Source organism: Pyxicephalus adspersus, chromosome 6 (genome assembly GCF_032062135.1).
Source record: "Pyxicephalus adspersus chromosome 6, UCB_Pads_2.0, whole genome shotgun sequence".
Classification (NCBI taxonomy): Eukaryota; Metazoa; Chordata; class Amphibia; order Anura; family Pyxicephalidae; genus Pyxicephalus; species Pyxicephalus adspersus.
Window position 1 is genome coordinate 23,236,967 of NC_092863.1, and position 67,624 is coordinate 23,304,590.

General features: G+C 39.0%; 1 protein-coding gene across 1 annotated transcript; it reads right to left on the reverse strand.

The window, feature by feature from the left end:
- Positions 1-7,778: 7,778 nt before the first annotated feature.
- DHX8 (DEAH-box helicase 8) lies at positions 7,779-36,782 on the reverse strand. Its single transcript, XM_072414928.1, has 24 exons — positions 36,569-36,782; positions 35,519-35,650; positions 34,210-34,295; positions 33,910-33,982; positions 32,841-32,896; positions 32,093-32,202; positions 31,537-31,932; positions 31,317-31,461; positions 30,577-30,780; positions 29,760-29,847; positions 26,229-26,326; positions 25,964-26,111; positions 24,833-25,014; positions 23,854-24,048; positions 22,947-23,132; positions 21,938-22,148; positions 21,158-21,339; positions 20,427-20,567; positions 17,045-17,200; positions 16,380-16,517; positions 15,671-15,799; positions 14,327-14,523; positions 13,067-13,246; positions 7,779-9,249 (listed from the first exon to the last, which is right to left on the reverse strand). Exons 2-24 carry the CDS (start codon positions 35,625-35,627, stop codon positions 9,030-9,032), a joined length of 3,630 nt encoding a protein of 1,209 aa, XP_072271029.1. The 5' UTR covers positions 35,628-35,650; positions 36,569-36,782; the 3' UTR covers positions 7,779-9,029.
- Between the last annotated feature and the right edge of the window lie 30,842 nt (positions 36,783-67,624).

Consider the following 67,624-nt stretch of genomic DNA (forward strand, 5'->3'; position numbering starts at 1 on the left):
GGCAAGGTGTCTGGTTTCACATTATTTGAGCCTGGTCGGTATGAAATGTGAAAACTGAACCGTGTAAAGAAGAGGGACCAACGAGCCCGACCCTTGGCAGCTGTAAGTACTCAAGATTCTTATGCGCAAGTGTAAAGTACTCAAGATTCTTATGCTCAGTCCATATCACAATTGGGTGAAGAGCCCCCTCTAGGAGATATCTTCACTCCTCCAGGGCTTACTTAATTGCAATTAGCTCTCTGTCCCCCACATTGTAATTGCACTTGGAAGATGATAATTTCCTAAAGAAAACGGCTTGTCACCTTGTCTCTGTGACAAAACGGCACCAACAGCTTGCTTGGACGCATCCACTTCCAACACGTAAGGCAAGTTAGGGCCTGGATGTGCCAACACAGGAGCAGTGGTAAATTGTGTCTTCAGATGCTCGAATGCCTGCTGGGCGTTATTGTTAGATTGGAAAATCTTCTGTTTCTGAGGTAAATCTGTCAAAGGTCGGACGATGCGAGAAAAATCTCGAATGAATTTCCAATAGAAATTTGAGAAGCCTAGGAATCTCTAGACCTCCTTGCAAGATGTTGGGACGGGCCAATCGAGGAGAGCTAATCCTTACCTATACCTATCCTGAGAAGGCCACCCCAAACTCTGCAATGTAGTCTTTAACAGGATGAGAGCCTTGGCATATTCTGCACAGGGTTAGTTCTGCTGAGGCTGCACGACTAGGGTCATCATACACAGCCCCCATAGCATTGAGAAAACCATGCAAGGAGTGGAAAAGGGGATCGCCTTTCTCCATCAGGCGGAAAGCCCATGCCTGCGGCTCCCCCCGCAGTAGTGAGATCACCACTTTGACCCATATAACATCCATAGGGTATGTTTGTGGCTGTAAATAAAAAAGCAACTGGCAACAATTCTTGAAAGATCGAAGTTCTTTTGTTCTCTATTAGAGGGACCAAGGGACCTTGGGTTCACGGTACGGGGGTGCAGGGGCCACAGATCCTGGGGAAGCAGAGTTCACAGCGAAGGCTACTTCAGAGCTTTGGCTGGCTGTCAGATAATTCTGCAGGGTATCCAGGCAATTCTCGAGTTGCGAGTACCCCTCATGCAGATTCTGTACTACTTGAGTAAGGCTGGAAAATTGTTGGGTCATTACCTCAAGGGATGAGGGTTTCCCTCCTGAGCTCATAATGGGCAGATTGATACTGTCAGCCTTCAGAAAGGAGAGCTCTGTTTGAGGGAATCTTGATGGAGATTAACCGGGAGATCTCACACACACACACACACACACACACACACATGTATTAGTTAACAGGAATAAATGTCCTTTTAGTTTATTTGCAGAAAAGACAGTGATAAATGCCCAATGACTTGCAGATAAACAGAGTTGGTAAATGTCCAATGACTGAGCAGATAACAGTGCTGGTAAATGTCCAATGACTTTTCAGACAAACAGAAGTGATAAATGTCCAAATGACTTTGCAGATAAACAGTGGTTTTAAGAGATTGCAGACAAACCTTGGAGGTCATACACGCATAATCAGATGGAGAGCTGAGGATGCATGAGTAGCGAGGAGCAGGATTGTGGAATCAGGAGCAGGAACAAGGAGCAGGAACCAGGAAGTTGTCACGATCAATACGCACTGGAAGGAAATTATGGAGCCTTCATATAGTGCCATCCTGTTCTCTGATTGGAGCTCAAACTGGGCATGTGCTGAGTAGGAATATGCACTAAGCATGTGCAATAAGGTTCATTTAGACATAGGTTTGTGACAATAGAAAAGCAAAGTAAAATGGCCTCCAAGGGAAAAACTTAAAAAAAAAAGACTCACGGATGAACTCAATACAACTTTTTTGTATTGAATGCAATACAAAATGATTTAAATTTCCCGCCGCTAAGTCCCGGCCGCACTGACGAATGTCCTGACATCACTGGGAAATGCCATAGATCGAATCTGCTCTACGTGGCTGGAGATCGGAGGAGACAGACGTGTCCCCAGGACCTGCGGGGACCAGCAGGACACCGGGGGACAGCGACAGGACAGGGCGCAGAGTATAAGCAGCTACCCGGTCTTCACCAGAGCCTCTGGAGGTGAGGATGTTGTGCTGTGGTCAACTGCTAGGTTGCGGCCCCCGTGCACGCAGAGGCAGGTGACTGCTAACAACTGGAACAAAAAACTAGTGCCAAAGAGAAATCCAAGAGAGCAGTCAGACGAGCCAAAAGGTCAGGGCAGGCAGCGAACAAGGTTGCTCAGCAAACAGACAAGAGGTCAGGACGGGCAGCAAACAAGCAATGTCAGTAAACAAGACGGGGTCAGTACACAAAGAATCTGGAGCAGGAGAAACAAACAACAGGAACCTGTAAGCAGAGCCAAGGGAACTCCTTGTTCAGGCAACTTTCTGTTGCCCTTCACTTCCTTTTAAGGGCAGAGCCTGAATGGAGCCATGTGACCTGCTGCATCCTACCCTACCGCCAGACGGAGTCCAGGAGACTAGAGGTTGGTGGTGTTCACAACTTCACCAGAAAGGGAAGTACATCGGCAAAACACTCTAGTCCTCTGTGGTAGTGGAGCAGCTGATTGGGAGTCACATGACCTGGACCAGGAAGTGTACTGAGGGGAGGATGCCCTAGCAGAGCTGGTGCTGGCAGCAGGGGAGTGAAAGGTGGGCGGCACTGAAGGAGGCACAGATCCCCTGGACCAGCAGTGATCTGTGACACCCCAAATCTGATTTATCAGTTTCCGAATCTGGGGTCCATCAAAGATTCCTGCTTTTAGATTTTCAGTACTCAATCCAGGGAAAAATCTACAAATGTATTTGAAGCCATCACCATCCTTTTTTGGAGCTCTAACAAATTGTTTCATTAATCCTAACTTTATGTGTAGTGGAGGGAGAATGATTTTTTCTTTGTCAACAATTGGCTCATTAATGATGTTCACTCTACCTTTTTTCATGTTTTCCCTTGGAGGCCATGTCACTTTTTTCCAGTGAACATGGGTACTTTGTGTATCCACTTTGCTGTCCAAGTAGGAAGTTCACCATTTTTAAATCAGCACATATGGACCATTGGTGTTCATGATAGCAAAGCTTTTGTAAGAGCATTTTGATATTTTCATAATATTATTTAAGTTTTGTTGGATGACCAATGTAATCGATGCATAGCAGTTGCCATTATGCAGTAAAACAGATTTCAAACTTCGAGTGGAACTATCTATGAAAAGCCACCAGTCTTCTGCTCGGTATTCTGGTACTACCATATGGGCTAGTAGTCCAGAAATGGTACAACAGTACACAGGGAGGCCTATTAATCAAGCCAAACTCAATGAAACTAATGTCGTTTCTGGATTCAGCAGACCTAAAATACACTAAATATATTGAAAAATCTTTGGCAAGTAACATTTTTGAGCTGTGATAATTATTATACAGTAGATATGGAAAAATAGCCCCTTTCAAAATGGTCACATTTTGTTGCTTTGCAGCATGAAAAGAAGATACACACAAAATAACACAAAAATGATAAAGACAAAATAGCAACAGTTAATAAAAAACTAAGGATGTTTACTATACTCACTGTATGTATGTAACCTTAAATAGTGAGGGTGAACTAGTAATCCTCATTCTAAATGTTATTGTTTAACACATTTTCTAACATGTAAATGTAAGATGCAGTTGCCATTACTGACATATTCACCCAATGCACAGTGCTGTATTGTGTATTCATCAACTAGTACACAGTGTTTTTGGTTCCTAAATTAGCCAAAGGATATATAGACTGTTTTTATAAAACTGGATGTGAGAGATCCAACCACAGACCTGATCTCAGACTGTATTTCACACATGCTGTTTCGGAAGCCAGCTACCACAGGGTAATTATTACCATATTTCTATCAGCTTTAGCACAAAGAGCTCAGAAATGCTGACCATTGATACTTTACACTTAGGACCATGTAACAGTTGGCCTATTATTGATTTTGCATGTAGCAGTAAGCGCATGAAAATATAAAGGGTTCATTATGCTCAGCAGCAAATAGAATTCTCTTGATCCAGAAAATGAGGTGGTATAGGTATATAGTACAGTTTCCAGGCTGCTGAAAGATCTTTGCAGGCTTTTGATATGTTAATCTCACAGCAAGCAAAGGTTCGAAATATCAAATAGTTTGTTTTAAGATAGGAACATCTCTTAGTAGCTCCCACAACACAAACGCAAACAGACTAAGGAAAAAGTGTATTAATTAAAAGGTATTTTATTCTATACAGAACAAACCAAACAAGGTTTCTGTGGCTTCGTTTCATGCCTTGCTTTATAACATCTCACATGAAAATCCACCTCTGTGCCAGAAGTACTGGGCATTTTTTGGGCCAGTTCAGGTTTACACTTTCAATGAACATGCTCCGACTCCCTGCCTTCTTTCCTTATCAGTGTGTACTCTTCCCAGGAGGAATACTTCCAAACAGCACCTCCTGCACCCTATTTTCTGTTTGCACAAAACTGGAGTTTTCTATACATGTTCAGCTCTACACATGGCTCATGTAGTATTTTTCTACTCTCCTCCACAATAGAGTTACAACACAGCACAAAAAAGCACACATAGAGCATGCGCATATTTGCATGGCCAAGTTCAGATACTGAGTTGGAGGCCAAGCGTAGTTGAGGTAAGGCTCAGGAATCCAAAAAGGCATATTTTAGAATATAGCTGAGCAAGTCTCAGGTAGTAAGGCTGAGGATTTAGCAACCAGTACCTGGAACCAGAGAGGTATGAACAAGGCTAGCAGCTCTGAAATCCACATCTGAAAGCACATACTCTGAAATCCCCTTCAGCTGTGCACAACCTCAGTGTAAGTGCAGGGGATGCTAAGAAAGGCACATATTTGCACAGCTAAACAAAGGCTAAGGATGCTGCAAGCTGCTGGACAGATGATCTTTGGGAGAAGGTAAAAGTCGCTGTTCAGATTTTAAAGTAAAAATAAATACCAGAATATAGATCATTTTGTGGGCAAAGAACTGGTGATTTCTTCTAATATGGGGACTGCAGAGGTTGGTCTTATAATTTTTTCAGGATATTCATAATTTATAGATTAGATCTGTGTCAGTTTTTCCCATGGAGACGCACATGTTCTTGCATGTTGCAATAAGCTACGGAGTCACCCATCTACATACTAGTAGTTGAAACACTTCTTAATGGAGCTCCCATTTCCGTGACTGGGGAAGATCCTGCTTCGGATGTCTACTTTGAGATTCTTCTTCCCTCTGATGTGGGAGACAGGATTTCAGGTTCCTTCCTGCACAATTGAGAATAGTACTGTTCTTGTGAATGAGAGTGACTTGGTTTCACTTTTAACATTTAGGTATCACATAATCAGTCATAGTATATAAAAGAAAAGAACGTGAATCCTGGTGTGGAAATGGCCCAGGGCCTGCATATAATGACTGAAATCCTTTCAGTCTGCCTAATGTCAAATGGTTTCTGCCAAGTCACCATCTTAGAGATTTATTCATAAAAGTAGGAATCTTACTTGCTAGCCCAAGTCTACCTAAGGCAAGTTCATTTAGTGAAGATGTTTTTTCTTATCTGCAGTGTTGGGGATATTACTGCCTATTTTGTCTGGTCCATTGCCTTTCACTGATATTTTCCTCTGTTTGGAATGTTTTCTAGTGAGTAGAATCCATGAACTATTCTACCTCAGAACTATCTATTTTGAGGATAGGTTCTCTTTCTCCAAATTTGGCACTTACCCACCAGGTTTTTTTTACTAATTTCATTTGATCTCCTACAGGGTGAAGTAAATTAAACAGTTGGAAATAGGTTAAAAAGCAAATCCTACATAAATCCACTTTATTGTTACTTTGAAAAGCTTAAACCCCTCTATGCAATTCAGGAGGAAGAGGCTTTTGGGTGACTGCATGCGTTCTGTACTCTCAATTAGTCATATGTAGTGCTTGTCTAGACTCTAGAGTAAAGGTTTCTAGTACAGAGCTTTTTATACCATTGGATAGGAGTACATAGAGCTTTAATACACTTGAACAGGAGATTTTTGGCAGGTGGCTTCAAATCGCTGACCCAATTTCACAATCAATATTTACCTGAAGTGGGGAAAAAGGGAGTACAAGACTGCCAGGGGGATGAGAGGGATAACAAAAATATGTGAACATTGCTGAGTGCATAATGTACTTGCTCTGGTGTGTGCGACATATGCCGCAAAGAATTTTTGACATGTATTGTACGCTTATTTTCAACTTCTCGTGTTAACAGTATGTGTTGCAGTACATTGTGCTGTGCAAAAATGCAATGTGTTTTTTTTTTCCGTATACTTGCTGATTAATTGGGATTTCAGGGGGACTTATATACAAGACACCTCTGGAGTTTCATATTGCAAGACCGCATTGTGTGAATTTATGAACCACTTTAGAAAATAGCACCCTCTGACGACAATGCAAAGGTAATATCATTATTCTACCACATGGCTTGCGTCACAGTAATAATGTCAACTTTGTGGAAAAGCTTTAAGTATTCCATCAATTTAGGTTTTTGCCTTATATACATTGTACACATACTGCCACCAGGTGGTTAGAATTTTTTTCTCCAGAATAAACCAGGATTGTTTTTCGCTGCTCAACATTTATATTTGGTGCTCTCCTCCTACTCATCATCATTTTTATAACCCAAGAATAGACTGAAAACAAAACAATGGTGTCAAATACATGAAGTGCTTTTAAAATAGGAATATGCAGAACTGCTACCAATCCAGAAATGTTAGAAAATACCAGAACTCTAGCACACCATCTAATTGCAGAATCACAACAGAAGCAGTCTTACTATTGTGGTGGTAAGGGGGGAGAATTTAACACTTACAGATATTCAAAAAGATAATTTGTGTCAGCTCAACTGTCCTGAGGGAATACAAGTTGGTCAGTGCTCAATGCATCTCCTGAAACCTCTGAAAGAACCTTAGTTGAAACTAACAGGCTTTTGCTGGCTTAATATTTGTATGTTATTAAAGCGTTTGTGTCTATGTTTTTTGAAAACAAGACAATAGTAAGGTAATGTTGAATTAAAAGTGTAATACTTCATAGTTACATATTACAATACATATGAACTAATTAAAAAAGGATAGCAGATCAATATTAAAGCATACATGTGAACAAGTGTTTATCAAACATATATTAAATCAGAGTCCATCAAGAGTTGTACTTAGGAAATCTAAGTGAAAATTACCTACGTGTTTCGCCAAATGGATGGCTTCCTCAGGGAATCAAGAGACTTGAGTAGATATAAATGAAAATAAAGGGAGTGAGTCAAAAGTCATATTGTGGGAGAAAGGTACCAAAGTAGATATGGCGCTGAATCATAGGGTTGCAAATAAGGATACGGATGAAAAAAATTTTGTGGCGATGAAGTCCTATTGGGTGTTACAGTCGTCCTTGAAATAGGCAAGCATATGACTCTCAACAAACCATTGAGAGACAAATTAGGAATGTATCTAGAGTGGTTAAAGAGGTATACCACTTGTTGAAAAATCCAATGAATTATATAGTAATGTAGTAATTGTTATATGTGTTTATATCTGTCAAAGAGATAGACTTTATGGATAGTGTGGTATGACCAGTCCTGAAGGGATGGTAGTGATCACAAAATGGCACCTATGTCAGGGAGGATACGCTTCAGAAGATACATCTGTTCATAGATAGTGTGGTCTAAAAGAAGCCAGCCACCAGGGGCTAAATATGCTATGTAATTTTTTGTAGGATTGTTTAAAGAACAAACTATAAAAGGGTGTGTCACAAAGAATGTCAGAATTATATTTAATATGAAAAACATCTATTTACATTTTTGAATACAATGCACACACTTCCATAAAGAAATAAAACAAATATTTACAAATGCATGTCTCAGAGGGAGAATCACCCAATACCTAATTAGTATTAGCAACGTGTAAAAGAACCAAGTTACCAATACATTTAGGCTTTAGTAAATATCCATATGAAAAAAGTTGCTGTTTGAGAACCAATACAAAAATAAAAGACACCACCTACTGTATCTCTCTTCATTTAGTCAGGGTCTGTGCTTTCAGAAAATATATGAGCATTTGGAAATAAGGCCCATTTCAGACTTGCAGTTAGGCTAGGTACACACGTGCAATGGTTCTCGTCCAATAATGGGCTAAGGGCTGATATCAGATGAGAATCTTGCATCTTGTCAGGGCTTGTCGTTTATTGTCTGCACAACTGTCCTGGCGGATCCACAGACGATCGACTATGAACGATCATAAGGGAAGTGAAGGGGGAGAGAGCTCAGCGTTGTGCGGCTCTGTCGTTCTCCCCCTCCCCTCTCCATGGAACAGAACGTTCATGCATCATGCAGTCATTAGTAAGAAACGTAAAAGATCCTTTCCAATTACAGTTATTGCACGTGTGTACATAGCCTTAATTGTAGTATTCTACCAAATTTGCAACTGTTCTTCCAACCGCTCCTTTACATTTCAATGGTAGAGGCTGAAAGGGCAGTTGAACACTTTGTGCATGCAGTTGTGGTGGATACCTGTGTAATTCCTGAAAGTGACATATAAAGTCTGGCCACATGGTTGCCTTTCCTCCTCTGCAGAAAGAGCCACACTGCAAACGCAAAGGCCTGTTTTGCAGTTTGCCGCTCCCCAGGCTTACCATGTGGTTTGCAGCCACAGATGTAAAAAGGGGCCAAAGTAATCCTATTGTCAAAAAGCATTTGCAAAAGCAGCTGTATTGTAAATACATTAGTGTGCCTAACCTGGGCACATGTACATGATAAACATACACATTCATTGCTATTCTTTGCATTCTATTTTGTCCCATTGTTCTTTTGTGTTTTAGGTCCCAATGTTGCAGAAGGGAATCATTTTCCTCCTTAAAGAACATATTTGCAGGTAAACCCAACAAGTAATAATTAAAAAAAAACATGTATTGATAAAACTCTTGTTTTTACAAGACAAAATCTGCTTTGAGGGAAAAAAAAGTCCACTATGTTCTGAAGGGTTGCAGGGAAGAAGTCTATTCTGACACATCACCGCCGTCTGAAGGCACGGGAAATTCTCCAAGCATTAGGCTCCTCATAGCGGTTGTAAAGGGGTTCCAGGCGCTGCTGTTTCTTCTGTTTGCTGAGCTTTGTTGGATCAGAGACTTTAAAGAAAGCTGGAGCAAACTCCACCAGCCATCGAGGATCTATAGTAGTCACATCCCTCATATATTCCTTGGTAGTTAAGACAAGCTCGTGGTATACAACCCTATTAAGGAGAATAAACGCTTTGAGAACACTTTCATGAATACGAATATCTTACATGTATCAAGTGATTTAAAAAAGTAATTTTTCTTTATAGCTAGTCAGGAAAACATAATTTTAAAGTCATAATTTTGAGTAGATTGCAAAGCACACCAAAAATGCTGGAGGCAAAAAGGAATCCTCTTATACTCTATTATGGTAGACCTCTTGATTCTGCTGAGAACCAGAGGAATGGCAGAACATGCTCAAATAGTTATGCAAGCTTAAACATTCAGATAAATGTGGCAACTATGACTTAAAGCAAGCCACAGTATATTCTATCAATAAAAGGTGTATTTGTTAAACAGCCTTACAAATATTTTATTACAAGTGTGTTAGTACAAATATCTGCATTCCAAAGGTGGACCTTATTGTATATGATTTTTTATTTCTAATTTATGGGGCAAAGTTGACATTCACATACCAGTTCTGCTTTAAAAAAAACATCTTGTGAGCTAAATTCAAATAGACTTTTTTAAATGGGGCTCTTTAGTCTATCCCCTACAAAATTATACTATTTAAAAATCCATTCTAAAAAATATCATGCCATGCTGCTCATGCCAAAAGAACAATCTCCAGGTCTGAACACTGTCACAATGGGTGAAACCTGATCCCTCTAAAACCAGAAGTTCAGAAGTTGCAACAGAGACACAGAGCAGTAAAGAAACACTATGGAGGGAAGTGAAAGTGTGTGTGTGGGGGTGGGCTTCAAAGAGACTCTCACTGTCACCTAAGCCCATTGTCAATGAGAGTCTTTAAACATAATGCCACCCCAAGACACTGATGGTAATACTTGAGAAGGTATTGTTTAAAAAGAAACAATAAGGTGGTTTCAAAGCCATTATTTCTATTTTTAGAGACTTTTTAGTTACTGGCAAGGTACCAATGGATTGGCATAAGGCCAGTGTGGTTCCTATCTTCAAAAAGGGAGCAGTCATTACCAGGTAACTACAGACCCCTTAGTTTAATGTCCATAGTTGAAAAGGTCTTAGAGAGTTTGATAAAGAGTCACATAGAGGAGTTTCTGCTAGAAAATATTATTGTAAGTGATAGTCAGCATTGCTTCAAGAAAGACAGAAGTTGTCAAACAATTTTACTCTCTTTTTATGAGGAAGTAAGTAAACAGGTGGACAGTGGAATAGCAGTTGATATAGTGTACTTGAACTTTGCTAAAGCATTTGACACTGTACCCCACAGACGGTTATTATGCAAGTTAGGATCGATACGTTTAGAAAAGTCAATCTGTAAACGGATAGAGAACTAGCTTAAAGATCCCATCCAGAGAGTTGTAATATAGTGGCAAATGACATTTAATACAGATAAATGTAAAATTATGCACTTGGGAGCTAACAACATGCATGCTTTATACTGTCTAAGGCGTATACACTTAGGGGAGCCAGAAATGGAAAAGGATCTGGGGGTTCTGGTAGATCATAGACTTAATACCAGCATGCAATGCTAAGCTGCAATACCTAAATCTACTAAAGTACTTTCTTGTATTAAAAGAGGAATAGACTGCAGAAATGGAGACATAATTCTGACCCTGTACAAAGCATTGGTCAGACCTCATCTGGAATATGCAGTCCAGTTTTGGGCACCAGTTCATAAAAAGGACATTGTTGAATTGGAGAGAGTGCAGGAAGGCCAACTAAATTAATAAAAGGAATGGAGGAGCTCAGCTATGAGGAGAGACTAGCTAAACTGAATCTATTCTCCTTCAAGAAGAGATGTTTAAGGGGGGATATGATCACCCTGTATAAATATTTAAACGGTCCATATAGAGAACTCCTTTCCCCTTTATTCACTTTGAGATCATTACAAAGAACAAGAGGCACTCTTTGGGTCTAGAGGAAAAGAAGTTTAAGCTCCGGATAAAGAAGGGATTCTTCACTGTAAGGTCTGTGAAAATGTGGAATCGGCTCCCTCAGGAAGCAGTTTCAGCAACTACTATAGAATGATTAAGAAAAAGCTAAATGTTTTTCTAGAAGCACAGAATATAACTGGGTATTAAAGCTTTAAAGTAAAAATACAGTGACAGTTGATCCAGGGAACATCCGATTGCCTCATGGAATCAGGAAGGAATTTTTTTTCCCCTGTTGAAGCAAATTGTACCAGTTTTTTTTTTTTGCCTTCCTCTTGACCAACTATGTCTTATAGGGTTTAATATCTGGGATACGTTTATTTACCTAGTGGTTGAACTTGATGGACCTATGTCTTTTTTCAACCTAACCTACTATGTAACTATGTATATGTGAGGAACATAGAGGTTCCTAGAGAGTTTGATTAAGAACCACATAGAGGAGTTCCTGCTAGAAAATATTTATAAAAGTGATAACTAGCATGGTTATAAAAAAACACCTAACTTGTCAAACATATTTACTCTGTTTTGTATGAAGAAGAAAATAAACAGGTAGACAGCGGAGTAGCAGTTGATATAGTGTATTTGGTTTTTGCTAAAGATTTGACACTGTACCCCACAGATGGGTATTATGCAAATTAGGGTCTAAAGGTTTAGAAAATTAAATCTGTAAATGAATAGAGAACGGGTTCAAAGACCTCATCCAGAGAGTAGTAATTAATGATTCATAGTCTCAGTGATCTAAGGTTATTAGTGGTGTACCTCAGGGTTCAGTGTTGGGACCTTTACTGTTTAACATATTTATACATGATATATAGTTTGGGATTTAAAGTACAATTTCTGTGTTTTCCAGATGACACCAAACTATGTAATGGAATTAAATCTATATAGGATGCCTATAATCCACAAGCAGACCTGGATGTACTGTTTGATTGGGCAGCCAAATGGCAAATGACATTCAATAATGAGAAATGTAAAGTTATGCACTTGGGCGCTAACAACATGTATGCTTCATACTGTCTAGGGGGATTACATTTGGGGGAGTCAGAAATGGAAAAGGATCTTGGGCTTCTGGTAGATCATAGATTTAATATTAGCAAGCAATGCCAAGCTGCAATACCTAAAGCTAGCAAAGTACTTTCTTGTATTAACCTCCTGAGCGGTTTATTTCTGTCTGGATTTTTATGTATAAAGGAGGTACATTGTTTTTCATGAAAATTTATTTTACATTGTAGGCCTGTAAATCCTAGGCATAACTCACCAAAATGTGTCCAATATTTAATAAATGTAATAATAAACTTTAAATAAAAAAAAAACACAAAACCTGTAATATAACTGTACAGTAGTATAGGACGTGACACCGGTGGGACCAGGTTAGTGTTTAGCTACCCCAAGTGTGGCTCAGGGTTACCGCTTTCAGCATGTTTTTTGTTTTCCTCGAGCCACACTCGGGGTTATCGCCAGGGAGGTTAAAAGAGGAATAGACTGCAGAGATTGAGGCATAATCCTGCCCTTGTACAAAGCATTGGTCACTCTTTTGCGTCTGGAGGAAAAGACAATTAAGCTCTGGATAAGGAAGGGATTCTTCACTGTAAGGTCAGTGAAAATGTGGAAAAGGCTCCCCCAAGAAGTAGTTTCAGCAACTGTATATTATAAAAAACAGGGAGTCTGACATTCCCTAATTCCCTTGTGGAAATCAATTATTGCCATTAAAACACATGGACCTGGAAGATTCCCACAAGGAAATGCAAGATTCCCTGTTTGAATATTAGTGCTCTAAAAGTTTTATTTGTAAACTAACCAAACTTCTCTATAACAAAATTAGATTATATATATATATTTTTTTAATGAAATGAGAGGTTGGCACTTTACTAATATAAGAACACTAAAAACAAAAATAAATAAAAAATAAAAACATTCTTACCACTCTGGTTGTCTGTTGAATAGAGCACTGGATGGGTGGATATAGACTACTTGCTGGTCTATGAGGGTCCGATATCCCTCCTGAGGATCCTTCTTGGCAGCATTCCGGAAGAAACCACTGCATATAGCTTTCTGCACTCTTACTGTTGCTTTACCACAAGACACAACATCCAGCTTATGTCTGTAAAATGATATAAAAAGGTCATCAACACAATATTATCTAATGTCCAAATACTGCAGAATGTCAGGCCAGATAAAGGCAGTTCAAATGACATCATGTGATATGAGAAAGAGTAACAAGTTTTATGAATGAGTATAATTACAATTCCATAATGAAGGAGTATCATTACAAATACAGAACTGTAACAGATCCTGTCTGAAATATTCATGAGGATCATAAAGCTACAGTATATACAATACAAAAACAGCTTAATAACTATTGTTTTATTGAACATATATTGCACTCTTCTAAATGCCATCAAGCCATAAATTTAAAGTCTAGAGTTAAGACCGTGTCTTTGCTGACCTTGTTCTGAGTATGCTAGTTGAAAGGCTGCTGATCTCAATTCCTGAATCAATGATCTGAAATGCAAACTGGTACACTCTGTTTTTCTATACCTCTTCTGGAGGGTGAAAAAATGTTTAGATGCCAGTGGGTCAGCAAACAGACTTGAAATGACATGCATGCTGCAGAAAAATATCAGCATGGAAGCCTGCATGTTTATTAAACATGTTTCCTTTAAGGGTGGAGCATACACACTGGTATGGCTGTTGCTCAGAGCCTTTGTTTTGATATCAGATATAACAAAAGTTCACCAAGACATAGTGTTTTATGGTAGCATGAATCAATTACAAAGGTCTCTTTTTACTGAACAATGAGCACTACCAAGTGATACCCAGGTTTTATCTATCCACAAGTTTCAAATTAACTGAAGCACATTGGGAAAATCCTGACAATGTGTGGTGGTCATCCAAAAAGGGCAACGTTGTACACTGATTGTACACTGGTTAACTATAGAACTAGTCTATCAATTTTAGATTAAGTATATCTCACATCCATGAAAACCTTTACAACTAATACAAAGGGAGTGACAAGAAATCAAAAGAAATAATGTTGGTCAGGTTTTTATGTTCATTTGTTTTATTAGAAAAGATGTCTTTAGTTTACATTTTAGATTACTGCCTATACTAAACAAAATAACTGTTTTTTTAAAATCCCTCCTGCAAAACAAACATTTAGGTATGACTAAACCCAACATACCTGTCCATTATACCCAACATTTGTTTACGAATATCTTGAGCACGTCTCAGTGAACGAACTTGAATAAAGTTTTCATAGCACCAGGGGCTGGAGAACTTGTTGTTCTTCCAGGAGTTGTATACAGCTAGCAATGTCAGATGGTCTCCCTCAGTCTGGTGGAACTTGGCCTTCTTCTGATCTGCAAGTGCTTGTTTGTCCTGTAGGTGAAATGTCAACCATTATTCTGGTGTCTGGTGTTTTCAAATATTGGAGCCTTTTTCAACAAAGCTTCACTTTCTCCCGGAACCCCTTGCTGGGAAAATCTTTTAACAGGTAAAGTTGAATTTTCATTGAGATCCTGTATGTAGACATTATTTTTGTCATGTTTCTGATTGATCATAAAATGGGTGAGGGGTATGAAAGAAAGAGCTAAGAAAACAGCCCTTTAGGTATACCTATTGGCTATTGTCCTGATCACAAATCTTCCCTGGCATGCAGGTAAATACAAAATTTTGAGCTGTCAAAAAGAGAGGCGAGGGTTGGAAAAATGTGGATTTTTCCCATGGTAAACTATACACCTATTGTGCTAAATTTGCTAAACTCAGTCACTCCACATTTGCTGTATAGAGAGATATGCTGTATAGAGAGAGATATTCTGTATAGCGAGATATTTCATTTGGTCTACAAAGAGGTCCTCCTCTATTCACACTGGTTGGTGGTGATGTGGGAGAGTGTGTGTGTGCATGTTTGAGTGTGAGAAATTAGTAGTTTATAGAAAAGATATTTTTTATGCGGCAAGTTTAGGTAATAGGACATGAGAAGGTATTTCTGGCAAGAGTAAAAGATATTTCTGCATTTGCTAAAAAAATGTCCCTGCCTGAAAAAAGAAAACTAATGTAGCAACCACATCTAAAGACTGGTAAGCTGCATTTTATTTATTTTTGGGTTTAGATATCCTTCAAGCAATAAACTTGCAACCTCCAGAGTCCCAAACACTTCCAAATCAGCTCCTTGGGCTTTCTCTCTCCCGAATTGCTTTGTCTTTACATGAGAGTTTAGAAGCATAAAGTACTTCTCAGTCACTGTTTGGATGTGGGAGAGAGAGCTTAGCTGCTGGGAGAACAACCTTCAATGTTTCTCATGTAAAGTTTGAAGATGAAACACTCCAGCATGCTTGCAGCTACAACCCAGTGGACAGCTCATGTACATTTTGTTATAAATATGTAAAAACTCGAAATAGTCATAGACTGGTCACAGATTTTCTTTAAATTTAAAGTTTACTACCGGTTGAAAGCCTTTGTTTCACTTTGCATCAATACTGTGTTTTTGTTGTTTGCAACATGAATATTAAAATGTACTGCGTACCTTAGGTCTATAGAAGACATTCTGAACAGACAGCATAGACACAATAGTGAGCATCTCCTCACTGCAGCCAAGATGTACGGACATGATCAGCATTTTACAAAGCATAGGCTCCAGGGGGAATTCAGCCATCTGAAAGGGACAGAAGACAAAAAAAAAATATTACATTTTGTTATCTGATGAAAAAAAAAGACTCAAAATGCAGCATTTTTTCAGTTTTAGCATGATAACCAGTATTTTAATGGAAATGCTTTTTAAAATTAAATTAGCACAATTATGTTGTAAAAAAAGCATAGATATATATATGTGAAGAGAAAAGCTTGTGAATCATGTGACGGTCACTTAAAGTCTAACTAACTCAATAACTGGATAGAGGGAAGATTATTCTTCACTTTCTGTCCCTTTAACATTGGAACAAGGAATGAAGGAAGTGGGTGTAATTCTTGACCAGAAGGTACACACACTACAAAAGGACTGTTAATGGTTTTAAGACTAAAAATGTGCTATCTAGTCATTATTGTGCACTGCTGTGCTACTCTACATCAGCTTGGGAGTCGAACAGCTGGTAGAGCACATTTCTATATTGTACGCAGAAATTGTTTTGTATATTTGATGCGTGTTAGTGGAACATCCTTCTCCAGGTCACCCAACAGCATTTTAAAACAAAAGAGGACAGGAAAAACTGTACCTGTAACCATTAAGAGATACTTACCCTACGTCCAAGACGTGTAAGTAGGCCTTCATCATCTAGTGCTCCAAGTGTATATAACTGTTCCATAGCTGTGATTAGGGTCTCCATTGGTGGGGCATCCATGAAATCGAAAGATAGCAAATCATTGATCCCCATAGCCTTAAAATAAAGCAATTCTGGTATTAATTTTTTTTTAAGTACAGAAAACATATTATTAATATCAAACTATGTTCAGTGTAACACCCACAGAAGAATTTTGAAAGAAGTTACAATCTCTATAACTTTAAAACTCTAGACAACCTGTCTTGTGTTACCCCCATGGTAATTAAACACTGATAAACTAGTATGCCAGAAAAGCATCACAAAAAGGGCCCGTGGCCATGGGTTTTCTTTATAGCAGAACTTTCTCTTCACAAACAAGTGAATTGAAATGCAAAAGCAGCTTGATACAGCCTAAGTTTATTTTGCCTTAACACTGCATATATGCTTTTTGTTAAATTAGGGAATCTGAAGAAAAAGAAAAAGTGCCAGGTGAAAGAAAAAAAACAAACATTCACGACGGACAGGTCATCACATCATTTAGTATTCGTTGTAGCATTATATAGAGGAAAATAAAAGGTCACCACATAGCACATTATGCATAAGCATGTTTACAAAGAGTTTTTTAGCAGGTTACAACGTCTTACCTTAAGAGATAACACTGTGCTAGCCAAGTTTGTTCTCTGGATCTCAGGCACATTGGTAGTAAGCATCTCATCACGATAGGCACGCTCAGTGTAAAGCCTGTAGCACTTTCCAGGACCTGTTCTTCCGGCTCTACCTGCACGCTGTTTAGCTTGTGCCTGTCAAGAAAACAATGTTATTAAGATTTTTTAAAGAACTATAAATACAGACAACATCTAACTCCAGCTACTTTTTTGTGGTATTTGCCAAGCATGTGGAGATATAGTAAGAATTCCAGTTTTTCCAGAAAATTATTTTCATTTATTTAGGACATTATTGTGGATTACAAAAGTCTACAGTATACTCATTTGATCTGTGTGGCTGGACATATCAAATAATCTGCAGTAGTGTTCAATAGCTGGAGATGGGATTTGTCTGTTTTTTTAAGTCAGCATACTATACAACTTTCTGCTATATGTTATACAAAAGCATTTTGATACTTATGTGAACTTTTGAACATAATTTTTGAGACTGATGATTGTTACAGGTTCAATAGGTTATAGCTTTTTTTCAATAATCTTTTTTTTCTACTTACTATTAATATTATTATTATTATTATTATTATTATTAATATTACTAAACAGGATTTATATGCGCTGACAAATTACACAGCACTGTACATTAAATAGGGGCTGCAAATGAGGGACACAGACAGTGACACAGGAAGAGAAGACCCTGCCCCAAAGAGCTTACTATCTAGGAGGTGGGGGAAATAACACACAATACGAGGGGAGATATGTATTGGTAGGAAGTAGTGAGGGTTTCAAAAGACAGAAGACGACGAGTAGGCAAGTTTGAAAAAAATTAGTTTTGGGTGCTCTTTTTAAATGAGCAGAAAGTAAGAGCAAGTTGAAAAGTATGACCATTCCAGAGAGTGGGGGCAGCTCTACAAAAGTCTTGGAGTCATGTGATGAGGTTATGAGTGAGGAAGTAAGTAGTAGGTCATTGGAGGAGCAAAGAGAATAGCTAGGAGAGTTTTTTTTTTACCAGGTCAGAAAGGTAAGTTAGATGAGAACTGGGGAGGAACTGGAAGGCAAAGCACAGCGTCTTGAATTATGATTCTAAGGTTAAATGGAAGCCAAAGAAGAGAACTACAAAGAGATGCAGCAGAAGATGAGCAGTGGAAACGATGGATGAGTCTAGCTGCAGCATTCATTATAGAGAAGAGAGTCAGGTTAGTGGAATACCAGACAGGAGGATACTGAAGTAATCTAAATGAGAGATAAGAGCGTGTACCAGGAGTTTGGTAGTCTGTCGGGACAGGTAGAGGCGGATTTTGTAGATGTTGCGCAGGTGAAAGTGACACGAATTGGAAATGTTCTAAATATAAAGGGTAAATGAGAGGGCAGAACCGAAGGTGACGCCAAGACAACGTGCCTGAGGGGAGGGATCAATAACAGTATTGTTAACAGTTAGGAATATGTCAGGGGAAGGTTTGTAATGTGTGTGTGTGTGTGGGGAGATTATGAGTTCGGATTTATCCAGATTGAGTTTCAGAAATCTGTCATGGATGAGAAGATGGCTGACAGGCAGTATGAAACCTTGTCCAGGACTAAGAAAGACAAGTCAGGGGTGGACAGATAGATTTGAGTGACATCAGGATACAGAGGGTACTGTAAACCAAAGGAGGAAATGAGACTACCGAGAGAGGAGGTGTACAGAGAAAAGGGAACTGGCCCAAGGACTGACCCTTAGGGAACAGGGAGACATGTAGGAACAAACCAAGAGAGAGCAGTGTCACTGATACCAATGGAGCACATGATTTGTATTAGAAGGGAATGATCAACAGTATCAAAAAGCAGAGGAAAGATCAAGGGGAAGGGGGGAAAAGTTGCCTTGAGACTTAGCTCTGATGAGGTCATTGGCCACTTTAGTAGGGGCTGTTTGGTGGAATGGGCAGCTTGAAATCCAGACTGGAGAGGGTCAAGGAGAGTTGGTGCTCAGGTAATTGGTGAGTCTTTTGTAGACAAGGCGCTCAAGAAGTTTGGAAACATATGGGAGAAGGGAGATAGGACGGTAGCTATAAGGTAGGGAGGGGTCCAGTGAGGGTTTCTTTAGGATAGGGAGAATAATAGCATGTTTAAAAGCAGAACCAGTAGAAAGGGAGAGGTTGAATAGTTCAGTTAGGGCGGGGGCCAGGGCAGAGGAATGGGCACTGAGTAGATCAGAGGGAATTGGGTCAAGCGGACAGGTAGTAGAAGGAGATATGTAGGAAGAGAGAATGCTTCATCCACAGTAACAGGGCTGGGGGAGGCCAGTGATTACATACTGGTGGAAGGGGTAAATATGGCTGGAGTCAATTGTTGAGAAGAGGCTGCGTGTGTTGGAAGCTTGAGAGGAAATGACAGCGGAGAAATAATTTTGCTTGGTGACAGTGAGTTCAGTGTTAAAGAGTTGTAGTACATGAAGTCAGCGCTGAGGCCAGATTTCCTCCACTTGCGCTCAGCTGCACGAACAGTCTTTTGTAGAAGTTTGGTGTGAATGTTGTGCCAGGGTCGGGGGTTAGCAGGACAGGGGTAGTGGAAGGTGGCAGGGGCAACTTTATCCAGAGTCAAAGAAAGTATGTGGTTGAACTGAGTGGCAACTTTATTTGGAGATGTGATATTAGAGAGGGTGGGGGTTTGGGATGTAAGGCTGTTTGAGAATAGGTTGTGGGTAATGTTACAGATATCTCTCTGCCATTGACCAGGTCTGGGATGTGGTAAAGGGGGGCAAGAGTTACATAGCTTGAAAGTAATAAGGTTGTGATCAGAAAGGGGAAATGGGGAGTTACATACATTTTCCAGAGATGCAATAGTATAAAGTTTGTTTTAGTCTGACCACACCAAGGAAATGTTTTCTTCCTTCCAGTCTCTGACATTTGCACAACAAATAGGACACAGATAGCATTAAAAACTATTGAAAATGTGTACTTCTCCATATCTCAATTGAAAAGAGATATGATCAACTTTCAGGTTTCAGTCCTATGAACACCGATAAGAAGCAAAATGTTCACCGAAAGATAGCATACAGTACTTTAAATTCTTTAAAGCATACTCGCCATGTAATGAATATATACTTGCATTATTGCATACTTTCCAGTGAAAATATGTTCTAAGTTGAATTAACTGGAATTATTACTAAGGGTTAAATAGGAATATATCTACAAAGTTTCACTGAATGATCATTACTTGGCTGTAGCAGTGATCATTTCAAGGAAACTCGCCTGCTTCAGTGCGCACACATGCACGGAAGTAAAAATGTTGCATTCTACAGAAAAAATATTCAATGGCATATTTATTTCCAAAATAAAATTGCTTGTTACTGTACAAAAATTTAAATATTAAATTCTCTTAGTTAACTCACCTGTGAGATTGGTGTAACAACCAGCTGATCAATGCCAGTTTTGGAGTTGTAAACTTTCTGCTTTACAAAGCCAGGGTCAACTACATAATAGATCCCATCAATGGTTAGTGAGGTCTCTGCAATATTGGTTGCAATGACAACCTAAAAAAAGCAAACAAAAAACTAATCTTGAGTATTTAGAGTACAATAATGATATTTCCTATGTAGGGCTCTGCTCAAACACCCACAATGGATTCTTTATGTTGGGTGGAATTCAACAAGATAGCTGGCATTTACTGATATATATGAAACACAAAAGAAAGATCCAGCTGTGTGACTGACGGGGAAGGTTTGCCTTTTTAATTCATTTTTCATCATCAGAAGCCTAGTTATATAAAACAATTCAATTAATTGGAAAATCTACTGAAATAAATGCTCAGGACTAAATTTACAAGTTGAAATTGCTAACAACATGATTTTCAGGTACCAGTCCTGTAAAGAGCCACTGGAAAATTGAACCCTGCCCTACTATATCACTAAAGAAAAAAACTTCCTTTTAAAACAGGGCAAAACAAGTACATGCAGAAAAGCTAAAGATGATGTCTGTTTTAGTACCTGTATTCTCTTGCATAATGGCAAGTAGCAGCTTCATTTGAATTTTAGCAATTAAGAATAAAATACACACTCAAAATCCAACAAAATTAGATCTTCCAGATCCTACAATCAATGTAGAGGACAATATTATACATTACCTTTCTGCTTCCAGGAGTTGCTGGATCGAAGATTCTTGTTTGCATCTCACTGGGCAAAGCAGAATATACTGGAAGAATAATCAGTTCAGGCACATCAGGACCAAGAGACTTCATTCTTTCGTATAGGATTTCACAAGCTGTGTCAATTTCTTCCTGACCAGTCAGAAAAACCAAGATATCACCTATACGGGAGAACAAAAAAGGTCATTTAGTTATTTTTGTATCATTTACATTTTTGTTTTAATAAATTTAAAACTCACATGAGCCAATGGGCCTGATTTATTAAAGATCTCAAAGGTTGGAGAGGATACACTTTTAATCAGTGAAGCTTAGTAATCCAGCAAACCTGGAATAGATTTCTTCAAAGTAATTTTTCTAGCAAAGACAGAAATCGTTTTTCTTATATTTTAAATCAAGAAGGGTCATGTAAAATCCTTTGATGGGTTATTGCTATTTAGGTCTTCATTGGGAATAACTTCTCCTTAATTCCCCTACCCTTTCATGAGAACAGTAAATGAAAAGGTATTTCTCCAAAAAGATCATAAAAAGGGCTTTTGTTAATGCTGAGCCAAGATGAGTTAGAACCACTATCATTTCCTGTCCTGCTTACATGCTGTTGATGAAAAATCAGCACAAAGAAATAAAACCATAACAGGCTTATATTTTTAACTGTTTCCTCAAAAACAAAAAAATTTTTTTTTGAGGTCAAATATTATTGAGTCAAATATTCCAAACAACAGATCAAGCACCCAGCACTTCATACGTTACAATTCTACAAACCTGGTGGCTCTGTAAGATGTATTTGCATAACTGTGATAAGACTGGCATCCAGGTAGTCTGTCTCAGGTTCTTTAGTGTAAAGAATCTCTACAGGGTATGTTCGACCAGGAATGGTGAAAATTGGAGCCTCATAGAAATACTGAGAGAACTTCACGGCATCTAGTGTTGCTGACGTAACAATAAGTTTCATATCTTGGCGTTTTTGCACAGTCTTGATAAGGAAACAAAAGGTTATTGAATATGGTAATTAGTATTTTAGTTTATTAAAAAAAAGTGCCAAAATCATTGCTTCATATTTTATCTATATGAAACCGGTTTTGCCCCAGGGACCTCTGTCATACAAATATTAATACTCACAAAGAAGTGCAGACTAATGTTTCATTACTAACATGCCCACCTCACTGTTCTGAGCTTGGGAAGAATGATAGTGCGCTATACAGGTACCTGGAAGTACCGGTACGTCAAAACTTTTACAAAATGTTATACTTCAACTTAAAGTAATCTTGGGAAACAGATTTACTGCTACAGACAGATCCTTACATTATATAGGTCTAACAGTGCTGCCAATCACAATCTGCAATTTTGACTGTTGTATAAATGAACTTTTTGCAAATCAAAGCGATATGGGTATTAAGCTGTATAAGACAACAATTACACGATAAAACCTGAAGGCTACTTGAAAGGCACATTGGTTTACAAAATGCAGTTATCATTGAAACAGTATTCTTTCAAAGGTGTGGGCATTCTCAATTGAAAACAGAAGCAAAACATAATAATTAGCATATATGCTTTAAAATTGTGTGTACTAATGGTTTAAAATCTGGTTTGCTTTAAGCGACCATTGTCCACCACTATGTACTGTAGTTACATCCACCAGCATCTACACCACTAGGAACTTAGAATTAACATACAAAAAGCAAAACATAAAAGGTAGGAACATGGAGACGACAAAGTTTCCAATTTAGGTTACCAATTTAAGTATTTATACATATATATTCATTGTGCATACCTTTTTTAAAAGTCCAAACAGGACATCAGTGTGGATGGTCCTTTCATGTGCCTCATCCAGCATGATAATTGCATACTGGGTTAAATCTGGGTCAATAAGACACTCTCTTAACAGCATACCGTCTGTCATGTATTTTATGACAGTCTCTGGGCTTGTGCAATCTTCAAATCGAATTGTATAACCCACCTAAAGAACAAATAAAATCAAAAATTTCAAGCTTTGTTTTCATTATTTTAAAAACTGCAAGCCGTTTATTTTAAATGTCATGTCCATTCAGATGGGTGGGCAGCCTTTCTGACTAATAAGAAGATGCAAGGGGGTTGGAAACAAAAACTAAAATTTTCAAAGAGTAAAATAAAAAAAATAAAAAACTTGCAAGCACATAGGATTTTGTCTCTTTGTCTGCAACAAAACAAGTTTACTTGGCAGTTCATAATTTTTTCTGTGATGCACACTGAGCTGGGCATAAAGAGCTCAGTTGTATGGTACAGTCCCAGCATAACCAGCTGCCGGGAGATATGCCATTCTGGCCTGGCCAATCAAGATAGAAGATCCAGAAGCAGGATGTAAACCAGGTGCCCACAGCAGAGCAGGCAACAGGCAGGTAATTTTATTTTTTTTTTGCAGAAGGGAAATTGCAAGTCATTCTGCAATAAACAACCTGCCTGCAACTTTTTATTTTTGAAGTCTAGTTGCACTTTAATTCCTTTGTAGAGCTGCATGAGATTGGTGAAGGCGGACTCTGCTAGTGAGAAATTGCATGAGTGGGACTGATATAATCATCTAGACAATCAGGAGTGGGGTTTTGTGTCTCCAAAGGCCATTTATGTTAGGCTCAAAATGGCCCAACCATACAAAGGATAGAGGGGTGGGGTATGATATGAAAAAGCTTAAAAAAATGCCTTACCTCCTGCCCCAAACAGCATCCATATTCTTCAGACACTCTTTTTGCAACAGCCATAGCGGCTACTCTTCTGGGCTGGGTACAACCAATTTTACCCCTTGTTGTATAACCAGCTTCTGCTAGATACTGCGTAATCTGCGTGGTTTTTCCTGAGCCAGTTTCTCCGATGACAATAAGAATTTGATTATCATGAACAGCCTTTTGTATATTAAAGTAGAAATATAAAGTTAGCACAAATAAATGTATTTTCATATTATACATATATATTTTCATATAAATTAACAATGTATGTATGGATGGATGTAATCATCCTATATGGGACAGCACTAGCACACTTAAAAACTGAAAGAATGACACCAAAGAATAAAAATCTGCCTAATAAGACATACAGTAAAAACATATTACATATATATTAAATAGCTAAGCACAGACCACATTACAAATATGCATTATGTTCTGCTTGTTACAGAACACTAAAGCAGGAGGATCATCAAAGATAACTATTTACTATGCAATATTCTGGAGAACTCAAAAGGACAACGCAGGCTCTGCTCCACACCACGTCCTGCATTTTATGAATTGGATGTAAAATGCAAGCCACTCTGGGGCATGTCCCACACACAGAAGTATCACTGCTCTTATTAAAAATACAACTCATTAAACTGGTAGTTTTATTATCTTCAGCTAAACAACCCTGGCAAGTTTACTAGTAAATATTTAACAAACACCAATATAGTTAATTATTTTACCTTAAAGAGGACATATATATTGATTATTTTAGGTTTAAAGTTAATAGTTCCTCTTTACATACTATAACAAGTATATAATAAATACTAAAATAGAAGTGCACTAATAGGTAAAATTGTCGGAAAGTGTCAGAGGCTTTAGAGAGAAAGTGTTTTTTTTTTTTATTATTATATTATTATATTTTCAAAGCTAACTACTAAAAGAAACACAAAAGCCTACACTGATTTTTATTTACCTGCACCAACTGGTCCTTTAGCTTGTAGATGGGTAGACTTTCTCTTTGCTCAATAATTGACATCTGTGTCTTCTTCCCATAAGAAGCTTTGTTGCCACCAAACGCATGCTTTTTCCATTCTGGAATATCATTCGGCATCATTCCAATACCTCTCATGTTAGCAGCAATTTGTCTGCCATCAACTGTGAAATAAACGATAATATGTGAGTACGGTTTTAAAAGAAAATTGAAAACAAAAATTAAAATTCTCTTGTAAAAATACAGGATCACGAAGGTAACTGACAAGGCAAGGTTTCAATAAACATCTGTATTTTTCTACAGTCACGTTAAGTAGTAGGTACACTACATGGAAATAATTGTTTTATAACATAGAATTGGCATAGATTTCAAACAACTACCAATTTGTCAAGAACTGACTGACCCAGCAAATGCAGCCCTAGAACTGCAGTCAAAACGAATTCATTCATATTCATAAAGAAATCATCTAAATTGACCTATCTGGGAGGTGTGCCAGGAAAAATTCTTTGCCATTCCAAAAAAATACATTGGAGTACAAAATAACAGTAATGTTTGGCACCACCTGAAGACAGCATTTTAGGAGACCCTTATATCAATTGTAAAGTATAAGGATATATCAGAGTCATGTCATGTCAAAAAGCTGGTGGTAAAGTCGAAATAGAATTTTGACACAATAGGGGGCACACATCAATTGATCAAATTCATCAAAACAAAAAAAAAAAAACAATGGAGGGTTAGGGAATGGCTTAGTCAAAGCCCTAAATTGAGTACTCTTGAAATGGATAGCTAAGAAATCCACATGATTCTTATGCACATGTAATATATGTAAAAGAAAGTGACCCCTGTATTGGTCAAAGCTACATCTACTTTTCAGCTGAATATTATTACATCTTTTAAAATTTTTGTAGCTCAAAGTATGGAAGAGGCACATTTGCTTGTAATTTAAAGAAGCCTATTACTTTTAATTGTAGGCACTGCTTGGATAAAGAATTAATGCTTGTATGTTTGTGTACGTTGAGGATTGAAGATTCTGAACTGATCACAGTATAATTTCTTGAACTCAGAGGGTATATTTGCACAATATTTGCACTGAATGAAGAGCAGAAAACAAACCATCTGGCAAAGGGTCCACCCAGTGTTTGTTCAGTCCCATTGGAATAGAATCCATTTCAGCTTCTCTTTGTGCTTGTTTAACTTCTCTTCTTTCTTTAGCCAAAGCACTTTGCATCATAGCTGCTTGAGAAAGTGAGCCATCAGGGTTCTGAAAACAAAGATAAAAAGTATATGGTAAAACAGATATGAGGGCTATAATTAATGCTATAGAAATGAGTAACCTGTTTTTTTAACAAATACCACTTATTCTCCAAAACCACCTTACCTTCACAATTTTTATCGGGCTCATGTCCATGCTCTGTTTCGTATGTCCTCTGAGGAATGGAGGTTCCTCTTCCACAAGTTCGATTTCCAGATCTTCATCTAATCAACATAAAATGGTTGCAAAGACTTAAAGCATGGTAAGTATTCAGTAAAGATGTGTACAAATTTAAGTACTCTGTAAGAAATGAATAAAAGTGACTAAACCCGCTTGGTAAGAAGTAATAACAGTATGTCTGTTAAAGAGAATGTGCAGTAGGTTTGCATATTTTTTCAACATTTATCATGGTCAGAACTAAAAACAAGACAACAAAAAAGACTTTAGTAAAACTTATAAAACCATTTTCTTGAAGTCTACTGAGAGCCAAAAGTTTAAACCATTGTGGTAATACTGCTGCCTACAGGAATATAGGACACTGGCAATTAAAATGCTGTAGGCCAAGCCAGGATAATCCCTCTACCTCTACTACAAGCAGGTCACAGTTTTGTAGCAAGTAGCACCTTGTATCCCACAATGGTTAGAGTGAGAGGGGAGATGCTTTCCAATTTCACTACCTGAGCCTCACACTTACAAGGCTCCCGACAGTTGGGCCCACAGATTTACACAGGTATTCTAGCTCAATCTGCAGTTTTAAGATCTACAAATCCAGCAAGATGTAGATATTCCATCTCTTGAAGGATTTGTGAACATGACGCAGACTTTAGTGCATTAGGAGACCACAAAGAACCCAGTAAATTTTAGGAGGAAACCAAAGAGTGGGCAAAATTAAGGGGAAAGAACGAATTCAGGCGAGTCTATTTTAATCTCTCTAAACCTGAATCTGCTGCCTTTATTCAATTCAATCTAAAAATACAGGGATTAGCAGGTTGATAAGGAAGGCATATAGGAATATAAAATGCAGAGGATTACATAAAGAAAGCCCTTTGGTTAACATCTGATATTTACATATGCAGACCACTTTCTAGTGATCCACTGTGAAATTACTGATCCTGCAAATTTTGCATTGTGGAAAACTAGAAGTTGATGATTATGCTAAAGAAGTAAATATGGAAATTGTTTATAGCTAAAACTTTTTTCTTTTAGGTAAATATTGGATACAACATGAATATTCAGTCGCCTATAAAGCCAGCGGGTGAAGCCTAATACGTAATATATATACAGATAGAAAAACAGACACAATATATATTAAACATATATATATATATATATATATATATATATATATATATATATATATATATATATATATATATATATATATATATATATATATATATATATACATACACACACACACACACACAACCTTCTCCTTTCCAAATCTTTGAACTTTCTGGCTCTCACTGAAACTTGGCTTTCCTCCTCCGACTCTGCTCTTTCATATGGAGGCCTTCACTTTACACATACCCCTACCCTGGCAACAAAGTAGGGGGTGGTGTGGGTCTCCTTCTCTCACCTAAGTGTACATACAGATTCCTACTACCCCGCCCTCTCTCATTTTCACCTCTTTTGAAGTCCACTCTGTCTGTCTCCTTAGCCCCTTACCCCTCTCATTGGTTCTGTTGTCTACCACACCCCTGGCCCAGTATCACAATTTTTGGATAACCTTGCATCCTAGCTCCCACACATTCTTTCCCATGACCTGCCCACCCTCATCCTTGGTGACTTTAATGTTGCAATGGATGAGCCCAACCTTCCCTCCCCAGCCAAATTGTTCTCCATTACCTCATCATTTGGACTCACTCAGAACATCAATTGCCCCACACACATAGCCGGACACACTTTAGAACCTCGCCCTCCTTGACAACTCACCATTTCCCCTTTCTGATCACAACCTTATCACCTTCAACCTATCGAACTCTTGCCCTCCCTTTCCACATCCCAGACCTGGTCAATGGCAGAGAGATATGCGTAACCTTGACCACAACCTTTTCCCAAACTGCCTTGCGTCCCTAACCCTCGCTCTCTCCAAAATCACCTCCCCAGATGAAGCTGCCACCATGTTAAACCACTCTCTTTCCTGGGCTTTGGATAAAGTTGCCCCTGCCACCTTCCGCTACCCCTGCCCTGCCAACCCCCGACCCTGGGACAACAATCACACCAAACAGCTACAAAAGACTGTTCGTGCAGCTGAGCGTAAGTGCAGAAAATCTGGCCTCAGTGCTGACTTCATGGACTACAAAGCTTTAACACAGAGCTCACTGTCACCAAGCAAAATTATTTCTCTGTAGTCATTTCCTCTCAAGCTTTCAACCCACGCAATCTCTTCTCAACAATTGACTTCCTCCTAAACCCCACACCTGCTCCCCCCACAACATCCCTCTCTGCCCAAAACATTGCCACCTACTTTAGAGATAAAATAGACAAAATCAGACATGATGTCTCTGCTCACGAGGCACTCCAACCATACTCACCCCTTCCACCTGTAAATCATCACTGGCCTCCCTCTCTGTTACTGTGGACAAAGTCTCTTCTCCCATCATCTCCATCTACTACCTGTTCATTCGACCCAACTGTCCTGGATAAGGTCTCATGCTGCCCGTCAGCCATCTCATCATGGATGTCTGACCGATTTTTGAAACTCAACCTGGATAAAACTGAACTCTCATCGCCCCCCCCCCCCCTCAAATTCCAAATCTCCCGACATATGTCTAACTGTTAACAACACTGTTATTCGGCCCTCCCCTCAGGCACATTGTCTTGGTGTCACCATTGACTATGCCCTCTCATTTAGCCCCCATATTCAGAACATTTCTAGGTCCTGTCACTTTCATCTACGCAACATCTCCAAAATCCGCCCCTACCTGTCCCAAGACCACCAAACTCCTTGTACATGCTCTTATCATCTCTCGTGTGGACTACTGTAACCTCCTCCTCTCTGGTATTCCACTAACCCGACTCTCTCCTCTACAATCTATTATGAATCCTGCAGCCAGACTTATTCATCCTTCCCTCCGCTCCTCTTCTGCTGTATCTCTCTGCAGATCTCTACACTGGCTTCCATTTCACCTTAGAATCAAATCCAAGCTCCTGTGCTTCGCCTTCAAATCCCTCCACAGTTATTGGCCCACTTATATTTCTGACCTGGTAAAAAAGTACTCTCCCAGCTGCTCTCTCCGCTCCTCCAATGTCCTACCAATGACTTTCTAACGCATAACCTCATCACACGCACCAATACAAGACTTCTCTAGAGCTGCACCAACTCTCTGGAATGGTCTTCCTTGTCCTCTTCGGCTTGCTCCTACTTTCTGCTCATTTATTAGAGCACTCAAAACCCATTTTTTCAAACTTGCCTACCCATCTTCTTCTGTCTTTTGAAACCATCACTACTTTTCATCATTACATATCTCCCATCCCCCATCTACTAGATTGTAAGCTCTTCGGGGCAGGGTCCTCTCCTCCTGTATCATTGTCTGTATTATTTGCAACCCTTATTTAATGTACAGAGCTGCGTAATATGTTGGTGCTATATAAATCCTGTTTAATATTATTATTAATAATAATAATAATAATAATAATAATAAAATGGTTTACCTTCTTCATCGTCCACCTTGGGCAAGATACCAGTCTCCTCATCAAAATCAGGAAACTCCTCTTTAGAAAGGACGTTGGCTGCAATCATCTAAAAAGAAATACAGTTAAATGGTACTCTTAAATAAAAACAAGTGGAGGCTACAGACTAAATGCACATTTAGGTATGGTAATAAATTGGTAATGCAGCATGGGTTGCAAATGACATCCTATTATACTTTTACAGATACTTTTTTATTGCATGTCAGACAAAAGTATAAATGCCACTCAATCAATATCAGGGGGCAGATAGTTTAGTACAATTGCAGTGTTATCCGTAAAGTAATTTTTAAGTCCACTTTCCCTTGTGTACTTGGTTTAATTTATCATAGTATTTTATAAAAAGTGTAAATATTTGTAGATGGGCCCCTTACACTTTAGGAAGAAAACCCTATGTTCACATGTAGCACTATATCGTGAGTACAAGCACATGTCTGCTTTCCCCTTATGTTGCTTATCAGTGAGCTAAGAGCCTTTAAACCATTGCTCCTAGCTGAAGCACATATATGGTATTCACTGGCACTTCATAGAAACTTTCACCTGGACTAGTGTTGAAATTTTACAGTGTTGATTAAGGCAACCTGAGCCTGCAGTTTTGTAGTCCACTCACAAAATTGCCTATAATTACAAGTTCAATGTAGTGTTAGCCTATACCCACAATGTAGATACAGCCTACATTTCTGTAAGGATAACCAGGTATGCCCTTCTATTAACAGCAGACAAACACAAAATAACCTGGGACAATATGCAAATGTGGGTTAAGTCTGCTTAAAATGCTTACTTGTTTAATTTCCCACTTTTCTGGGTCCGAAATCTTGGTGAGACGTTTTCTTTCCAAAGTATCATCTTCTACTTCAGGGGCATTTACTAAAGAAAGGTGGCTGGGCCTGTCTGGATTCCTCATTGAAGCCTCCTCATTGTTTTCACCTACAAGGTTCCTCCTCCTGTTGGGATTTAGGTCTTCTCCTGTATCCTGATCCACATCCTGTGTAAAAAGCAGACCTATTATAAAGAGGACACACATGCAACATACCGAAAGTGGCAACATATGAAAACCTGACTGCTTCCTATTAACAATCCATATGTAAATTTTTCCTAGAACATATTCCCATGACGGTAATACAATACTTAACATCACTACACAACCCAAACCTTTTCTGTGCGTTTTGTTTTTAACTGTGGTGGTAACCAACTTCTTGAGTTCAAAAATTATCAAAATTAGGACCGGCATTGCATCATTTTTATTGCTTGAAAAAAAAATAGTGCACATATTGATGTGGATTAAGAGAGAACAATACAGTGGGTACATAAACAAGTTGAAAGTAGATAAGTAAATGCAATACATTGGAAAAATACATTTAAAGAGATATTCCTGTTGTTGATACTATAGAATATGCAGAACTTTTATTGCATAATATAACAAAGAGCAAAATTAGAATTCCTGGCCTGTCCCCATATAACAATCAAAATGTATTGTAACATTTGAAGTGAATAATAAAAAGTGGTTTGTTATAGACATACCTTCATACTTAGGCTGGTTTTGCATCCAGTGAAGGAAAGTACCTTGACCTTTACTCTCTGTCCTTTGCTTACTACATCAGCAACATTGGCCACACGTCCTTCTCGTCTTAATTCGGATATATGTACCAACCCCTCCCAACGTTTTCTGTGGATAAAACGATAAATGTAATCATGAGCTATAGCCTTTTCTGAGATGCTGAAGACAAATAATCACAGTTACCTTAAGCCTTCCAGTTGAACAAAACAACCAAACTGCATAATGCTGGTGACTTTGCCATTGTAGATATCTCCGATGGCTGGCTCTTCTGGCGGTGGCCTGTCCACATGTTTCTCCCTCCAACGATCAGAAAACCTTTCCGAGGTTGGGCTTCGACTCTTTGACCTGCGTGGACTTTTTACTCTTTTTCTGTCTCTGGATCGGGACCGAGACCTATACTTCTTTTTCTGATCTCTATCTCTGCTGCGACTTCGGTTCTTTCGTCCTCTGTCTCTGCTGCGACTGCGGCTTTTCCTATTTCTGTCTCTGCTGCGACTGCGGCTTTTCCTATTTCTGTCTCTGCTGCGACTGCGGCTCTTTCGTCCTCTGTCTCCACTGCGACTCCTTCTTTTCTTATTTCTAAGTTTGATACAAATATTTGTGTTTATGGGAACCATTTTATAGAAACCAAGTTGAGCATTCACTGCCTCTATACTGATAGGTGCACATTAAGTGCATTGCATTAATAAAAAAAGCTTTCTCATTTGTAGATGAAATAATATTCAGAAGTAATACTTACTTGTGTTTACTATTTATTTCCTTGACTTTAATCTGTGCACTAGGCATTAGTGCTTCAAGTTCTTTCAAGGTATCTGCTGCCACCTTCAGATCCTCTTGATCAAGCATGGTCTAAAAGACAAAGCGAACGCCAGTAAAACAGCTAAATACGCACATTAAAACACATATTAAATGGTTTCTGCCTCCCAGAAAATTTTTAACTGATACAATTAATGTATCCAAAATTTCCATGCTTTAGAATACAGTAGTAACTGATCACAGTTCTCCTAAGAAATGTCTTCCTCTCGATCACCATACACCCAACAAGAAAGCTTGGATATTAGCAAGTACTTAATTCAACTAGCTCCTATTTTACATCATTTTACGAAACAAGCTCTCCATAATCTGATTTCAAATTTCAGTTACAGTGTAGTGGAATAATTCATTCAAATAAACTAGTTGAAAAAAAAAACTATATACTAAATATAATATATGCTAAAAGTTATATAATGTATACCAGTCCCAAGACCCAAAAACATCCAGGTAAGAACAAGAAGGAAAGCAGAGTTGTTACATAACTGTAGAAGTGTAAGGGGTATCTCATATGCAAACTAGAACAACTCGATCTCTTTCAGTCCACCCACAGACAGTAATATGGGCAACATATAGGCTGTCACTAACAAGCAATCACAGGAAGACAGTTAAAATGCAGCACAAGATTTTTAGCAGAACTAGTTTCAGAGAACAGAAGTGCAAACATTGTTACTTACTCGAACACTTGGATCATTTGGTCTGCAAAGTGCTGGACATAAGATGGACTCTTTTTCTGTGTGTATAAAAAGAAAAAAAAAAAACAAAAAAAAAACAAAAACAAAAACATTTTAGCTTTATATTTTATATATTATATAGATATTTCTATTTTTTATTGTAAATATTTTAATACAGAAAATATGAATTATGAGTTAGCAAATAGTACCAGAATTGTTAAAAATGCTGCTCCAGGTTTCCTCTAGTGCTGACCAAACCACCAAATGCCTAGTAACATAGTCATTTTATTCTTGTCCGGTCATTATATGTGTTGAAGGTGCCAAGTAAAGCCGAATAACCTTCTTTATAGGCAGAGGCCATGTATCATAAGACAATGGCTGTTGTAATTAGCACTAAAACACTATCTAAAAGGCAAGTATTGCAGGCCTATTTAAGCTTTATTTCACCATCGCAAGAAAACACAGATTTAAAGTTAACATATGACTATAAGCCACTTTAAAGAAAAAGATTTCAATAAACAATTCACGTTAAACCTAAACAAAGAAACCCCGCTTCCCTTCCCCTGCAAAAAAAAAAATCATCGAAATAATAAAAGAAGCCATTGCATTCATGCTTGTCACAAATCACTTCAAACTTTACTACATCATTACCAGGTATTTACGTAGCAATGGAATAAAGAAGGACCAGCACAACTGTTAGGGTGTTTCTGTGCAGAAATTACCGTGAAATGTGTCCAGTAAAAAAAAAAATCTGTTTTATTATTTCTAATAGAAAACTTCTCATCAGCTCACATTTTTTTTAGGGGATCTACCCAACTCCCACAGTTCCTTAACCTGCCTGGTGGTTTGAATAATAGGTATTTTAAAATGTCAAAACAGTACATTTAAAAATACTTATTTTAAATTTCCCACCTGGTCCCGCCTCCCAGCCCCTTGTTCGCACTGCCTGGCCCCAACAACTGCCTGGCCCTCGTGTCCCCAACATTCACACGCCAGGGACGCAGATGCCGGACAGAATCGGTGTAGCCGAGCGATGCCCAGCCCAGGATAAACAGTGAAAGAATATACACACCTTTACTTGTGGATGGCTTTGCTGGACATTTCATAGTCTGTATCAACCGCAGCAAATTACTAATAAGGGAGTCCTGTCATAATAAATAGATATACATTCAGATGATTAAAATATTTCCTGTAATGTTCTTTATCTACAAAAGTTTTGAAAAGCATAGGAAGAGCACAGAAAGCTATCACAAAATACTTGGCAGTATCAAAATGTATTTTTCTGAACCTTTGGCATATGTAACAGATGAAAGCAAATAAGACACATAAAACCTAAATTCGTTGAATACAGACAGAAAACAAAAACACTTACTGTGAATTCTGCTCCATTCTTTAACAGGGCGGATTTAAAAGAGTCAAAAGTAGGAAACTTCTCTGCAAGATCAATGATAAATTCAGCTGCAAGGAAAAATAAATACAGATTTAGAAATCTTGAATTGACAAAAATAGGCATTTAACTGTAGATTGAAGTGTAACAGAATTAAAATCAAAATTCAGACACTAAAGTGTAATTTCATATTAATTTTTCCATGAGAAATATTGTCAACAAACGCAAAGGAAAATAAAGTAGATGCAGTATATGTCAGACATTTTTTTTTTATTTTACATAATGCAAAAAGTTAGCCTTTGGTACATACAATTTAAAGTTGTTGAACAAAAATTACTACGGATTTTATCAGGATGCCACCAAAAAGATACCTGGTGACAAACCTTTAAAAGTCAAAGAGATGGCAGAAACTCAATGTTCTCTGCTGCAGAAGATGATAAAGAGAAATCCCAAAAAGGAAGCTCAGGTTAAAGCTCAACTTGCAACCACTGAACTAAGTGTTAAAAAAAAACAAAAAATTCACTCTTCATGGCATATGTTGACATCAGAGATGTTTGTGTATTCCAATACCATCAAAATCTCAGAAGTATCAAAACAATTAGAAAAGTCCACAGAAAGTGAAGCATCCTGTTTGCCTGTCTCCCCTTTATCTTGATAAAACTGTTATAAGACCTAAGAAAAAGACATATTGGCAGTCCTCTGTGTGTCATTTCTGGGCAAAATCAAGTAAGCAGCTAAATACAGAGCTTTAAAGGGGAATACAAGTGTAACGGCTATAAAGGACATTACAAATCTCAGATAACTCCATTGCACAAATTTGTACTTTTGGAATGTTTTACATTTAATTAAAGTAGAAATTAGCTATCTGATAACAAACTAAAGAAGTTAGTCCAGGCCACAAGGCAGATATATAAAAAGCCTCACCCTGCCCAACAAGAGATGTAATGAAGCTAGTGAGTATTACGATGTCAACAATTTCAGGAGTGCAATGGATCAGACTCACCTTTACAAAACGTCATGCATGTTACCTAACGGACTAGCACTGGACCATGAAACACACTGTCTCTGGAATGGATGGGGTTATAACAGCTGATCCCGACTTGCTATTCATTATTTTTTATTTATTTATTTCTTTAGGAGACAAAATTTGGCTATGAAATTCAAAAGTTTCATACCCTCAATACCGGTAGCAGTACACACACACAACTTTAGAGTCAATTTTATACCTTTAAACTTTTGTATTACACATTTTTTATATGAATGTTTAAGTAGATAAAGATATAACACATCTTACCCAAATCTTTGTCATTAATACCCAAGTGGTTATCCAGCTCTGTGCAAACTTTTGATACCAAAGAAAGGTACTCAAGCTTCCTTAGCTCATCCAGTGCCACATCTGCCATGTTTATTTCTCAGACAAAAAGCTCTATATTATAAATAAAAAACATTATAAAAAAAAAAATATAAATAAACATACAGTCTATAACACTGTTTAGGTTAATGTTTAAATTTATTACAATGGGACATTAACAGAACTACAAGGCAGTAAAAAAAACTGTTACTAAAAGCTGGGACATCCCATGAAATCTATTCAAACCATAAGAGCTTGTTAACCGAGCACCCCATTTCAACTTCCCGTGTTCGGTGACAATTGACAGGCATTTAAATGTAATGGCATTTAAAAAGTACCTGCTATGCCCAACCTCAATTTCTTACTGGCTAAGACTGACTGAAAAGATGGATAGACAGTGAACATGCATATAATCAAAAGAAATGTGAATGGCAGCCCCAGATCGCACACCCCATACTACCCTCTCAGCCCCAGATCGCACACCCCATACTACCCTCTCAGCCCCAGATCGCACACCTCATACTGCTCTCTCCAGCCCTAGATCGCACACCCCCATACTGCTCTCTCCAGCACTAGATCGCACACCCCATACTGCCCTCTCCCGCCCCAGATCGCACACCTCATACTGTTCTCTCCAGCCCTAGATCGCACACCCCATACTGCTCTCTCCAGCCCTAGATCGCACACCCCATACTGCCCTATCCAGCACTAGATCGCACACCCCATACTGCCCTCTCCAGCCCCAGATCACACACCTCATACTGCTCTCTCCAGCCCTAGATCGCACTCCGCATACTGCTCTCTCCAGCCCCAGATCCCACACCCCATACTGCCCTATCCAGCCCTAGATCGCACTCCCCATACGACCGAAACCTGTGCTATAACACACACAATATATCCTGTGTGTCTACGTATGGGGTATTGGAAACTTCCTGTTCCATATGGCACTTTTACACTACAGGTGCGTTATACATAAAACAGTCAGTACTGTACCTGTGAGGTATTATGCAGCTATGTCTTTGCGCTCTGCTACTATAACAAGGTATAGGGCCAAAAATGTTTATTACATGAGAACTGCCACTTCGAATACACATCCGGCGGAAGAGACGCTGCGTTCCACTGCCTGGAAGTGATGTCACTATGACTAGGTTTTGCGTTCCAAGCTATTTAGAGAACCGAAAATGAGGGGCGGAGCTTGGAGCGGGTTAGAGGTATTGGGAACGTTTTAGGATTGAACTGGAACTAAAATTAAAGCGGAACTAAACCCAAAATAGTAATAAAAAACACCTAGTTTTAATCCAGCAGATATGTCTGTCCATAGGGAGGTTTCTTCATTTGGGTCCTGCGTCGTCCCCGTATCCGTCTTCAGCTAGGCGCTGGGCGCCGACATCTTCTCTCTTCTTGCATCAACCAGTCTTGCACAGTGCAGGAGCAAGATCACGTAACGTAGATGGGGAAAAAAAAGATTGCCAATCTCACTGCGCGTTTTTCTTCCATTAATGAAAGGGCTTCTGCGCAAGCAGCCAAGAGCCTTCGGGGTAATGGGAGGTACTGCAAGGGTGTTGCACTTAGATTGCAATTAAATTACTTTTAAAAAAAGGGTTGTCTACCCTTTTATGTAAAATAAAAAGTTTTTTTGAGTTTAGGTCGGCTTTAAAATAACAGCATCTCACTTATCTTTACTTCCGCAAAACACTTTGGTCATGCGCTGTTCTGAAATCCTCCTCCGTACCAACATTGAGGAAGTGCCAGTCGCTACGCCATGATTGGGTGACATAACCTTCTGAAAATGGGGGGCAAAAAACAGTGCTGATCTCAATGCGCATGGGTGAGATTGGAACTTTTTTTTTCTGAAGTTGGTTATGAACGAGCAGCCCAAAGCCTCCTGGGATACATACGTCACATATCCCAGGAATTTTTTTACTTTTTATAAAAGGGTTGTCTACCTTTTTTTGTAAAGTAAAAATTTTGGTGATAGGTCTGCTTTAAGCAGAAAAAAGAAGCATATTATGTGTGGGGGAAAAGTCAGGCTCTGAGCTCCCATTCAGTCTTGATTGCCGAGGCGATCAGGACTAAAAGGGATAGTGGGTCAAACATTGCATTCCAGGCCAAGAAATAGCTGGCTTTTGTAAGCCTGGCTCAGAAGCACAAATAGAAAAGGAGTCCACTAACAAAAGATATAGAGCTGACTTTAGAGCTGAAATTGTTAATTAGAAGATCAGATTATTCTGAGAGAAAGGAGCAGCTCCATAAAGCCGCATACACGTGCAATTATAGTCATTGGAAAGGATCTTTCAGGATCCTTTCCAAGGACTAGGCACTCCACAATGCATGAATAAGTGCTGCACATACAGCACCATTCTGCTGTATGAAGAGGAGAGGAGGAGAACAACGGAGCGGCACACTGCTGCGCGCTCTCCCCCTTCCCTTGCATTAGGATTGTTCGTCATCCATCGTCCGTGGATGTTTGTTCCGATGATGGACGGTGGGCGCTGTACACACGCCAAATTGTCATCCTATAGCCCTGAGCCGATTATTGGGCAAAAACCATTGGACAAGTGTATTAGCTTAAGAACCCTAGCTCATCTTATAACAGGACAGGTTCAGAAGTGTTGGGAGGGCTAAGGAGATCTCCAGATAAAAAGAACTGGCTGAGTGGGCCTAGAGTTGTCCCTTTCACATGGATGAATGTGAGTAGTGTGAAAAGTTCACATGAAACAGATACAAATTGAGTATTATTATTCAATATATATATCTAGGGGTGTATACCACAATTATATGTACTTGTCTCAATCCCAGACACCATTATTTTATGTTCTAAAATAAAATCTAGCCAAAGACTATTTAATCCTACTTTTAAATATCAGCCCAGTGTGATTTAATTTCTGCTATCTTAATCTCATTAGGTTTATTTTACCCCAGAACAATAATAAATACAGTATATTAGCATGTTATGCGAACACAGACATAAAGTCATAAATGTGTAAACTGTCAATAAGAAAAATAGGGAAAAGAAAAACAGAAATCTAGAAATCATGAGTTGGAAACCTGCATTGATGCATTTCATTGTGCATAACAAAAATATGTGATTCTAATATATAAAATATTAATGATTTCACTTTACCATTATATATGGAAAAATATAATTTTGTTGTTTAGACCCAGAGTATTGTTTGTTTGCAGGTGGCAGATTTTTAATCGCTTGTGGATTCACTGTATTGAACTGTATACTTTTTTTGTAATTAAAAATTATGTTGTGTGGAACCACCAATTGTAAATTGCCTGATAGGACCATCTGAACTATGACTACATCCATTTCAAATAAATGTTTAGTTTTTCAACATAGTATTGTCCTTTTTTAGGTAAATTATTTTTTCTGTGTTGCCATGTGTAACTGTACTCCTTTCTTGTGTTTGGTATTTGGAGACTGCAGGGAGTAAGAGAGAGCACATTACTGAGGAGAGGAAGCATGCATGTTGCCATTAACCTCCCTAGCGGTAACCCAGAGTGTGACTCAGGGTAGAAAAAAGTTGCTAAAAGTGGTAACCCTGAAGCACACTCGGGGTTGGAACACCTATGGAAGGTAAGTAAATACAGCTCTTACCTGATCCGCCGGGGTCCCGCGTCGTCCAGCGCCGTCCAGCGCGGCGATCTTCATCTTCTTTCTTCTTCCTGCTTCTGCATCCGAAGAGTCACCGGGGGAGTTCCCGGTGACGTCGGTGCGTGTGTATGTCCCGGCCGGGCGGGGCGGGGCGGGACGGGAAATTCAAAATCCATTTGTATTGCATTCAATACAAAATAACTGTATTGAATGCAATACATTGGATTTTTATGTGTAAAAGCAGTACATTGTTTTCAAGAACATTTATTTTACAGTATATATAATATAGTATGAGTATATGATGTATTTTTTTTTTAAATTTAAATTTTTTTTTTTTTTAAATAGATTTTTTAATTTATTCAATTTATTGTTTTTAAATGATTTTGTGTTTCAAACTTTATTATACTCATACTATTATACTGTAAAATAAATTTTCATGAAAAACAATGTACCGCTTTTAGACATATAAAAAAAAAGAAATGAACCACTAGGGAGGTTAAAACAAGAGATTGGATAATCAGTATAATAATGTTCTCTGATCTTAGTTTGTAAACTCCTGCAGTAGGAACTGCACACAGACACCATGCTTCTCTTCCTTCAGTAAGTCTCCCACTGGGAAAAACAACTGAGTTAAACTTTATTTAAACGCATTCTCAATAACAGACAGACAATATTGTCACATGACAAAGGTCCAGTATGAGAGATAAAACTGTATAGGAGCATACACAATATTACTAGGGATAAGCAAGTGAGTTTTTAAAACTCCATCTCGCGGCAAATTGGGCCGTTCTTGCTTACCGAAATTGTAAGCCAGTATGGCTGATGTAAATTCGCCAATCGAGCTCGAATTTCAAAAAAAAAAAAAATTGCCGGCTGTGTTCATCAATGAATGCTTTCCTAAGCCAATCAGAGAGCACTAGAGGTTTTGAATGGGGAGACTTGTCCCCATTTAACCTCTAGTGGCAGGGATCGCAAACTGAACTCCCAGGGCTGCAAGAATGATTGCAGCCCTGGGAATCCACTGCGATCCCGGGGCACTGGAGGTTAATTAACCTCTAGTGCCTGGGGATCGCACACAGGAGGATTCCTAGGGCTGCATGAACGAATGCAGCTCTGAGAATCCACTGTGATCCCCACTCTAGTGCCCGATGATCGCAGTGGAACTGCAGAGGAACTGTCAATAGAGTTTCTCTATTTGGAGTTAATCTGCAGTTCAATTTCCACAGTCACGTGAGTGCCTCCTATCAGCTGTGAGTGTAGGCGAACTCTCAATGGAGTTCGGGCTGTACTTATTAGCCCGGTGACTGTGGGAACTGAACTGCAGATAAACTCTCAATGAAGAAACTCAATTGAGAATTCATTCACAGTTCCACTGTGATCTAGAGGTTAACTAGAGATTAATTAACCTCTAGTGCCGGGGATCGCAAACAGGGGGATTCCCAGAGCTGCAAGACTGAATGAAGCCCTGAGTATCCACTGCAATCCCAGGGCACTAGATGTTAATTAACCCCTAATGCCAGGGTTCCTAATGATTTCCTCGATCCTCCGATGGTTTCGCGAAATCGGTTCGCTGAAAGTTTGCGGATCCATCAGGAGTTCGAGGAAACTTTTGAGAGAATGCCAGAGGCATCGCTAAATATTACATATCTTAACACCCCCTCTTGCTCTTATACTTCTGGAAAGTTATAATTTTAGTACAATCATCAATGTACACTGGTTTATACGCCAAAAATATAACTTATTCATTTTTCTAGCTTAAACTTTGTTATTGGTTTTGTCATAACATCCGCCCCCATGTCATTCATAGAACAAAACTGGGGATCTATCTAGCCCTCATTTAGAGAAGATTTAAGAAAATTATATTTGATATCAATATGTTTGCATCTTTGATGACAAACTGGATTATTTGCGAGAGCTATTGGACTTTGGTTGTCTTCAAAAATTTTAACTGGCTCAAACTGACATTTACTGTCTAACTCTTTAAGTAACTGTACAAGATAAAGACTCTCCTGTGTTGTAGCAGCCAACGCTATATATTCAGCTTCACAAGAAGACAGTGCAATTGTAGGTTGTTTCTTTGACTTCCAAGAAACACAAGTCTGGTCTTGTACATGTGGTCAAATAAATCAAACTGCCCACTATCTCCCGATACCTTTTTGCATCAACAGGATGATTATTGTCATTAAAATCCTGCTTTTGCTCATAAGGAGTCGATCTTGGTTTACAATCTGACATAATACATTTTTCAAGCATTTTTTTTATATATTTCTTCTGACTTATCCTTATATGTTTTTTAACTTCTTTCATTCAAGTTTTCCAAGATCTTTCATTTTGAACCTTATTGCAAGCATCGACTTCACATCATTAAGTATTGTTTCATTGCTAGTAGCAATGATAAGATCATCAACCCATATCAATAGTATTGCTATCTCATTTTCTGACCGTTTGATATACACACAATGGTCTACAGAATTCTGTACAAATCCCTTTGAGTATAAGTAGTCTTGTAGCATTCGATTCCAATTCATACTGTAATGCGCCTGTGCACACAAACCACAGCCACCTCCAAGAATCCTGTGTCAAGCTTTATTGGTAGTCATAAAACAAGACAGGGTTAATTACAGGTGGCACAGAGGGGTAAAGCAGAGACAGGTCAGGAACAATCTGAGGTCAGGGCAGGCAGAGTTCGAACAGAATCAGGTATCAGACCAGGTCGCTATGGTAATGACAAAACAGGTTAATATAAACCGACACAGAGAACGCACCCAAGCACACTGTACTCACAGAGGCTTATAGCGGGCAATGGTGTTCAGGACAGGTTCTCCTTAAATGGCCAGAGTGCCCAATGACCTTGCGCTACCTGGCGTTATTTGATTGGAGGATAACTGAATCCCCTGCGGCCAAACTAACTATGTCCCACCCCCCGGCAAGGCAGCCGAGTGCCACGCCCCCGGGGGGTACAGGAGGCACGCGTAGTAGCATGCGCACCTCTTCCCACAGCACCCCTGGGACAGGCCCGTCTTTGCACATCCACAATGCACATTCCATGCTGAGAACAGGACTTTCTGTAATCACGTCCCTCGGCTTACAGGGAGAGACACGCTGTGATCTCCAGGGACGCCGCTGGCTCACTGGACAGGTAAGTTCCTTACACATACCTGATTGTTTGAGACCAAACAGTGACTTGTTTAGCTTGAGAACTAACCTGACATTTGTTTCAGATTTTTTTTCAAAACCTTCTGGTTGATCCAAATAAATCTCACAATCAATTGGGGCATGTAAATAAGCTGTTTCACATCCATTTAATGTAGGACCAAGTCATATTGTACTAATATTTGTATTTGGGGAAAAGGTCTCTATGTAATCTACTCTCTTTATTTGACTGTAACCTTTTGCTGCATATCTAGCTTTGTATACTTCAGATCCATCTGCATTGTCTTTTATTGCATAGACCCATCTTCCCCCCATCGAATGTTTACCTTCTGGTAAGGTGGTCAATGTAAAAGTCTCATTCTCCCTTGGCGAATCCATGTCATCTTTCATTGCATTTAACCAAACCTGTGACTCGGGTGATTCTATGGCTTCTCTAAAATTAGTAAATTAGTAAACAGTAAATGATATTTGTCAGTATCTGATCATTACAATGTGACTCTAGTATATTAGTCATCCAGATACAGAGGGGCTTTTCTTTCTCTTTTTGGGTATCGTGGACAATGGCTATCTTGTGTCTGGCCATCATCTTTGTCCTCTTTATTTTTGACTTCAGAAACTGGACACTCATTTGTATTAGAACTAGATATGAGGTGTACAGTTCTTTGCTCATAAATATCATCATCATTATTTGACAGATCAGTCTGGGTTTGTCTTTCAATCACACTCTTTGTAATAAACTTTACTAGTCTGTGTCTTAAGACTTTACCTGTGTTTTGGTAATACACCAGGTATGGGGAGCTATTTTGGTCATATCCTACAAAATTCCCTTTGTGCACTTTGAGTCTAGCTTCTTTCTGTTATGCTGGTATGCAAAACATTCTGATCCAAAAGTTCTCATCCTTGAAAGATTAGGTTTTCTCTCTCTCAATACATTATATGGGGTTTGCCTGAAAAGACTATTAAAATACCTGTTACGAATCATAGCAGCAGTCATTACTCCATATGTCCATAACTCTTTTGGTAGTTTACTATCTATTAGCATACATCTTGCCATCTCGAAAAATGTTCTCCAGTTTCTCTCAGCAGTCCCATGACTGTAAATCTTTTGACATAAATTCAGTACTATGCATTTAATAGTCTTATAGGGCCTGTATCTGCAATGAACTTCTCTGTGGCCAACACTGTGCCACTCTTACTTTTCAAAAAGTACACAAAAACTGCAGCAGAATATTCATCAGTGATTGCAATGGCATATCTAAATCCATCCTTTGTTTTTGGGTCTATAAGGCCTGCTAAGTCAGTGTGTACTAGTTCAAGTGGGTGTTTTGCTCAGGTGTCAGACCCTCTATTTCTGTTCTGAACAAATTTTCCCTGAGTACAAATCTCACAACTCAGGTTAGACTTATCAACCTTACCCTTAATATTCATTCCTTCTACTACATTTTGTAGTTTCAAGATATAATCATAATTACAGTGACCAAGTATTTCATGCCAAGTTTGAATATCATAACAACCATGACAACTATCATTACTTTCCTCAAAAATGTTCAAATAATAAAGCCTGTTGAATATCTCGATAATGAATTTGGTACTGTTCTTTTGCACCAATTCGCTACTGTCTTGCCGGACATTCAACAGATGCACTATTCTTTGTCGCCGCTTTAACAGAGAAAATATCCTGTGGATATGTAGGGATATACAGTGCTCTTTGTAACTTTGTCTTTACTCGATTTCCCTCACTGTTGCGTCGCCTCTCTTGAGAGCTATACCAGAAGTCTTTTGCCCATCCGGCAACTCCATGTAGTGTTTCCCTGGCTTGAATGTGTCGTCAAATCTTTTAATGTCTGTAATAATATGCGATTTCGCTCCGGTATAAACCATTAGTCCCTTAGATATTAAATTATTTGACTGGCTTTCACCTATTTTGAAGACAAATGTTTGCTCTGCATCATCAGTCACATGTTTTACATTCTCCCGCGCTTTCCGCCTGCAAAATGTCTCGTGTGTGGAATTCTTGCAATAGTTGCACCACTGTGCCCTCCTTTTATCTGAGTTGCTCCGGCATGCTTTAGCACTATGGCCCTTTTGATCACAATTGTAGCAGACAAGATTAATGTCTTTCTTCCTTGCTGTTGTAACAGGGGTACTTGTTTTCATTATATTATCAGTACTTGGGCTGACTCTGTATTTTTTAGTATCTTCCAAACATCCTAACAGTGTTTTAAAATCAGAAAAAAATCATTGTTCCATCACCTTGTTTTACATGTATGGCAAAGGGTGTAAATATCTCAGGCATACCTTTTAGAATCATAGCAATCAGCAGACCATCACTCACAGTCTTTCCAGCATTTCTCAGAGCTGTAATGGCTGTTTCTGCACGTATGATATAGCCTTTGACACGCTCAGATTCAGCTTTCTGAAGTGATGTTAACTCTGTGTATATGCTAATTATTCATGGCTTACTTTTGCCAGCATAGTGATTTTTCAGAATCTTCAATGCTTTTCTTCCATCATCCACTGCTTCTCTCATAATCAGAGTTGGACCTTTGTCATCTAGGAATTGAATTACCTCAGCATAAGCTTCCTCTTGCTTATTTTTGTCCTCAAATAAGTCTGCTTCATCTAAAGGTTCATACAGGATGGTTTTTTAACATTCATCAGGCACAGGTGTCCTAAGAACTTTGTTTCCCATAGCTCATAATTCTTTTCATCTCCATCAAATAGCATTCTTTTCCATCAGTTTCCTCCTCCTCTCTTGGGCCCATAACCTGTTGCCATTATAATAAGAGATGGGATAACCGGTATAATAAAATTCTCTGATATTTTTTTGTAAACTCCTGCTTTCCATAGACAGAGTAGGAACTGCACACAGACACCATGCTTCTCTTTCTTCAGGAAGTCTCTCACTGAGAAGAACAACCAAGTTAACTTTATTTAAACACACTCTCAATAACAGACAGACAATATTGACACATGACAAAGGTCCAGTATTGGAGACAAAACTGTATAGGAGCATACACAATATTAAATATCTTAACCAGGTTTACCAGGAAAGGGTTGTGGAGGAGGAAGGTCAGTTAAATAAATGCTAAAAACACTAGGCCTGATTTATTAAAGCTCCCCAAGGCTGGAGAGGATACACTTTCATCAGTGAAGGTGGGTGATACAGCAAACCTGGAATAAATGTGGTCCAGAATTGAAAACATTTGCTAACAAATACAGCAAATCACTTTTAAGAAATCCATACCTGGTGTATTTTCTCCAGCCTTGAAGAGCTTTACTAAATCAGCCCCACTGAGCACAAGCACATCCTGACAGGAAAACAGAAATGTCACTGACAGCTATTGTTCCTGTCCATATTGCCAATGGGCACCAATACACTTTTTTTGCCCCTGGTGCCATTCTTGCACTTTGCCTTAAAATCAGAGACATTGGGATTGATTTTCTAATGGAATATAGGCTGTTCACATTGCACAGTTTTGCACTTGCGAGTTATATTGCAAGAAAAAAAATGCTTACATTTCTTTGCACGTGATTGGGTGTTCTTTGTAAAGTATCACCGTATTCTCATAAGCTTAGTGAATTATCCTTTGAAAGGTGATAGTTTACCTTGGTAATCGAACAGACTAAATTCCATAAGTAACATAGCCCTGGCTCTATAGGGACAATGTAGATCCCAGATCAGAAGTCTTTTTTGGCTGGTTTCAGGGAAAGTTATATTATTATTTAAAATGGCAGGGGGGGGGGCGGGGGGCGGCTGGGATAAAATACCAATATGAGTGGATATACAGCCCTAGGAAATATTATTATCCTCGCCTAATTATGTGTTTAGAAAAGCAAAATGTATCAAGAAGTATAGGCATCTCAGACAAGCTTACATACACATTGCTAGGGCCAGGAAAATAAAAACAAAATTGTAAATGATGTGATGCTAATGTTGTATTTTTTTGTTTTTGGCGGTAAAGGTTCGATGTCTACAAATACCACAACAGAATTATATACACACATACATACGTGAATATATGAAGCACACAGACTCATCTTTCTTTACTTACAGGCACTGGCGCCCATGCATAAATGTATAACTACACTGACACTCTACACATGCAGTTCAACAAATAAAACACTGCAAGCCCTGTACTTCCTGTCAGGATTTTGTCTTCTCTGCTACATGCTGCCTGCTCTGCCCCAACTTCCAGCCTTTTCCTCCCCATCTCCACAGTTGACCAAAACGTCTTCAGTAGCAGCTGTCTCTAGTAATTAGGATGAAAGGAGGCTTCATGAGTTCTCTACTCTGCAAAGCTGCTCCTGTTTGGTCTATGCAGTGAGGGAACCATTTGCTTTCCATTGCTGCATGGGCTTTGCAATAAAAAGTGCAATATATAGCCTAAAACCAATGCAGCCCGCAAGATTATCTTAAATAATACAATTCATACAATATATATAATTATGCCTTTGGCTGTGCAGAGTAAGAACACCAAATGTGTTCCATCAAAGACTTGTGTTTAAATGAACTAAATGGGCCTGGAGTTACCTGAATGTGTTCATGTCATTTAATTTGGACACAGCTAAATGTTATTCTACAAACTTATGAAAACTCCAGGTTGGCCTATAATATACCTGAAACATTCTAGTGAAAATGTGTTGCTGGATTGTTCCACAGTTTGCATTATAACTGTGCATCAAAGATATTACACTGACAGGAATGGCAAAAATAGAATTTGATTTCCCAAATATACATTATTTATGCAGCAAATACAAGAGATAAAAGCAATCTAGCTACTGCACCACTTGGGGGAGATAGTGCACCACACAGTCCAGCCATAATATTGTTACTGAACCTATTAAATATTTTTAACAGCATCATCAAGAAATTAAAGGAAAGTCAGATAGAAGAAAATAACAATTACCATGGAACACTTGCATTCTAAATTAGTGAATTAAGAGTGTTTCGTTGGAACTGTAGGGTGTTTACTTTTAAGTATGTTTTTGCATATTATATTTATATTAAGCCACTGGACTGTGTGTCGCATTAGCCTTGATCACTCCATTATGACAAATTTAAGAAATAATATAAGAAATAGTATAAGAAAAGTATCGTGGCTGTAATGTAATTGGGGCTTTACATAAACTTAGTATGTGATATATTTTCAAGTTGCAAGTTTTTTGAAAATGCAAGTTGCTTGACTGATAAGTTGGCTCTATGGCGTTAAAAGTCACTGTCCCAGTGTAAGTGTGCAGATCTTAAAAGCCTTACGTACATATGTCCCTGCTTGTTCAAGGTTAGAGAATTAAGAAATTATGAATAACTTTGGGCAAAATTCAAATGACATATATGATATTGATATGACAATGGACTTTGTAAAGAGCTGCATAAAATGTTAGTGCTTTATAAATACAAATACAAGTCTGACTGTAACATGAACACTAATAAGAGAAAGAGGAAAGTGTGTAAGTCTTTTATTGCTTTATAGGTATAATGTTTGCCCACCCCAGGGGTAAAATATCAAAAAAAGAAGGACAAAGAGAAAAGACTGGAGTTTTGAGTGGCTAAACTTCAAAATATATTTAGTGTGAATGCTGTTTCCCCGAATATAAGGCACTGTCTTATATTTTTTGAAATGCCAAAATATGCCCTAGGTCTTATTTTCCGGGGGATGTCTTATTTTTCCATAAAGAAGACTACAGTACACATTTATTGTTGAAAATCACTCATGATCACTCATGTGCCATTCATACTGTTATCCCCTTCTGTATTTCAATATTTTTATTGTTTTTTCCAAGGGAATAAACACAACAAGTACAACAATATTCTTATAAACAATAAGGACACTTCAGGTATACATATTCTTTTAAACAATAAACTCCTTCAGCACTACCCAACCAAAAGTAAACACTCTATCCCCTCAAACTTCAAATATACTATATATTAGAAAATCAGTGCATATAAATCAGGGATGATCCACGAATAGCAATAGCCATCCTTGGTATAGCGGTGCAAAACCCAACTTCGTGTCCCAAATATAATGTAGGATAAACAAGACATGAAAAAAAAAAAAAAAAGGCAATTATATGATACAAAACAAACAAAAAGTGACAGGACAAAAAAACAACAAGAAGAACAAACCATAAGGGAAGGGAAAAGGGGTAAGGAAGAGGAAGTGCCAACGGCAAGTGTAATCAGTTCGCCATATTCTGAACCATGATAGTATCCTTAAATAGCTATGAGTTATTGAAAGAAATCCACGGTTCCCAAATATCATCAAATTTGTTCAGCGAATTCTTTAGGGTGTGGGTGAGTCTGTCATTCACCATTATCCAATTTAACTTGGTAACAATGGGATCCAGAGGTATCGAAGACGATCTCCACGCCTTAGCCAGTGATATCCTGCGCGCCAGTAAGATTAACCTGAGCAGTTTCATCGTGGATCTAGGGAGGGTCACATCAATCTTGTTAAACAAGGCCGCCTCCACTGTGCTACAAATTTCTTGCTTTAAAATTCTAGATATCATCCGGAACACCTCATCCCAGAAAACCCTTGGAATCGGACATGACCACCAAATATGTATCATAGAACCCCTAGGAATCACAACCTCGGAAACAGTGGGGAGAATTCGATGGAAACATCTTTGCCAGTCTAGCCGGAGTAAGGTACCACCTTAGTGCCACCTTATAGTTAGCTTCTACCACAGCGGAGTTCAGCGATATCTTGGAAAGAGAGTATATCATATCCCACCACTCCTCTAATTCCCAGGAGGTGTCCAACTCAGATTCCCAGTCTAGCATATATTGTAGTTTGGTGGTGGGGGTAACTAGGGCCAGATAGATAACAGAAATTTGTCCTCTTGTTAGTTCTATGGAGGAACAGGTGCTTTCAAATGGGGAAGACCGCAAAGGTCTCGGGGCCTGTCTAATTATCGTTTTAATAAATGAGGTCAACTGTCTATAATGAAAATTTTCCGTTGAAGGAACTTCAAAGTTACTAATCAGGTGATCCCATGTGAGAATTGCGCGTATGTCTATCAGGTCTTTCACTCGTCGAAAGCCCTTGGAGATCCACCAATTAAAGTCAGCCGGGTGTTGACCCGGCGAAAAATCTGGATTATTCCAGAGTGGGGTAAGAGGTTTATGACCTGAGGATAATGTTGGGTGTCTACTGAATTTATCCCACAGCTGAATGGAATGAGACAGGGCCGGGCATTTTATTAATCCTCTCGGGCCCTTCCTACGCCACATAAGGGATTCTATAGAGCCCGGAAAGCCGTCCTGGTTCTCTATCTCAACCCATTGAGGTCGGACTCCATGCAGAGTACTCAACGACAATTGTGCCACCTGAGCCGCCACATAATAATATTTCAAGTGTGGAACTCCTAGTCCTCCCATGCGTTTAGGAGCAAATAGGGTGTCTTTCCGAATTCTGGCTTTTTTCCCTGCCCAGATAAACCTCATTACTTTAGACTGGATGAGTAATATCTCTCTCATAGGGACCTGAACGGGGAGGGTGCGGAATAAATAAAGCAATCTAGGGAGCAGGTTCATTTTGACCGCAGATATACGTCCCAACCACGAAGGAGGGGAGAGAGCCCATCGCCTGAGATCTGCGTAAAGTTTTTTAAAAAGGGGTGCGTAGTTAAGTTTGTAAAGAGTACTATATGTAGGGGTCAACTGAATGCCTAAATACTGAATAGACTCCTTACGCCAGCTGAAGTCAAATTTGTCCTGGATCCCTGTCAGCGTCCCTATGGGTATATTTATATTGAGGGCTTGGGACTTAGCATTATTCACCCGTAGGCCTGAGCATAACGAGAATTCATCTAGGAGTATCATAAGATTGGGCAACGTAGTGGTTGGGGAGGTAATAAACATCAGAATATCATCTGCAAAGAGAGCACATTTATGTTCAGTTTGACCACACATAATTCCCTTAATATTCGGGTCCATGCGTATGGCTATTGCCAGGGGTTCAATTGCCAAAGCAAACAGAAGAGGCGAGAGAGGACAACCCTGCCTGGTCCCTCTTCTAATTGTAAGTGACTTAGAAAAGAAACCCCCCAACAATATTTTCGCTTCTGGGGTGCCATAAAGCGCCAACAACAAATTAATAAAGTGAGCCCCAAAGTTCATCTTGGAAAGAACCTGAAATAAATACCCCCAGGTTAAACTGTCAAACGCCTTTTGGAGATCTAAAGCTACATACACACTTCCAATTATTATCGTTGGAAAACGAACGACGAACGTTCATGCACGATATATACGAACGATCGTATAGCACCGATCCTGCACATAGAGATAACGACACGATCGTTCGTAGATATTGTACACACAATAGATACGATCGTTTGAGCGATAGAGGAACTATGTGCACGACAGGAAAGTGAACGGACGTTCGTTCATCACGCATGCTCTGAACATGGACGATCAACGAACGACCGTACACACGAACGATGTTCAACGATCGTCGTCCAATCCGATCCGTCGGTCCGGTCGTTCGTTTCCAGCGACTTTCCTCGTTCGTCGGCGTCGTTGGTTACTTTTTTACGAACGATTTTTTGCCCAATCGATCGTTCGTCGTTCGATTGGAACGATAAAAATTGGAAGTGTGTACGCACCTTAAGGAAAGCAACATAGCTTGGCGTGGAAGGCCTCTGTCCCAGCTGGAGTTAACCACTGATATAAAATCAATAGCCCTTCTTGTTTGATCTGGTGCCTGTCTATGTTGCATAAAACCCACCTGATCTGGGTGGATATATGTCCTCAGAAAGGAGCCTAGTCGAGTCGACATAATCTTTGTCATAATTTTGAGGTCACAGTTTATTAAGGAAATGGGCCTGTAGTTAGCAATCTCTGATGCATCCTTGCCCGGTTTGGGGATCACACTAATAAATGCTCTATTGGTGTCACCCATTAAAGAGTTCCCCTCCCGTAAATAATTAAGATAACCGACCAGATGCGGTGCTAACACTGGGCTGAATGTTTTATAGTACAAGTTGGAGAAGCCATCCAGCCCAGGCGAACTGCCTAGTTTAATAACTTTGAGGGCCCCCTTCAATTCCTCAATCGTTAAAAGGACGTTCCATAATCACTTTATGTTTAGGGTGTAATTTGGGCAAATCAACCCTGTTAAGAAACTCTACAATTCCTGCACTCGATAATGACTCCTCGGAGCTGTACAATCGACCATAAAAATCTTCAAAAGCAGCCAATATTTTTTCAGGGTTATGGGAAAGTTTACCATCTTTGACCTTAATTTTGGGAAGGGCCTAGAACTTAGGCCTAGGGTTAAGTTTACTAACCAATAGACTGCCAGGTTTGTCACTCCATAAAAAAAATTTGTGAGAGGCCCAGCGTATAGACTTCTCTGCCCTAGTTGTCAGGAGCAAATTAAGTTCAGTGCGTTTTGCCTCCAGCTGGGACTTCAGTCCAGAAAGGGGGGTGGCCTTGTGCTGTTGCTGCAATCCATGATATTCTTGGAGAAAGGCATCAATCAATTTATTGTGTGCCCTTTTAGGGGATGCCCCTATCTTGATTAACACCCCCCTAATATAGGCTTTATGGGCTTCCCAGTTAATGGCTGGGGAAGTCTCGCTTGCAATATTAGTCTGAAAATAGCCAGTTAGCAGTGATTCTATTTCCCCTCTTACCATTGTATCCGACACAAAACTGTCATTAAATCTCCAGCGGAAACCGACCTGAGGCTGGCTAAAACCCGTCAGATACAGAGCTAAGGGGTCATGATCGGACCCCGGGGTTGACAAGATTCGGGCCCCAAGTACATTGGGAAGCATTTGAGACAGAACAAACCCATGGTCAATACGGGAGTATTGGTTATGAGCCGCTGAGAAATAGGTATAGTCCCTGGCCGATGGGTTCATCTCTCTCCAACAATCTATAAGGCCATATTTTCTCAACCAGAGGGAAAAACCATGACTTTTTTAGTGTAGATCTATCCAAAATATGATCCAGAGACAGATTAGAATCACCCAACAAGATAAGAGATCCCTTTACTCTGGACCATATCTCATTCAACATAGCATGGAGAAACGCCAATTGACCCTCATGGGCGCATAGTAGGATACTACCGTAATGAGCTGTGAACCCACATAACCAACCACTATCAGGAACCTACCTCCTGGGTCCCTAAAGACCTCCTGAGGAGCGAAGTTCAAACTTTTCCGAAAACACAAAAGAACCCCACATTTCTTCCTAGCCGAGTTTGCATTATAAAAAATGGGATAATTTTTATGGAAGTATCTCGGAACCGAGGTATTGGAGAAATGCGTTTCCTGCAAGGCTAAAATGTCCACCTTCAAGGAATTATAATTGTGAAAAGCCTTAGACCGTTTGATCGGGGAATTAAGGCCTTGAACATTATGGGAAAGCAGCGTTAGCTGTGCAGGAAGTGGAGGCACCTTAGGAGGCTCGGTCATCATGAGTGGGTATAGCAAATGGCATCATGTTAGCACTTCCTCTGAGGGTGAGGGGGGAAATAAGGAAACCATTGGAAAGCAAGAACAACAAAAGAAAACACACAAAAGACAAGCGACCAACCAAAAATAGACGAATAACAGTCAAACAGCGCATCAAAAAATTTTGTCGTGACTCCCCGACCCCCGGGAGTCATCAGGTCCCGGATCTCAGGGGGAAGCCTCACCTCCCGTGCACTTAGGAGCTCTAAAAAACTCAATTTCGTCAGGGAGAATCTGACCGGGGCCAAACAAATAAATAGGACCGGAATCAGAATCCCTGTCAGGTGAAGGCATGTGTAACTCCCCCAGAACCCACAACCCCCCAAGATATGTATAAGGAGACATGTGTTCCCATTCATATTAATTTGGCAAAGCAGTCAACATATCAACCCAGGGAAATCACATGCTTGATACTGGCTCGGCAGCCACTAAACAAACAGCCCAAAAAAAAAAGAAAGAAAACCCATTCTTCCTCTATGACAGTGCTAATCAAAAATGAAGCAATATACTGAAAACAACATGTTATCAATATTAGAACTGTAGCCTATTGACTACCAAGACAAAGCACCCAAACTTATGTCAGCAGTTAGAACACAAGCTTTAACTCAATTTTAGTAAAGACTCTGCAAAGTGTCTAAAAGAGGTAGTCATCAAAAAGAAAAAAATACTGTTACAGGATAGCGTCCCACAGACCATTTCAGGGCGTCTTCTGAGAGTGCTTCCCAGATGCCTTCACCTTGTTCCATAATGGGTACAAAGATGCAGCGGCTTCCTTGTCTTGCGCATGGGGAACATCCGCCTTCTGAATTAGTTCCAAGTCTTTAAGGATTTGTTCACTCTCATCAAAAGAAGAAAAAGAAAAACTCTTCCCCTGGAGTTGAAAAATCAGTCTTAAAGGGAAAGCCCACCTGTATTTATTTTTGTGATCAATCAGAACTTGTAATAGGGGTTTAGGCGCCCGCCTGCGTTGAATGGTAAATGGTGTTATATCAGAGAATATTTGTATCGGGTGACCTTCCATCTCAATATGATCCATACCCCTTGTTACTTTAAACAAGGCTTCTTTTGTAGAGAAATAATGTGGCTTGACAATAACATCTCTGGGTGGGCCATCTTGCTTAGGCGCCAATAAGGCCCTGTGCGCCCTATCAATTACAAAGTGTGACTCTGGTACGTCAGGCAAGAGATTCTGTAAGAAACGCTGCACAGCTTCTGTAACATCCTTCACCGAGGATTCAGGGAGGCCCCTAATCATAAAGTTATTCCTGCGAGACCTATTTTCCAAGTCATCCAGCTTAAGCTGGAGGTCTTCAATCCGATCATGTAAAACTGATATCTCTTTGGAATTCTGGGTAACCTGCGTCACCGTTTCATCCACTTTTTTCTCAAATATATCAATTCTATTGCCCAGGTTCTGTAAATCTTGGCGCAATTCGGATGTGATAGTCACAGTAACTTTGGACAATTCTGATTGCAATAATTGAGCCAGGCTAAGATACAATCTGTTTTCCACCAAGGGGAGGTCAGAAGGGGGTGAAGGGGCTATGGGATCCTGCGTTAGACCCCTCAAGCTGGACTCATTAGCAGGAGTTAGAACATGTGCATTTGGAGAGGATAACGCCTCTCCCTGTAAAGGCCGAGGGCCCTGCACCCCAGGCAAGGGTAGTGCAGGGGGGGGGGGGCTGCGATCTAAAGCTGCTTCTGATCACTCTGTGCCGTTCAAATTCCCCTTCTGATCACTCTGTGCCGTTCATATTCCCCTTCTGTTCACTTACCTTTTTTTCCACTGTACGGCCGGGTAACTCCGTTAGGGCAGGGATCAGCAGCGTTCTTCCTGGTTCAGAATCGCGGGGGCGCGTGTGCCGGCTTCTTAATTACAGTTTGGCTCTGCACTGCAGCCAGGAGGAGACACACACTGCATCCAGCATCGAGGAGACACACACAGGATCGGCTATCGGGGGATGGCTTTTTCACGGGTGAGTGTCTTATTTTAATTATTTTATCAAAAATCGGGGGTGGCTTATTTATTGGGGATGGCTTATAATCGGGGAAACACGGTATGCCATATGAGTAAGGTGATACAATATTTACAATGATGATATATTAAACAGATAATATAAGGTTGGCTTCCCTGTGCTAAGACACAAAGGAGAATACCAGGTTTCCTAAACAAAAGTCACCTGAATAAATATTATTCATAAAAATGATATTTGTCTCAAATTCGGCGCGTTTCGCCCATCGGGCTTCCTCGGGGAACATGTAGAGACTTTTTTAAACGACTGTATAATAAAGTAAAGTAAAAGTGGATGTTTAAACAATCACATATAATATACAAGATTTAAAAATACATAATCTTATAATAATACAATATATTATATATTCACAACTACCAATACTTAAAAAATATAATGAATATTAGTGGTGATAGACACTTTTGTTGGATGGGTGGCTTCATATATAATAATAATATATCTAAATCATATGTTATAATTTGAATTCATCTCCAACCAACCATTCCTCATTAGAATCTATAATACTCTGACCATTATTAGTTACCACTTTCACACCTTCTTTTCCTGATTAGTGTTTAATTAAACAAGACTATCCTATTTCTAATATTTAAACCTGATTGTCTTTTAGAGTAAATTTGAAACTAATTCAGATCTTAGGGAATTCATGAACACTACTAATGAACCATCATATTGTAAGTCTTTTTGATTCTCTATTAAAATATGTTTGGTTGCCTGTATTACCTGCTTATTAGACTAATTTGTACGTACCCTAAATTTGGCTTTGTACTTCTTAAGGTATTATACCTATCTATCACCACCAATATTCATTACATTTTTTAAGTATTGGTAATTGTAAATATATCATCAATCAATATTATAACATTATGTATTTTCTAATCTTGTATATTATGTGATTGCTTAAACAATTTTACTTTGCTTTATTATACAGTCATTTCAAAAGCCTCTACATGTTACCAGAGGAAGCCCAGTGGGCGAAACGCGGGGAAATTGAGACAACTATCATTCCTATGAATAATCCTTAGTCAAGTGACTTTTGTTTAGTAAACCTGGCATTCTCCTTTGTGTCTATAACTGCCATTGAAACACATGGACCTAAAAGATTCCTCACCTGGGAATGTTTCAGTGAATGTCAATTCACTGCTTCATAAGCAGACCCCCTAGATAAACTTTTAATCCAGGAAGATTTAATGCAAGATATAAACAAATTAAAGCCAAATCCAGCTACCACTAATAAAATAGTAACTGCTTTATAGAAGTTTGTTTCCCTTTTGGAAAGGATGAATTAAAATATATAATAATAAAAAGTAACCAGGTAAGTTTTATGGTTCTTCCCCACTTGTGTAACTGAATTTTGTTGAAATTGGCTTGAATGTAAATGTGGAAAAAATATAAATAAAAGCATGTGATTTGTTAAATATCTTTCAATAGCATTAGGTACCAAAGTCTAACATGTTCAGTTCTGATTATTGGGGTTAAGCTATTTATCAGTAATCAAGAGTGAATTTAATGTTTTATATTTTTTAGTTGACTTTGCAACTGATCATTTCGCCCAGATTTCTAGTTGTTGTTGACCCTAATGCAAACATCCAAGCACAAGTGCTGATCCCAGTGCAGGATGGCTTCAGTTTTACCAGTGAAGGTAAAGTCCCGTACAGACATTACATTACGCTCACTAGAAGAGATCTTTTGTGATCATTTTCAGTGGCTGATGAAGAAACAAATGATATACACAGTGCCATTTAGTTCTGTGGACAGAGAAGCTCAGAGGACAAGCAAGTGGCACCCAGCTGTACTCTTCTCTTTCAAAGTATAGCAGCTTTTTCTGAATTGGTCATTCATCAATGCCCAGGGGCAGATTGGTGGACAATGTCAGGGGACTGTTGTACACACAAGTCTGTATTTAAATAGATTACTATTTTGGACAAAAAACTAGATAACACTTTTGGACTGAATAAAAATGCTAGTGATAGTCGAAGGCTAATTGTTCTCCACGCCACCCAAGAGAATACAGCCTGCATAGCAATCAAGACAAGCCTTTATACTCACCCCCTACAGTGCCCCCGGGAACTGGACAGTGTCGATGGGGACCCGCACACAGTACCAAAGGAAGCGTGCCAGCTATTCTATTGTCCATTGTGGACCTACCTTCTACAATCATAGCACTGATCCAGGAGCTACCAGTTGATAGGCTGGAGATGGACTGTATTCATAAAGCACTAGCAAAGCGACAAGTGAATGGGTCACCGCATGACATCATTGTTGCTTTTCACTACCACCTAACCAAAGAGCGACTCATGCGGGCAGTCAGGGGGAAAGCCAACTTACAGTTCCAGGGCCACGACTAGCAGGTATTCACAGACCTGGCACCTTCCACCATCCAGAATAGGCGAGAACCTAAACTGCGGTTATCCATTTTGCAGCATACCCTACAGATGGGGTTTCCTGTTCAAGCTGATCTTTACCTATAAGGAGGAGCAAAATGTTATCACCACTCCAGAGGAAGCAGAGGGGTGCCTTCAGGACATAGGTCTATCCATGCTTACTGATTCACTTGTGAGTAAGTCTATATATAGTGGGCCAAGATCTAAAATGCCATTCAAACCTGCAAAAACACCCTGAAGGGATGGAAAAGCAAGAAAATGTTTGGCACTGGAAGTTTGATATACTAGTACTATTTGATTTGTGTAAACAACTAAATCATGCATACACTCCAGTATTTATGAGCATTACGTTAAGCAACAACACAACATTTGTTCATTCCTAGGAGTGCGAAACCCTGCTTGTGAGCTTGGCAATCAATGTGGTTTGATGTTGTGCTTGGCAACCTGGACCTCCTTCCTTTACTATCAGGTGTGTTAGAATGAGTATGCAACTACGCTGGACAACTAATTGACAACCAGTTTGGACAGCAAGTAGAAGTGTGTTTGTATACAATAGTGCTAAGGTCAGGCAGCACAGCACAATGACAACAAACCTATAACACTACCACTAATGAACAGAGGAGTTGTGTGGGGGCAAATCAACATGAGTACAAATTTCAGACTATTAAAAAAAAAGAAATAAAATCATGACAATATATTTGGAAAAGGACTATGTACATAATACATTCAAATACCAATATGTGACAATGGGACAAAGGCAACGAGGGGGGGTCAATATGTGACAATGGGACAAAGGCAACGAGGGGGGTCAAATGTCTGCATGGAAACCATGCAGACATTTGTACTCAATACTTGTGACAACATATTGCTGAAGAATTGCTAAACAACAGAAACTGGCATTACAAACCAGGCACAAAAACATTGCAGCAACAAATGAAACTAACAATCATGAGGATTAGAAAAAATCACATCAATGCATACCATCCAAGCAAACTTACTTGATTAACCGCCACTCTAAAAAGTAGCACTTACACAAAAAAACATCACGCATTAAAGATTCATACTGACCTGTAAAGTGGACTGGAGATGCGCAAAGAACAGGGCGCAGGTGTGCGCTAATCAATTGCTATCATCTCACCATTGAGGTTAACATCTACTCCTGAATCGCGCAGCTTAAAATTAATCGCCTTAATTGGCGTATTCGAGATCTTTGCTCATCTTTGTAGGAAACCGGCAGGCGAGTTCACTAGAACTCGGGCCCGACTCGTGGTAATAGAGCTTGCTGACCGGCGCGTGCGTACGCACATTTCATTGATGAATCAGGGATTATATGTCTACAAGAGACACATTTCTCCATAAACTCATACCCTAAATATTTCAGTTCCCACTATTCACATCTATACACGGCCAACGGGCCAACCAAACAAAAAGGAGACTTAATTGGTATTAACTGTAATCTACTGTCCCCCAAAAATTTGAAGGAATACCATGCTCGGCTGTGCAATCTTTATGCCAACAGTGATACCACAATGCCAGAACACATACAAATGTTTCTGTCCTTCAACTACCATCTATCCAAGAAAAGGTGCTAACAAGATGGAAGCACAAATCCCACCTGAGGAGATAGTGAGAGCCATACGCAATTTAAAAATAAATAAGCGCCCTGGGCCAGACGGCTTTACAGCCTCCTATTACAAATAATTTGTCCATATCTTAGCCCCCCCCCTGGCCAATTTTTTCAACCAGCTGCTGAAAGGGGATCAAATAGGAGCTGACACTCTTACTGCAAGCATTTGAATGTTACCTAAACCCAATGCAGACCATATGTCAACGGGCAAATTACCGCCCGATTTATTTGCCCAATTTAGATGTCAAGTAGTTAGCAACAATCCTGGTGTGGAGGCCTAAAATAGGCATAACTTCACTGATTTGAAAAGACAAGGTGGACTTGCCACAGCGACAAACAGGTGATAATATAAGGCACATCCTCCACCTCCTGACACATCTGTCCCACCAGCGTAAAACACATGCAATGTTTCTTTAATTGGATATCACAAAGAATTTTGACACTATCGTGGCCATACCAATATTCTCTGTTACAACACTGTGGATTTTGTCCACATTTTCACCAAGGGCATCTGCCCAATATGCAAGGTACCGCTTGGTACTTTTCCCTATTTTAAGGGGGACCTAGCAGGGATGTTTATTGTCCCCATTCCTCTTCGGCCTGGCCATTGAGCCATTAGCGATAAATATCAGGAATTGCCTGGATGTGAAAGGCATAGAAGCAGTGTTATTTCACCATAAATTATCATTGTTTGCAGATAATGTCATAATGTTTGTTACTACCTCTGTGATATCGCTGCCAAATTTGTCTACCATTTTGGACTCATTTGCAAAAGTAACTGGGCTGTGCATCAACCACAGTAAATATATCCCTGCCTGATCCCCTTGAACATCAATTGAAGGATCATTTCCCATACCATTGGGAGCCACATTGTCTGCCTTACCCGGGGGTACACCTATCTGCCATGTATGACTCGGGATGTACACAGCAAATTATACCTCTCTGCTATGTACAACGATCGCCACTTTGGAAATGTGGAAAAAAAATCAAATCTCCTGGTTTGGCAGGATTGTGGGTTGCAAAATGACAGCGTTGCCAAGGCTACTTTATCCTTTCTGGGTACTCCTTGTAGCAGTTGCACCTTCTTTAATAGATGCCCTGCAGAAAGTTTTCTTTTTTTAATTTGTATGGGGAAACTCCAGGCTAAGAGTTGCGAAAAGAATTTTATACTGGTTGAAACCACAAGGCGGGCTAGCAGTCCCAAACATAAGGCAGTACTACCAGGTGGCACAACCAGCCCTTCTATCAGCATACTATGCAGGAGAAAGAATGCCGCTATGGGTGGACATTGAAGCGTCAGCCTATAACAATAGACACACTATTATGGACCCCCACTGTGCTGCGGGGACAGATCCAAAACCCTATTCTGAAACATGCCCTCTGGGTTTGGGACGGGGCGAAAAGGACAGGTGTACTGCTCTCCCCGCATACCCCAATGGCAGCTCTGACCAACAACTCGGTTTATTAGACCAGGGTTTGACAAGGCTGCCAGCTTTGTGTGGTGGCTCCCTAAGGGACTCCACACAATCCAAAGCATGACATAATTGAATGAGGTACGTTCTTGGTCCTCGCTGAAGGACAATTAAGAAATACCAGCTTCGGAAACATTCTGTTGTTTACAAATTCACCACTATATTGCCGAAACCCTGAAGCATACTAAAACCCCTTTGTGAGCCACGGCCTTTGAGCTGATATGTGATCGACACCCGTTGGGCAAATGGTATCATGGGTATACCTGACACTGATATCCACCGGATATACACAATCTCTGCCACACACTTCTAGGTGGGAGTCCGATATAGGCAGCTTGCTAGACGAGGCCCAAAGGCAACAATTTTGGGATATGGCGGCTCATGTCGGACCTATACTTTCAAGGCTGTGGCGCGGTTGGCACCAAGTTACACATCTTGTGACAATGCCCCAGGATCAAACTATTTTGGACAGGGGTCTATCAGATGGTATACAATATACTAAACAGGGGCATTAAAAAAGCCCCGTTTGAAGCGTTACTGCTTTTATGCACCCAAAACTGTACCCATCACCACTCAAATTGCTGACCAACATCTCTACAGCTGCTAAACAAATGTTGGCATCTGGCATGGTGGTCAGGTACACCTACGTTGGCATAGGTGAAAAATATGATGTAGTAGTATTTTGTACAAGAAAAAATGGTGGCCAGGTTACATTACAAAATGGAAAAGATCTGGAAGATAAACGATCGGTGGGTGTCATACTATCTACCCAAAGAATTCAATGTCAAACGTCTTACTATTTGAAAACAGTTTTTTGAGGACAGTAGTGCTGGTTGGTGACAGAGAACCCAGTATGTGATGTGTTCCTCTGGGCTCCTGTGCTCCCTCTCTCTTTTACCACCCTCCCCCACATCTCCCCTCTTTTCTGGTTGTCTTTTCAGTCATGTCCATGCCTGGATCACGGCAAAGACAAACCCCACCTTCAGGGTGAGCTTTATTGTGTTTTCTCAAGCTCTGCAAATTTTAAGAAATAGGTTCATGGGGGTCTCAAGGGTATTGTACCTTACTATTGTAACATGGTTCTAGACTTGAATTGTATAGAGTCTGGACATAACTTGTCTTATGCGACCCCCCTGTACTGTTTTGTGTATTTTAATGTTTTGTATTTTTGTACTGGTTATTTAAAAAAGTGAAAAATCAATAAAAATAATTGAAAAAAAAAGGTGCCAGTCCCAAAGGAGTTATATACCAAAAAGAAAAGGGGGGAAATATCTATATGTGACTTTTAGAGGAACCTTCAGCAAATTTTCATGTCAAAACTACTTTCTATTAAAAATCATAACTTTATTTACATACTTTTTTTAAATGGCTAAGGTTCAGATTTAACAGCTCATTTTAAGGGGGTTGTTAGGGATTAAAAAAAAGTGTGCTGAGAGAATTGCTTACCTCCTTCTTAAATACTATTTGCCTGGTTGTCTTGGCTTAAACAAATGTGCATATTAAAATTCTGACTTCACTTTGAATTTCTTTTCTAAATGCTTATTCTTGGTCGGTAAAGTGCATAATATGCTACCAATTCTGTTACTGGTGACAACCACCAAGAGAAAATACCCAGCTTTTGCCAGAGGCAGATCACAATTTTGTTGTGGCCCTAACAATGATTTCGCGAAACCATTGGAAGAGGAACTTAAACAGGAGGATTCCCAGAGCTGCATTCAGCCCTGGAAATTCTCCTGTTCGGCGAGAGCTCCACCTCTCGGCGAATCAGAGGGCCGCTTTCGCTTACATTTTCGGTAAGTGAGAAAGGCCTGATTCACCGCAAGACCGGACTTAATTTTCCCGCTCGCTCATCCCTAATGATGTAATATTATATTTCTTATTATGGTATTATGTTATTTTGCATAAATATCAAACACTTCTCTCATATTAGTTTATAATCCACTGCACAACAGCACTTACACTGGGAGAAGAAAGATCAGCACTGCAAGCCAGGGGTCATCTTTATAGGTGGGAGCAGAATGTTGACTTTCTCCTGCAATGTCTATTCACAGGCAGGGGGCAGGTGACTAAGCTGTGTTTCCTGGGAAAGTTTCACACACACAAGGTTTAGTTGGTATAATTATTATTAAACTGTATTTATAAAGCACCAACATATTAGGCAGTGCTGTACATTAAATAGGGGTTGCAAATTACTGACAGATACAGTGACACAACGGAAGAGGACCCTGTCTCAGAAGAACTTACAATCTAAGAGATGGCATTCAATACAGAAAACTATCACAGAAAATTTGTAAAGTTTTCTGCAAGCTTCCAAAAGGCTTAGTATAAAAAGTATATTTCCACTCCAATTTGGGCAAACTGCACCCAGGTCATCACATGTGCTGGTTCTTAATGTCAGAATACATTTAGGGCTCATTTATTTATTTGTGGAGCATTAAGGCACATGCATAGACACCACCTATGTTGTGGGTTAAGTATATTGTGTTAACATATTAAAAACATTGTGTATGTTTAGCTGCTAACATACCCAAATTTGTGCAATGACACATTTTTTGGAACACAACAAATGATACCTTACTACCAGGCAATGTTTGTGTTGTGCTGCACTATAATGCAGGTTGCATTTCCTTAATGCATGGAAAAACGAATCTCACTTCAATGCATGTTACATGTACCGGTAATATAGAGATTGGCATGTGTTATTACTACACTGGGGTTTAGAATTTTAAAACAATTTTCAGTTGGCATAGAATCAGCATTTGTTTATTGCTATATTATAGAAAAGGTCCCACAGACACACATAATGCAGATGTACAGTAGTAAACAGTTTGACATAAGAAATAGAAACCATGTATGCACCGAATGTAATATGCATTTCTTAGTTGAGAAGTTGAGACTGGTAATCTAGCAAAGTGAACTTTCCTTATATATGTGACCTTAATACATATGTTGAAACTGTGTTTACATAAATCATTCAATTACATCTAAGCAAAAGTCCTGTTTTTTTCCCCAATTTTCTTTCAGGGGCATTGCTACCAATTGGTAAAGACCTTGGGTGGATTGAGAAAAATAATTATGCCATGGTCAAGGATAGGAATCACTAGTGGATGCAGTTTAGTAGAAAAGGCTTACGGAGAAATGGTTTATTAGACCCAGAGACTATTTATTGCACACACCACACAAAAATGCCATCGTATCTTATCTAAAAAAACATCCTATTACTTTGATGCATGTGACAGTATTACATGCAAACGTCAAGACAAACAAAAAAAATATTAAACTTCCTTACAATACACATCTTCACACAGAATATAGATAGAGAGACAGAGATGAGGAACTGTTAAGCTACCACACAGCACAGCAAATATTTTTTGTTTAATTTACATTTAAAAAAGATTTCCAGTTTTCAATTATTGCTGTTTTGTGGCCCTTTTGTGTCATTCATCACATTTACATATAGATGTTTGAACCTAATAGCCAAGTTTTAAATAAAAAAGCCCCATTAGGGCTTGTGGTTGACTGGCATTCTACTACAGGCTCAACTGCTCAACTGCACAGTTGGTTAACTGCATGGTTTCAGAATTCAAGTCTGAAAGGGCCCTTAAGAAATAGTGGAGAATAGTATTTGCGCCCAAAATAAAAGTTAATGGGCTGCATGGCACTACTTTTAAAATAGGTCATGGCAAGAACTAAGGCTTGGAAATGGTAAACACTTGTTTAATTTAAGTGAGCGGAGCTGTGGTTGACACTTTCAGTTTTTATTTCAGTTCCTCCCCTCTCTCCTTTTAAAAAAAACTAAATGACAGGTAACAAAACATATTTCCTCTTTATCAAACATCGTATTTGAAAAGTAGTGAACAGGTTTCAAAAAATGTAGAAATTTTTTTTCCCACTTTTTCGGTAAACAGGCTTCATGGAGTGTTGCAGTCAGGACTATGTAGCACATGGCGTGTAACAATAGGAACTTTGTATTGCATATAATGTGGTGTGTTCAGTGTCAGGGGTGTTAGCTGTGGGAGAGGTTCAGTTTTGGGATAATGGATGCTTCCTAGGCCCTAATGAATACATCCACTAGTTAACATGCAGGGAGGATTCTCTGAGAAGAGTGCACAATATAGTATATTGGTACAACAGTACAAGTGAGTAAAATACAATAAAAAATACAAAAAAAATATAGGCTTTTTTTATAGAATTATGCATTGGGGTTATAGGCTGTAAAATGCACATTTTACCATGCATTTTTGTAACACACTTCATGGACAAAGTACACAATAATTACAAAAACTACATAATCTAATTGTTTATATAGTTTATCTGTGGTTTATGTACTCTTTTAACTTCATAAGGTTGACGGTCTAAAAAGCTGTTTAGAGTATTTTTTCTATCTAATCTATGCATGTCCAAAGTCCGGCCCGGGGGCCAATTGTGTCCCAGGTTCAGATTTCCATCGACCCACACTCTCTATCATAAAATCAATAATATGCAGCCCAGCAGCACTGTTAACCACAGTATAAAATACACGCATACAAAAAAGCTATTTTATTTTTCATTAGAGTTAGTCAACTGCTTTGCAATTATCGGCCCGCTACTCGGCGGGCATAATCGGCAGGGCGGGAGAAAACGAATGAAATATGAAAATTAGACAATATTAAACTACGTATACAAATTAAAATTTTTGAAATACTTAACCCCCCCTGATGGTGATCCCGAGTGTGGCTTGGGGTGAATTTTATATACCAAAAGCAGTGACCCCGAGCCACACTCGGGGTAGCATAAAAAAATCCTTCCTGCTCCCCTTAATCCAGCGGCGTCCTCTAGCGAACCCTGGCCGGCTTCTGCATTACATCCTTGGCTAGAAAGATGTGATGCATGAAGCTTGGTACGCTGGGAAGGCGTGGCTTGGCGGGAAATTCAAAAGCAGATTACATTGTAATCTGCTTTTAAAACAGATGTAAAAAAAAAAAAATTTTTTTAATAAAATTACCAAATTTATTATTTTTTATAGTTAATATTTTTTAATTATTTATTATGTTTTAATTTATGATTTGTGTTTCAAACTAATCACACCTGGGAGTTATTTAACAATATATGATGTGTTAATCTCAATATATTCCATATTCAGTACATTTACAGAACTAATCACAAATAAGTAATTAAAAAGCTGCGTTTGTATGATTTCCTTTTATGCTGATGATCAGGATAATCATGTTGACTGCTCCAGCAGTAGTCTGCCATCATGACTCTGTCCCATTTGCCCTGATACCTTTCTTCCATCACCTTTATATCTTGATGGAACTTCTCTCCTTGTTCCTAACAAGGACATTTTTGCAAATGGCTATGGAGATAGTGTACCTTTATGCTCATAGTAGCACCCAAGTTTTTAAAGTTTAAGAGCAAAATTTTGTACTAGTTCTTCATAATTTTGTGCTTTAGGGTTACCCAAGAAGTTCTTGACAACCATGACATAGCTGTGTCATGAACCTTCAGTATCAGTCATGTAACTTGTGAAATTTGAATCATATATCAGTTTCCGAACCTGGGGTTCATCAAAGATTCCTGCTTTTAACTTTTGAAGCAATCATTCTCCTTGTTCAGAGCTCTAACAAATTGCTTCTTTAACCCCAACTTTATGTGTAGTGAAGGGAGTAGGATTTGTTTTTCTTTGTCAACCATTGGCTCATTAATGATGTTTGCTGCACCTTTTTTCATGTTTTCCCTTGGAAACTACCCTATTTTACCTCCACCAGTATCCCATCATTGCTGTGAATTACTTTTTCTACACTCCTAAGACCTTATTTGGACACCTTAAACAGAGGAAACAAAGGTGACCACTTATATTTTTTTTCCAACCGTATGAATGTAAGTAGCCATTTTGGCAAATTTTATATCATTTAGATAATTTTTTTCATGTTAATTCTTTATATACTATCCAATAGTATTACCATTATACTAGGTCTGTAGCTACAATTCACTATTTTCAAAAGAGGCTACATATGCTGTCATTGTGAGTATCAACATATGCAAATTATCTGAACATCACATTACCATGTATCTAATTTCCTAAACTAGTTTAACATTGACATAATAATACTGAATCTTCCAATATATATTATTTTTCAAACATTTATTAAACAAGTACACAACTAATATACACATTTTATTCAAAATCAAGTCTATACTCCCCTGAGGAAGCCCAGTGAGGGGAAATGCATTGATCAAGAAAAAGACTCATACGGTTATTTGCCTGTACTGTAGCTGGAACTACTCTGCTCAGCCAATATACTCCAGTCGGGTGAATATTTAACTAGACTGGATATAAATTATGTTACAAGATTTATGTACTATAATTATTTATGAAACCAAGTCTGTACGAATGCATAATTAATCTATTTCACCCACAACTCTGGAGCATAAACCTCTTTTTTATCCGTTGTTCTATATTTTGAATAGATAAAGAGGTAGCTCCTCTAGAAAATAGGAGGGAGGATAACTGTTCAATCCTACTACTTCTGAATACTTTGGAGAGGTCTCTCACTTTGGAGATACAAACCTCACCGTTCCAGTTACTCCCGTCAATCATTTCTAAAGCAAACCCAATTCTTTCTTTAAGAAGTAGGCATGAATGTTTTAGGTAAAGAATGGATAGGATTCATGTCAGAAATTGAGGACAAGTGGAACACACAACTACAAATGGAACCCCGAACTGAGACAATTATTCTCAAACAAAGATATTTCCTATATACTGGCACATCAATTATTTCCAAAAATACATATCAGAGAGCTGCAATCTGTTTGGGTTACAAATTCAAATATTCCAGAATGTAAAGAATATTTGAAAAATCTGATTAAACATTTATTCACAACTTGTTCCAATGGTAGAGGACCTGATGCGTCTATTGATACATTATTACGAGGAAGAACTTATTGATTTAGACCAAGAATTACAAACACTGCAATCACATCCTATTCATGCCATCAAATCCCCTATCTTCGCCCTCCTAGATACTCTCATCATCTATTACATTTCAACCCCCTCTCCCCCACAGAAACACACATCCTATTGAGCATACATCTATCACTAACCCATTATGTACAAGTTCCAGATCAGTCATAGAAACAAACAATACCACAGGTACAATCCCAAAGGTCCAAAAATCTTTCTTAGGCTCACTTCATCTGCAAATACTGTCTCCAATACAACAGAAAAATTCCCTGGACCCATTCCTGGAAAAAATGAAAAACTCGATGGCAATGAAAAATGAAGGGGAAACTGCTACAGAAAAAAACAAATTCTAAATCCCCCCCCCCCCCCCCC

What these genes read in the sequence shown, in the direction of transcription:
- DHX8 (XM_072414928.1), bottom strand. Translation starts at nt 35,627, where the DNA reads ATGGCAGATGTGGCACTGGATGAGCTAAGGAAGCTTGAGTACCTTTCT. An exon ending in AAAGCCATCCACAAGTAAAG is followed by an intron (nt 32,897 to 33,909) that starts GTGTGTATATTC and finishes TTATACACACAG; the next exon opens with AAAAAGAGTCCATCTTATGT. An exon ending in GAAATAAATAGTAAACACAA is followed by an intron (nt 31,933 to 32,092) that starts GTAAGTATTACT and finishes TATCAAACTTAG; the next exon opens with AAATAAGAAAAGAAGGAGTC.